The following is a 52,788-nucleotide window of genomic DNA, read 5'->3' as shown; positions in this document are numbered from 1 at the left end:
GAAAGCATGAACGATGGGTCAACCATTTCTCCTGCACTCGTGGGCACTAATAAATCTAATACATTTGCATGCTTCTATTTGCAAAAACAAAAGCCGTGCATTGAGAAACTCTTTGAGAGAGAGAGAGAGACACTGAGAGAGAGAAAACGAGAGAGAGAGAAAGAGAGAGGGAGAGAGAGATAGTGCGTATGTGTGTGCTTGGGAGCAAGAGGAGTGGAGGGAAGTGGAGGGGATGGTGTGAATTCATGCTGTGTTAGCATCCCCTCAGCAACTCCATCAATACTGCATACAGCTAAGAAACTGGCAAAGGTCTTTTGTGCTGCAGTTGCAGGCTCGGCCAGCAAAAGAGAGCAACTCCCACGACCGGTCGGCCCAGTCTACTCCTGCTGCGGACGCACACACACACACACACACACGCACGCACACACACACACGCACACACACACACACACACACACACACACACACACACACACACACACACACACACACACACACACACACACACACACACACACATACACACACACACTCCAGAGCCTGTGCTGCATCAAGAAGGAGCAAGGAGGGACACACGGGCTGGGAATACTCCAGAGGAGAAGAAACAGTCCCACAGAGGAAGCGGATTGTTGCGGACTGCTGCAAATATGTTCTCTGCACTGCACCGCTCCATGCACCTGCTTCATGACCACGGATCTCTTTGGTAAGCTCTGCTTGACACATTTTGATCATCTCATTAGTTTATAGCAGGATGTGAAAGTAACTCTACATTGCTGGAGAACTTTTGGATTTGAAAGCTGCTAAATCAAAAGCCTTTTTTAATGGGGGGTAAATTCAATCAACTTTAAAATATAAATGTTGTTCCAAAACAGTTAGCTGAGATGGATCTTGTTTATCGTTTAGGTTGGGGGACATTATAATACAAGGAACAATTAATTTAAATTTTCAAAGCCACAAAACTTAAAACGTTTTGTAGAAATCAAAATGTTTATGGAAGTTTTTTGCTGTTTGTTCACTTTAACTGTGAAGGAAAACAGTTTTATGGGGTAGAATAGAGGCTTAAAAGTGTACCATGTGACTTTTCCATTATGTCACAGAGAGTGTGCAACTATTTTGTTACATCCCTCAAAGAATGAATGGTAGAGGTCCCTCAATTTATTTTATAATTTATTGACGAGTACAGTAAATAAAGCCACACTCAAAGCTGTCTTTTCAATTTACCTAGCAATTCACCTAGCAACAGACTTAGAGACAACTTGAAGATGAATAGTGTCAATTTTTTTTTTTTTTTTTTTACTTCATACACACAACAGTTCAATCGCATTGAAGCTAACATAAATTGAGATATGTCATGACTGGCTGACTATGTTTTCAAGCCCTTATTTGAAGATAAAATTGAAACTGTCTTGTTAAACCTTTTTATAAAAACAAAGCAGACAGCACCACTTTTAAGGCAATTGGGGGATGATTCAAGTGCCTTATCTTGTATTTTATGAGCCAATTAGATTTGGAAATGAGGGAAACAGGTATGGTCAATTATTTACTATGTGGCTAGATTGCAAAGAGCTCTTCATCATCAGGCCTGGTCAGTAACCGAGTGTGAGGCCCAACATACCAGACAAGCAGTTATAATTTAACAGTTTAGTTCATTTGAACAGCTCTTTTTATTTAGCGTCCCTGCAAGTGAGTGTTTGAGCCATTGAGGCATTTCCTGTTCCGCTTAGATTTGATATTCAACACAGTTGTCTTCATCGTGCTATTGATGTGACATAATGAGACCATGACGAAAGCTACTTTGTTTTAGCTTCATCCTGAAATTTCATTTGGAGATTAAATACTGAACACCCAAATTTTGTTATCAGTGTATAATAATAACAATGTGTTTTGACATGTGTTGAACACAAATGTTTGAAGATGTGGACATTCCGCTCAGTTTCACATTGCTCAACATTCCTGCTTTTCTTGGTCACACTCAGGTTATGGATCGGGCAACCAAGCTGCTAATTCCCCCCCGACATTCTTGTAACTGGTTTTACATTTGTAGGGAAATGAGTGAAAGTGACAGCTTCTTTGCAGACTGGATTATGACCATTGCTTGGGGACGGGGCCCGACCAACACTGCCATTTGCGTCATATGTTGTGACAAACAAATCTGCTTAGCCTACTTTAGTTTGGAGAAAAAAATCTCAGGCCCAAAAACTATACAGCCACTTTTTATATTATAAAATTGTTGTGATTATAGAATTGTTGTTTCCTGATTGGCTTGAGTCACTAATCCAAAAATTTGCTTATACCAAGGTCAGTCAAAAATCTTTTTCAAACCAACTATTTGAAGTTGTATGTCATATAAAAGCTCCTGTTGGAGATTTTCTAGCTCTCTTAACTTTATGTTGCTACTGTGCTCTCATAGAATTGGCAACAGGCTTTATTAGTTCCTTTGTGGGAAAATTATACTCGCATAGTTTCATAACAGACAGTACCAGTGTAAGGAGAACAAGCCCAGAACATCCATGTTCTTTTTTTTCCGAATCGTAAAATGGACAATCGACAAGAGTAGGGAAGGCAACAAGTAATTAATTAAATGCAGTCAAGAATGATGCCTTCAATCGAATTGAGTATACCTATTACGTAAACACAGTTGTAAATAATACAGTATTTACAATACAGCGGTCTTTCAAAGGATTGGTGAATTCAGCGTAAAACTGCTGCAGTATGTAATTAAAAGGCGTCTTTCACGAGTAAGTAACTTTGCTAAGTTGATCAGTCTCAGCAGCAGAGGAGGCCAGTCACAGTGGGAATCTTTCCACTTCTCATTTGGAACTTGGTAGTGCACGCTCCCACTGAGCTTCGCACACTTTTCCCCCCTTCGCTGAAGTTCAAGGACATTAAGATGTGCTCAGAATAGCAAGTAGCTCTTTTGGTTTTTACTTGACTTGCTAATGGACGGCTGCACGTTGGCTGCACGTTGCACGATGCAAACACATTCAAACTGGCCCGAGCTCGGTGGGGAGTCACTGTACCAGAGTGGAAAGAGATGGGAGCGCAATTTGGCAACAAAACATGGGAGATTTTGAAACTCGAGGGGCCCCTCGCTTTCCTTTAATGTGACAAGAAAGTTAATAGGTGTCGAAGTGCAGTTAATATTTAACTCTGCAATATACAAGGTGTTAACTGATGTTGTCAATTAGCTGAATTGCTTCCTTTTGACAATCATGACACAAAGCAAACATGAGGAAAAATGTTGCTGTGATTGTTTCACAAATGATGAAAAGGTGCAGACATGTTGTTGATGTGATGCTCTCTTGTATCCATGCAGATTATGTGGAGGGACTGACAATGTCCATTGTGGACCTGCAGGTTTTCATCCCTTCACTTCTGTGACACCGCTGCAGTCGTGGGTAGAGGATCCGACCCAAACTCACATCCCCTCATCTCTTTCTCCCCCTCCCTCCCACCTCCCCCTCGGTTTCCAACAATCCTGAGCCCACCATGGGAGGATGCTTCTCCAAACCCAAACCAGGTGACCGACACCAGCTTTGTTTGCAAGTTAGTTAAGAACTAATTTAGTAAATGTGCTAAATATTGATCTCATAAAGGAAGTCACTATTTTAACGGCTTTCCATTTGGCATCATTTTTAAGGATACCAACCCGCCTTCATACAGGATTATGCACAGCCTTTTATATGGTACAACCTACTCTGCTTGCAGTTTAGTGTTTCACGGAGGAGGAGGAATTTTAATGCTATTTTGGCATCTTACTCAAGCGGATTACATATACATGAATATGAAAACGTGACATTGAGTGTGTGTGTGTGCTATTTGAGTTCCTGTATTTCTGGCCTGATTGGAAGATGAGCGTGCATTATTCTAGGTAATAAAAAAAAAATGTAACATGCCGTGCCAGAGATGCTCGGCTGGCTGTAACTTCCCTCAGCCACACCCCTTCGTTACCGTAATGTCTGTCACCTACTTCCTCTTGTTACCTTGTGTATTTAAACCCTGCCTGTGTGTTACTCCCTTTCGGTGTCCGTCCCTGTCCGCACCCAGTGTCCTGTCCTGTTGTCTAGTTTTCCCGCCGTCTTGTCAGGAAGCTCACGGTCAGAATTTTGTCTGTGTCCAAGTGGACTGCTGTCGGTCTGTCTGTCTGTCTGTTTGCTGGCCGTGAGTCTCTATCCCGTCTGGGTCTTCGTTGCCCACCTTCCTCCCTTCCAACTCCCTTTTCCCTTCAATAAACCCTGGTCCAAGCTGCTTTTGGTCACACTGGCTCAACTTATTTCCTGACAAAAAAAAGAGGTAATTGTTTTTTTGTTAAAAAATTTTAATTGTTTAAAAAACTGACAAATTTCCGTGTATCCCGATGTCTCATTTTAGCAAGGCGTCCATCAGATTCCCTTCAACTCTAGAGAGAGTGCTTTTTTTTCCTGTTCCCCACACTATTACGATTTTCCGTTTGTTTTAATTAAGACTTACTCAGCAGGAGAAAATTCCAGCCAGATTACTTCGTAAGACCTGGACAATGAGCACATTTTCCAGCCAAACAAATAAAGCCTGCTACATTTAAAAAGAAAAACAAAAAAACTCAACTATATTTTCCTGTGCACTTTGATTTTAATGTAAATCAGTTTAAATGACTGTCACTTTTAAAGGACTCATTTTTCAAATAAACCACTCAGAAATTTATCATGACAGCTAACTAAAAGAAAAGCAAATACAGGTGGACAAGTTTGCCCTTTAAATGAGTCCAGTCACCCTTTTCCTGCTTTCATTTGTTCCACTTGTGGAGATGTCAGACTTCATTTGTCCTTTATTTGCGTCCAGACGGCAGCCCCTCTTAGCTGAAAATCGCTCCTGTAATGAGAGAGGACAAAAAAAGTCACTCCAATGCTCATTCATGCTTTCCGCTATTTGCTAAATTGGCAATTTCTGTGTTGTGCAGTTGAAGTCAAAGTGGAACTGTCTCTCCTGGAAAACGAGAAAGAGGTGGATGGCCTTTCACCTAATGGCAAGGCGAGTCCATTTGCAGACTGCAGACCAAACGGGGCCCTCGGACACAGCTCGGACGACGACTCCACCTTGCTCCACGCTTACCACAAACCACGGGATTATGTGGAGGCCTCCGTCTGCCATGTCAAGGATCTGGAAAATGGACAGTGAGCAGAGGAAACATTATGTTAAATGCAGTAACCAAAAAGTTGAAGTCAATCGATGAATATTATGTTCCAGGATGCGAGAGGTTGACTTGGGAAGTGGCAGAGCGTTGTTGATTAAACAACATGGCGAGTTCTCAGCAACGGGCCACAAGTGTCCACATTATGGCGCTCCGCTCGTCAAAGGTAAATAATCATGTTGAAGACCGCCAACCATGTGACCTGATTTGAATTCTTTGAGCATTGAGGAAACGGGTTGTGTGGTTTGCAAGGTGTGCTGTCAAAAGGACACGTGCGCTGCCCGTGGCACGGCGCTTGTTTCAACATCGCAACGGGCGACATCGAAGACTTCCCCGGCCTGGACAGCCTGCCGACCTTCCAGGTGACCTTCCCAACTCGAAGCGTCTCTTGACACATTTCCTGCCTTCTCAGAGCATGTGTGTACATACGTATGCATGTTTGCTTTAGGTCAGAGTTGAAAAGGACAAGGTCATCATTCGAGCAAACAAGCAGGTAAATTAGCAGCAGGAACTAAAGGAGAACGATAAGCCAACTGATTGAGACTTTTGCAACTTTTTCAGGCTCTTCAGCTGCAGAAACGGTCAAAGGCCATGGCAAGATGTTCTGCAGTCATTAATTCCAGCACAGCCTTCACTAATGTTCTGATTATTGGATCAGGTCAGTGTGTCGTGCTCTCTTCTGTCACTATGTCAATGCTGAGAGACAAGTTCAGGTGTTTTGGCCTTTGGGTGAAAGTTCAAGATGAACCAAAAATGATAGCTATTGCAGGTTAGCTTCATTTGACTTTGCCTAAACATTTGAATGCACTTTCCAAAGTATTTTAGGGGGGGAATTCAAAATGTTTGAATCGACAACAGAAATTTGATCTATGAATTGACCGATGTTTTCCAAGATGTCTCATGATGTCAAAATGTGAACACCATGATGGACTAAATTTAGTGTGAAAGGGAATTTCCCTTTCATCCTGAAATTTCAGCCCAAATCTGAATACCCTAAACTTTTTGTGAGTCGTGTACCAAACAATGAGGAGTTGTAATCAACAGTATTCAGAATCTAAGTATTAGAATATATTTTCTGTCTGCAGTCTATTATTTCTCCGCTTATCGAAGCCGGTCTTTCTTTTTTCAAAAGTAACCCAAAATAATAGTAAAACATGCAAGCAGCATTAAGTGGTTTGATGCAGATCTCATGAGATGTGCTGATGTCTGGCTTGACGTCAGTGTGACGGCGAGTTAAACTCTGTGCAAACTTTGGAGGCACATTTCATATTTTTGTTTGCATTCCAAAGTGTGCAACCTCCTGGGTGTTTCCACTTAAGTTCGCAGGATCCACTATTTATAAAGCGTCCCGTCAGATTGTACTACTCACGGCCACTAGGGGCCGTATGCGTGGCATCAGAAAAGTGCAACATGCTACTATTCGGTGTGTTATAGCGTACAGCTGCATCTCGATGTATTTGAAAATTGTAGAATTATTTTTTTTCAGCAATTTTACTGAAACTCTGTAAGGTGCACGTACAATACAGAAAGCCACTTCTTAGCTAATTTCTAATTGTAATGGGTTTTAAGTTATATTGTATTTTTATTAGGACTGTCACTATCAAATATTTTCAGAACTCTATCAGTTATTCAATCAATTTTATTTTGCATGAAAGTGCGTTACAAAAACCTTTTTTCTGATTACTGTTTGTTCACCAATTATTTTGTGTCATTGTTAAGTAATAAAAACTAACTAAGCAACAATTAAGCAATATCACATGAGCAGAACTGACGTTGTACTCAGCAAACTTTTTTAAATTGATTTGGTTCCTAGTTTCCGATTGCATATTTGGTGTTTATCTTCATCAAATTATTTAAAAACAACTAAAATCATGAATCCAGTCCATGGAAACAAATTTTAAAATTGAACTACTAAAATAAATACAAATTTCCATGGTAGTCAAAATGAACTCATCAACCACAAGCAATTCATCAGGGGTTTTGCAGCCCAATGAGTGAAGGTCAACATGTGTGCAGGTCCAGCAGGTCTAGTGTGTGCAGAGACGCTGAGGCAAGAGGGATTTACAGACCGCATCATCATATGCACCATGGACAGACATCCTCCTTATGACAGGCCAAAACTGAGTAAGGTTTGTACACAGAAAAAGTCATACGTAGAACAAGCTGGTCAAGGCATTAATGTTTTGTTTTGAAAAATAGTTGCTACAAGTATAGATACGATGACCTTGATAACATCCCCAGATTGTTTTTGTTGGACTCAGAAATTGTGGGAGAGAATTTGTTCCTTTAACAAGCTCTTTATTCAATAAACGCATTCAGCACTAATGTACTAACCCCTCAGTCCCTAGACAGCACAGCGGAACAGCTGAGGTTGCGTTCCACAGACTTCCTGCAGGATCACGACATTGAATTGCTCACAGAAAAAGAGGTGAGAGGTGGTGAACTCACAATCGGAGAGTCGCAGTTTAAAATAGTGATTTACAACAGTTTGTATACTTCTCAAAGTTGACACTTGTATTGTCTGCAGGTTGTGGCCATAGATGTGAAGACACACTCCATCACCTTTGAAGAAGGCTTGAAGATGGAATACAGAAAACTCTTTATCGCTACAGGCAACAGGTTAGGGAAAAAAACTCATGTTTTTGGTTTTGCTTGAAATAATCCAATAATTTCAATTTGCTCTTTAAAAGACCCAAACCTCTCAACTACAAGGGCGAAGATGTCAGGAATGTGTTTCACCTCCGAACGCCTGAAGACGCTAACAGCATAGCGAGGCTGGCAAACAACAAAAACGCTGTCATTGTGGGAACATCTTTTGTCGGTAAGAACTTGAGTGATGAACGTTGCTTTCAAAATGTTATCTCCCGCTTTCAATTCAATTTCGTTTGGAGTTGTGCTGATAGAAATGCTACAATTTCAAAATGTTATTAGTGCTTTCAATTCAGTTCCGTTTGGAGTTGGTTGATAGGAAAGCTAATGCTGTCACAAATGAGTTTTTACGCATATTTCTCATTCATTTCTCTTTTGTGCAGGTATGGAGGTGGCTGCCGCTCTGACTGACAAGGCCCACTCTGTCTCAATCATTGGGATTGAGACAATCCCGTTTAAAAAAGCCCTCGGTGAGAAAGTAGGCAAAGTCCTAATGAAGGTATGTACGCTATCAACTGAAAATATAGCTACTGCTATTTCCAATACAAAGTCTGCCTTCATTTCTGTGTCACATCTATCTTGATGTTCTCTGCAGCTCTTTGAAGCCAACAGGGTGAAGTTCTACATGTTGAATGAGGTATCAGAGATGATTGGCCATCATGGACAGGTATTCCGAAAGTGAGAGACACAGCATGAGTTGCACTACTCACACATCATGTATCTTCAAATTGGAATCATCTAAACTAGAAGAATGCAGAACAATGCTAAATTTGTCTGACCTGCTTGAAAAGAAAACATGGTGTTGAAGGCCATGCTGCTCCACTCCCAGGCCTTTAGGTGCAGCCCCATCTACTGGATTACTTGGCCCAAGTGCGAGTGGACTGCAACAGAAAATAGTAGTTAGCACTCTCTAGTTTCTATTGCTGTTGTTCTTATAAGGGCAGCGGCCTGCTGTAAATGAAAGTGAGTGTAGTATTTATATCAAATATTTTTAATTTTAAGTATTTATTTTTATTTGTATTTTTGTTCATTTTTTTTCTATTTTGTTAATTTTCTATATCAAAAATATATCTATTATTGGGCGCCATTTTCCATGACTGATCTATTTTTGACAACATAAGTGAATTGTTACTTTTACTTTTTGCACGTTTATTATCGGTGCACACAATTCTTGCTTGGAAAAAAAAACGTGCAGGAGAAAAATGTGTTTTGTTCCTTCAGCTGAAGGAGGTGGTACTGAAGAGTGGCAAAGTGCTGCGAGCGGATGTCTGTGTCATTGGAGCGGGTGAGCGAGTCAATATTTAGGTTACATTTTATTGCGAAATATTTCAGGTAGCATCCCATCTGTAGTTTTTTTTTATCTAATATCGAGATGTTAAGAATAACTAGACAGACACGTGACTTGGCACTTTCTAAGAGCCAGTGGCAGCTGAGCAAACATATTCTCCCCCTTAGATTTATACAGTATAGTTCCAGGATGAAAAGTTGGTCTCTTTTCTACTATTTGGACAAACGCTGCTCTTCTTGACTCGACAAAACTGACATGTTGAAAACGGGAAACATTACACCCGCATGTTAGTGTGCTCACTGCTCTTTCCTCCCGCAGGATGTGTTCCTGCAACAAGCTTCTTGAAACAAAGCGGCATTCACGTGGATTCAAAGGGCTTCATCACTGTCAACAAGGTATTTTGCGACACATCAACCTGCTTCATGGCGGAATTCTCGTCCCAAATTGTCTTTTAAAAAACAGTAAGGAGGAATTTTGTGGTTCTTCCAACAAACGTGACTAAGAAAAACTATTTGCTCAATTTCTTGGCATCCTTGGCGTTGTCGAGGGCTTCTCTGATCTTCTTTGACTGTTAATGCGATTTTGAAGATGTTGGTTGAAGATCAAATGGACATGTCGTGTTGCTGTCTCTGAGATGATGCAGACAAATGTGGATGGGGTCTTCGCTGGGGGAGATGTGGTGACCTTTCCATTCCCGCCACGCAACAATAAGAAGGTTAACATCCCTCACTGGCAAATGGCTCATGTGCATGGTGAGTGGGTCATGATTGTTTTAATCTGGTGAGGTCATGCTTTTCAAGTTTTACTTACAACAGGAAGAGTCGCAGCTCTAAACATGCTGGGCAGAGTCACTGAGGTGAAAACAGTGCCTTACTTCTGGTCAGCCATGTTTGGGAAGACCATACGCTATGCAGGTGTGTTTACTGTGTGAGGCCTCGCTGGAAAGTGTGTGTGAGCAATTTCTTAATATGAGGCATCTTTGTGTCAAGGTTATGGGGATGGATTTGATGATGTCATCATTCAAGGTGATCTTGATGAACTGAGATTTGTGGCATTTTACACGAGGCAAGTTTCTTTTAGTTATGCAACTTTATTTATTACTATAGAGATTTGAATTCAGTGGCACGTTAACATCGTTTCTTTGACCTCATTCACAGAAGCGAGGAGGTGGTTGCAGTGGCCAGCATGAACTACGATCCCATTGTGTCCCGAGTGGCTGAGGTCTTGGGATCCGGAAAGACGATTAAGAAACGAGATGTAGAGTAAGTCTCTATCCAAGTCTTAAACCCGGTCGTGATTATAATAGTCTTTATATTCTGTAGAGTTCTCAAGCTTTTGAAGGGAAACATAACAAATGTGAAGGCGGTAGCTTCATCACATGACAAATGGAAGACTGGAATTGATTTACTGAAACATTTTGAGTAGTACAAAGTTGACAGTCAATGTTGCATGACTCAGGTTTTAAGTATGAAAATGTAATCAAGTAGTTTATATGGAAGATATTATTACTGGACCATTATGTTTCTGCTGGTTGTTGGATGCAGGACTGGAGACATTTCCTGGTTGATTGACAAGGGCTCCCAATAACTGTACACACACATGAACCAAGCGTGCACTGGAATTCTGGATGCAGATACTAAATGGTGCGGAGACAAATGGCAGCTATTCCTTCTCTGAGGATTGCGACTGTTCAAAATACTGAATTGTCACGGAGAGACTCTGACCTGAAAGCGCTGAGTCAGCGAGACTTTGGTGACCCGACTTGTCATGTTTCAAGCAATAGTGGATTCAGCTGTCATCAACATGTACACTTTGTTTATAATGGGCATTGGCGTTTTATATTAACAATATTAGCTATAATCTCGAATGCGCTGCACTGCAATTATAAATAGAACTTCTATTTGAGATGATTTTTTTAAAGTGATGGAATGATTGCATACAAGTCTCTTACCTGCATGGTATAGTTTTAAGATAGTCTTCACAGATCCCTTCAGTAGGTTCACATGCATAATCCAATGAGATCCAATACAACAGGATGAAATTTTGTAATGAATCTCATTTGAATGTACAAGTGAACCGATGTGTGATTGTGGAAGACACACGCAGCTTTAATATTTTCTTGATTAAAATTTACATACATCGGCTGTCTTGCTAGATTACTCAACAAAATTTGATGTCTTTGATTTGACATTCATGCTTGTATGGCAAATTTTTAAGTATTGTCTAGCACAATACAGGATGCTGATCATGATGATGCTAATTGCTAATAGCAGTGTCCTCCAGTGGGATGTTTTATTACTAACTCAGGGAACTAAGGTTTGTGGCCTCCATGGGTACCCTGTATTTTTTTTTCAAGAAAGCAATTTGTTGGTTTCATTTTTCTTTTCCAGTTATTACATCTTCTTTGGTTCTGTCCGTATTAATTCAAGACACTGGTAATGTACAGAATTTCAGGGTAAAATGGAATGTTGAAAAAAAAATATATATATATTGTTCCTCCTACAATGGAGTATGGGTGGGATTTTTATAACTTTGAAATAAAGGTTTTCTGCTTCACAGAATCCTCCATGACTCCATTTGCTAATTAAAAAGTATAACACAGAAGAAAAATAGGTCAGGAGAAAATATTTAATGACTTTAATAAAAGCGGGAAAGTTCATGTGTGCGTTTGAGATATTACATCCTTTGAGGCAGAAAGCTATTTCTATATGAATGGAATTTCTTCCTCCTAATTTCACACCACAAAGACACATTTGAATATACTGTATACAATTTAAACTCACTAAGATCACACACCCAATACAAATGGATAGGGTATTACATAATTTAAAAAGTTGAAATAAAAATATACCTGCACATTTGCCTTTTATGTCATGATACAATAGACCAGAAATATTGCTGGCACTGAAAAGTCAGTTTTAGGCTTGGAGTGTCTTTTTAGAGTACAATTTTGTTTTTAATAGCTTGACAGTGGTCTGTTATTTGAGTCATAAAACAAGACATCTTAAGACAAGATGAAACTTGTAAACTGTTAATTTACACTTTATTGATGCACTCATGACTGCATAGCAATTATTTAGTTTTCAAAATATTTCTTTAAAAACACTCATAATGTAATGCTCTCCAGTATATGAGCGATTACTCTTTAAAAACACATTACATTATAAAATGTACTGTAAAATATATATTACATATATATTACAAGTGTTTTAACAAAGCATCATTATTTGTAGAAAATATTAACATGTAATGTGATTTTTTTCAAGTGTTTTTATAAATACAGACCTCTCGGTTAAACAATTTGTCTGGTTTGAGCAGATTTTTTTGCACCCTGTAAGCAGGTCAAATCTTTGATGAAATGAAGTGCATTTGTAAACTAGCTACATTCATAAACTCTACACTGTCAAAAGATATTCACATTTGTTTTCCTTTCAGTAAATGACCACAATCACAGTCTCTTGACTATACTAAACAGCAAAGGCACTTGCTAATATCCACAACACTCTTGGCTGCATTATTTGGTGAATGATTATCAGTATCTTTACAATCTTTCCAGTGTTTCGTCACAGACTATAAACGTATTTTGTCCCAACAAGTGACTTTTGAGCACCACGCAGACATACACACATATGTGAAGAACATTCATCTTACCCAGGGTCAAAGGTCATATTCCGCAGCACACTGTTGAAGGTACCATTCATACAATTTGCCCTGTGGAGTGAATCAAATGTAAGACATGGGTTTGCAAATTATGAGGTGGATATGTGTAAAAATGCACGTTATAAATAAAAAAATAAATGAAGACATATTTTATACCGCTGTGGCAGAAGTGAAGTTAAGGGATTTCATTATAATACACTCGTTTAGAGTTAACAAGTAGCCAAACTGGAGTCTTACCTTCTTGGTTCTGACGATATCCCGGATATAATCATTGTACTCTGTCATTTTTCTCTTCTCCTTCTTTGTTAAAGTCTTGTACCTTTGACTACAGGATGAGACAGACTTGGAATTAAATCATGTAATTATTTCACAATATAGTGCAACTCCTAAAAAAATATATATACTGTATTTATATGCTTATTTCTACTCATTTACCTAGAAAAATGTTTGGCGAGGAAAAAAAAGAAGTAGCAGAGGGCTCCAAAAAACATTAAAAACACAACTTGTCCATCTTCTGGTATCCAGTCCCATACGTACATCACTATTCCCTGTATGCAGGAACAAAGTTGTAAAAGCACATTTTTTAAAGTTTTGATTAACATTAAGTGAGGTATTCATTTAATAATACAAGGTCATCAGACTGTGCAGGTCTACCTTGAAAAAAAAAAAGGTCAGTGAATATAAGTGAGATGACTCACAGTGCAGATGAAAAGGGTTTGTGCCAGCCCTTCTCCCAACAGCTCACTTAGCTGCTCTTTGGAGAAGGTGCTCACAATGAAACTAAGGATGAAGACAAGAGGAAGGAAGACTCCCAAAGCACCGCATACAAGCGAGTTCAGGCGGACACTTTTATTGTAAGTGGCATCAGTCCTGCAAAAAAGACAAAGATTCAATTTCACTGGTATTGTACAGTGTACACTTCAAACGTTTATCTACTGCACATTTGACCAGGTTTTAAGACAACAAAATGAGTTTTGACCATTTGATGTTTTTCACCTGTCCTGTTGTAGTCTGTCGCTAATGGTGGAGCAAATTAAATCACAGTCTTTCTCCAATTGGTCCAAAGTCCTCTGCACAGCTTGGTTGATGGTCTTTTCGATGGTCTGACACACTGCGTCAATCTGGTTCACACAACGGCTTGGCTGAAAGAGAGCAAAAACAAATGATTACACCTTCAACTTGGTGATCATTTGCATCCAGAATGTCGAACAGCCAGGCAGAAGCTCCATAGTTTTTGTGTGGGTATCATTTTTGATTGTGCTGGTTGGTGCTTTACATGTACTGAAGTAAACAATGCAGACTGAAGTTTACCTTCTGTGGGTTAGGAATATATATAGTTGGCATTTCAAAGCCACATTTGTTGAGACCTGGGCGGCGGCACAGTTCCTGGACAATTTGCATCATCACTCTCTACAAAAAAATATATACAGTTTATATACAATACATCAGCCATTTATCGGAAAAAGGAGACTATCCATTCAGATACCTGTCGATCTGTTTCCCTTCCGGCCTCATCGGCCTTGCTGAGGTAGAACAGCAATTTGTCTCCACATTTCTCACTCAGTTTCTCCACAATGTTCAGTGTGCGCTTGCACAGGGCCTGACCCATCGGGTCGAAGAACACAAATACCAGATCGGACTGTTCTCCTGCACGGAAATAACAGTTGTCACCTCGGGCTCAAACATAAAGTGATCACACGGTATTATGCAGACTTACCCAGCCATGTGATAGCGCTGTTGACATTAAAAGGGTAAATCATATCCCCGTCCACCAAGCCTGGTGTGTCCACAAAAGTCACAAGGCTGAACTTTTTCTGCTTGGATGTGGAGATCTCTGCAGACAGGTAGTCCAAAACACCTGGAATATCCAATAAAACAGGACTACATAGATGGCATACAGTCACAATATTTACCTAAAGGATCATTTTAAAAAAAGAGAGACCATTGTTGTGTTTTAATAATAATAATAATAATAATAATAATACATTCTATTTATAAGGCGCCTTTCAAGGCACTCAAGGTCGCCTTTTGCACCTTTTGAGCATTTAAAACTGCATAATTAATATTTAAAACATCTATATCAACACAACTAATGCATCATGACAATTCCTGGATGACAAAAATGGACAACAGCAATTTCCACACATCCTGTCAATGAATTTGCCAAGTCAGTTTTTCACCACTCTCTGCGTAAAGAAGTCTGTTGTCATGGTTACACACAACAGCTCTTCAACTGGCAGCTTTAGCATAGGGCGTGGGACATAAAGCTAGCCAGTGAAGAACGACTGTGAGGCAACGCACTGAGCTTTCAATACACCCACCAGAACAGGACCACTATTGAGATGTACCCAACACACACACAACTATTGACACCCTCCCTCTACACAAACACACACACACTCAGAGCGAAGCAGGTGTTAAGAGGCCGCACAATTTACATCCTTGTGCTGCGCACAGCAGAGATGGTGGTAACGCCACATTAGCATTCCTCATCAGCGAAGCCACCTCATATATAGGAAAGCAAATAGACATATTTTGCATGCAGCCTCCCGCTGATATGTGACATGGGAAGACAATTGTGCTTCTCCAACATACTGTAATGTCCAAAATATGCAGAAACCCACTCTTAACAAATATGAAATATCAATAATATTGCCCCATGGACTCTCTTAAGAGAAGAAACAACGGCGACTTTTCCCAAGGGCTTGTAAGTGACAAAGTTCCCCCATAGATCCTGTGTACGATGCTGCAATAATGCTGAGGGAAAAGAACTTCTTGTACCAGACAGGTCCAACGAAATGCATTTACTGAATAGTAAAATCAACTCCAGAGATAGGGTCAGACATGATTTTAAAGCATATCCCAAAAGAAATCATCATCATCAGCTTCTCCCATATGCACCTATACTGTATTTCTGATGAGTCATCTTCAGTTGCTCTGCAGCGTAAACATATGCGCTCTTCTATAGGGTGTTTCCGAGCAGCGGCATTGACGTTCAAATAAAAAAACATGCTTGTATTCCAGATCAGAGCTGTCGGCTTGGCGAAGTTCCGCACCACGGAGCGGTGCGGTGCTGTCTCTGACGGTTCTCAGCAGCTCCTCTCGCCTTCTCCCCACCGCCCTGTTTCTCTCACCATGCCGCCAGCACCCAGTGAACCTTCAATGCCACTGCACAGACATACATCACTGCTCTCCCCCCACCCCACCACCTTCTTTTAACCTCCCCACCCATGCATCCCCACCACGTCACTCCCTGACACAATCGCCTCGCCATTCCCAGGCTCTGGACCACAGCTGACGCATGGAGAACAATCGTCTTGATTTATTTGCGCTAGTCAGAACTATTTCTTCTATAATCAACACAACTCTAAAACATTTTATTTTTTAAATTGATGTGTCAAATTATTCATCCACCCAAAAGTATGGCTTACCTTTGAACTCAAGGAGCGGTCGAAAATGGGGGTAGAGATGTAATGTTGCATTCCCCTGTGAAAAAGAGAGAGACAAAGAGAGAGTGTCAGCAACAGAGAACGAGAGGGGTAGAATTGATCTTCAGTAGTTTTCTGAGCAGCCAGCCCTCTCTGCTGCAAGTGCTTGCACTACTAATTATTCGGTTTCATCTTCTAAACCGCAGCAGGAGAATATGTGAAGGCAAGGAAGATGCCTGCTGAGTCAGTTTCTACTTTTATTGTATGAGTGTATTCAGTATTGCTTATGATGTGGGCAGATACAACTGTTTTATCACTCACAGTGGGGATTGGCTGGTTTAATTACTAATGAATGGGTGTCTTCATCAACCTTCACGAGAGGTATACAAATTTCACAACAACAAGCTGGACTGGAGCATTCACTTCTTACCGTCAATGATTCTCTTTTGCGCCCACTTGTGATGAATGTGAAGCCCTGTGTTTCGATGGCAACCCCGGTTTTTTGGATATGCTCTTCTACGTACCTGTAAGAAAAAGTAAATACTTCAGATTTCCTCAATGTTTGAATTGGATTTGGCAGGAATTTTAAGTTGTGCTCTTTAGACATTAGGACAGAAGCTACACAAAACTTAATATATTTATACTTAGGTTTTGAATGCACAATTATCTCTCTGATTGTGTTCACCTTTTAAATTAAAAAAAAAAGACTTTGGATGATAATCAATAACGGAAATTTATTTTTTACAATGTTCATTATTAACCTGAATAATAACTCAGTAAACTTGCTTTCAATACAAAGACATCACACATGAAACACTTATTGAACACTTTGGAATTGGACCATAAGATAGGTGAGATACCAGTAAATAGGTGAGATGTTAGGCAGCCATTGAAACTTACCAGTTAATGAAGGAGCTCTTTCCTGCAGAGTGGTTCCCCATTATCATCACAATAATCTTTTTTCTGGGGGGCAAGAGACGCACTCCAAGGCTGCTGGCAATTTTGACCAGGCCTTGAAGATAAATAATAGTCATCAGGAAAACCCTAACCCATTTCCATTGAATGCAATCCAAGTGAAAAAAATAAAAAGTCAATCAAGTGACATTATTAATTAAGATGATAGATGTATTATACATGTCACACATGTCGAAAATTCGGATCATAAAGCTTTGATGGAGAACTGGACTTTGGAATAATGCAATATTAATTCTAGTTGACAGTTGAAACAGTGAAATGTCAATTTCTCACGGAAGCCTAATCTTAAACTGTACTTTGATGTTGAGAATTTTTATTTTATATTTGAATCGCCGTTATTTCACATATTTAAAAGGGGCTAAATCAACTTGTCTGCAGCAGATGAGTCCAAGTGCAATATGACAGCCACTTTGGAGGACCGGTGTCCAATGTCAAATGTCACATGCTGGCACAACTGCAAACACAGCTATACCTTTTCATGAGTTCATCGTGTATGTATACCGTGCACCACTAACCTTCGCAACAGCAGAGTACATATATATTTTTAATAATATATCTATATATTTTTAATAATATATCTAATACTGTACCATCGTAAAAGGACTACTTGTTCATGTTTATTGTGCAAACTTAGCTCCAAACTTGCGTTTTTCATGATTTACCGTTTTCGCTGTCGATATACAAATTGTGGCATTCTTTGAGTATCCTCTCACTCGGTGAAGTGATAGCAGACTCCAAAGGGTTGGCCACCGAGCGAGGCTTTCTGGCCGCCATGACAAACCAGATCACGGGCACCAGCCTGTTTACGCACGGCTCCGCCCAGCCTCGATCGGGGAAGGCTTTCAGTGTTACACCACTGCGTGATTTTAACGGGAATAGCACGCCCTCTTGTGGCTATATTTTTTATTACACACGGTTGTGCCGGGAGACATTGTTACACTGTTCTGTGGGAGCTTTATTTATGTAAAAAAGAATAATAAATGTTTTAATGTTTACATGTGTAAACATTTAAATGTTTATGTATTTATTAAATTGGCTAGGTGCACTACTGGTTAGCACATATGATGCACAGTTCTGAGGTTTTTGGGGTTTCAAACCAAATGAAATTTAAGTTCAGAATTATGAGGGAAACATTACTAACATTATCATCTTTGTGGAGGGTGTAAATATAATTTTTGATACAACTCTTATCTTAGGGTTCGCAAATATAGGGCCTATATGCCTAACTCTGCTTATTGTTTTAAACATAAAGAAAAGATGGGCAATGTCTTAAATTTATTTGTCTTAGTGCGAAAGCCTTTATCCTTGCATAACTGAGGGAAATACTAAATTTACTGAGCATTCAACCGAGGTTGTAATATTGTTCTATTGAAGAAAACACGATGGGAAGCAGATGGGAAACAGCTGGAGGGTTGATAACACAAGTACATACATTTCATTGAGCGCTCTAAATGTCTTGTGATTCTCAGAACGTCTTCTTTTTATTACTGAGGATTTAATGACAATTGTGGACTTTTTTTTAAATTACAAAGTAATCTAAAAGCAGTTTTTCTTCAGGGGTTCTTTGGTCTGATGACCAGCCTCAAGGTTTGTTAAACAAGCACGTCAATGATTCTGTATATAATCATATGACTAAAGTAAACACAAACTAATCAACTTGTTTTTAGGAAACACAATAAAGAAATGACACACTTGTCTTTTTCTAATCAAGCAGCCCATATCATTCAGCATTTCAACTTATTTCATCATTTCCGATAAATTCCCCAGTTCAGCCCCAAATTCAAAACATGCAGTTTAACCTCCCAAAGGATTATTGGGTTATGCAGAAACTGGATTGCCTTGCAGAAATTTGGCTGATGTAGTCCAGATGACATTTTAGTTTTGCCTTGCTGAATAGTGCATGTATTTTTTTTTAAATCACTTAAGCAACTGTCCTTTTGTTTTGCTATATGTTACTCATTTTACTTTATTTGTCAATATTTCTGCTTTAAAATCTATTATTGCATTAGGTCTTTTTCTTTTGTTCACTCTTCTCCCTTTTTTATTTTTACATTTAATGAATTTTAAGAGAATATGCGGTTCTTCGTGGATCTTGCTTGTGTGTGCTTTGCTCCACCCATAAAGTTTTGGTGTGTTTTTTAATCATGGGTAACAAATTCTTTGTAGTTTGTTTTGTTATGTTTTGTTTCTCATAGGTTTCTTTCTCGACATAGTACTTACATACATACTTTTTGTTTTGCATATGGGTCAGAAATCACAATTCTCATCACAGAAATCACAAGTTTCAGCCCAAAGAATGCATTTTGAGGGGTAACTGAACCACTCCCCCCACCCCCTTCATCCCTCTGTGGAGGAGAAATCATATGCTACACCTTGTGGTAGTATTCCATTATGCAAGACTTTTATCTGAAGCGGAACATTCATTTTCTACATTTCATTAAAACGTAATAGCTCTTTTGGGGTCTTCGTCATGGAGCTCAGTGAGGAACCACCTGTATCAAAGAAAGGGGTAAGTCAAATATTAAATGTAGTGGCTAAATAATATGTAAATCTTGTTTGATACATTTTAGACATTGGTGTTTTTTTCTGAGCTGAAGTTATAATAAACATTCCTGGAAAATATTTATATACATGGGCCATCCTATGATCAAGCGAATGTAGCAATTCATTTAAACGACCTTGTACTTTCAGTTGGCAGCTTTAGCAAATCCAAAGGAAATCGGGTGTTGATGCATGGGTGAACAAAAATCTACTTAAAAGTATTTGAAAGTCTACATGAAGTCCAATAACTTCAAAGTTGTGTGATAATAGAACATTACAACTACTGCATACTGTATTCGTAAGCATCTATTATTTACTGAATGATCACTTGAATATTTGCAGGAAACAGCCAAATATAATAAATAAATATAAAAATATATATGTATAATGAATAAATGTAATTAATTAATCAAATTAATTAAGAAGTAATGCAATTACGTAAATACTTCTCTTCTGCTGCACTAATAGTATAAAACCTGTGGCCACCGGTTCCCCTCTGCTATCCCTCTTTTTTGATCAATCAAGCCACGTATTGTGATGGTAACAAAACACTTTCTGTAATGTATTATTAGGCCGGCATCTGTTTTGAGTTGTTCATGGAAGATTAAAATGGTGAAACACTATCGCCCATGACCCCTGTGGGGACAACCGGTACAGAAAATGGATGGAAGGATGGACGGACGGATGTATGGATTGTTAATGTCACTCTGAAATTAGAGTGACAGCTGTCACTAATGCAAATTTGAAAAGGCTTTTATTTTAAAATGGTAAATCAGATATAAATAAAATCTCCAGGATGGCATTTTTGCATGGAAATTACAAGAATTGAAAAGGTTGTGTGAAAACCTTGGGATTCACTTTGAAATCTGCTTTTATTCTGACATGCTACATTAGATTTAGATTAAATTTCCCGAGTGCCTCCCTGGGATAGTGGACCTGGGCAAACTGTCAGAACTTTAATTTAATAAGTGACAACAGTGGGGTTGCTTTTAATTTCTCTTTGAATTCCCGCTTTACGACAGTCATGTTTACAGATCTCAAAATGTTTTTATTTTGAAAAGCTACATCAGAGTGATATTTCCTGGGTGCATCGTGTATTGAAATGACTGATTAACAATAAAATACAGTTTATAAAAAAAGACCCAATGATTCTCACACATGCATCTGGGTGTGGTGAAATTTGACTCTGCATTTAACCTATCTCCGAAGGGAGCAGTGAGCAGCAGCGGAGCCGCGCCCGGGAATCATTTGGTGATCTAACACCCCAATTTCAACCCTTAATGCTGATCCCTCCCACACCACTGTATATCCGTAAATCCTGTTCTTATTGACTGCTTTGAGGCACAGTCTGAACTATAAAATGTCAATTTTTGACATCATAAATTACTACTTGAGTCTACTTTTGAAGGAAATCCACTTGTGATGCATGAAGATTTCATGACCTCATGCTAGACATAAGTTGATTCTTCACACGCTGCGGTCGCATTAGGCACAAGAACACTGTTGTTGTTGCAGGATAAAACCAGCCCCTTGTCAGATCTCAACCACTGCATGAGGAAGACACTCAGTGTGCAAAAGAGACTTTGGATACTAGTGGCACACACTGAGCAAGGCGCACAAAAATGTCGAAAAAAAATCAGGAAAATAACTATGAATATACTCCTTTGTTAATTAAAGAGGCCGAAGAAACAAAGCCGGCATTGAAGGTATGCGAAGTATTTTGTTAAGTTGTGTCAGCATGACTTGAGGCTATATTTGGTTTACGCTGAGATTTTTTATGGGATTTTCAGTGTACTCCATTATAGCAACAAATTTAGTTGGGTCTTCTATTTTGATTTTTTGTGTGCATTTGTGTCTCTCAGGTCCCAAACAAAATTCTTCTTCTGGCTACCTTTGCTGCTGGGATTGGAGGGACCTTCCAGTATGGATATAACGTCTCTGTCATAAATGCACCCACCAAGGTAATGCTGCTATTTTCTACCATATTAACATTTTCAAATGTTGATAATATCAGTTGTACTCGTGGTTATCACTTCTGGCTCACACTTGAGACGTTCCTTTGTTTGAATCTCGGATGGTATTTTTATCTTTTGTCTCCTCATGTTCATAGTATGTGCAAAATTTCATCAACCAAACATGGATAGAGCGATACCAAAGCAACATTGCACCTGGTGTTCTCACTTTAATGTGGTCCACCATAGTGTCTATATTCACGCTTGGAGGACTAATAGGAGTGTCGGTTGGAGGAACACTGTCTATAAAGCTGGGAAGGTATGGTTTTCGTTTTCAGAATTCATGATACACTTTGTTGTACCGGATCTCATGAGATTGACTCCCCAACAATGACATAATAATGTTATACCTCTGTTGATGGTGTCTTTGTTGCTGCAGGAAAGGGGCAATGTTGATCAATAACATTTTTGCCATGGCGGCTGCCCTGATGATGGGTCTGAGCTACCCAACAGGAATATTTGAACTAATCATCCTTGGACGTTTTCTCATTGGATTAAATTCTGGTAAACGTGATATTAAATTCTACTTCAAATGAAAATGTATATGATATGATTTTCTGTCACTGACTCTCATCTGTACTGTGTCATTTGTATAGGCATTGGTCTTTGTGTTCAACCTTTATACCTGGTGGAAATTGCTCCAACATCAATTCGCGGCCTCATGGGAATGGGAACCTCAGTTTTTGTGACAGGTGGAATCTTCACTGGACAAGTGATGGGCCTTAAGTAAAAATATTTCTTTTTGTTTCGACTGCCATATAGCTAATGTTTTTAATGTATTTTAAATATTACCACAGTGGTGCCTTGAGTCAAAAGTTTGATTTGTCCCGCACTCGTGATCCATAACACTTATCTTAAATCAATTTCCCACATTGAAAAGACTGGAAATGCCATTAATCCGTTCCAGCCCTCTATGTATGTGTCAAATAGGGTTGCAAAAAGGATGTTGCTTTAACATCTTTGTGTCTAAATAGAGAGCTGCTTGGTAAAGAAGAGACCTGGCCCATTCTGCTTGCCACCATATGCATCCCAGCGGTCATGCAGCTCCTGATGCTCCCGTGGTTCCCAGAGAGTCCACGCTTTCTGCTCATTGACAGAGGAGATTATGAGGGATGCAAAAAAGGTGACTTAAACACTGCTATGTTTCAGCTTGCTTCTCAATATGTGTCCTTATAAGTTGTTATCCAGTGCACATGGTTAAAAAAATTAAATACAGACTGTCTTGATAATCACCTGAGGCAGAGAGATGTATCTTCATGCGATCACATTTGATGCATTGATTCAAAAGGAGAACTCGAGACAACAATCACCACATGCTGTTTATCATTTGCCTGCTTGCAGCCCTCAAGCAGCTTCATGGGGCAGCTGATTGGGAGGCTGAAATGGAGGACATGGAGAAGGAGAAGAACAACCTGGAACAAGAAGGATTCCAGGCCAAGAAGCCATGGGAGCTGCTTGCAGACCGCAGCATACGCTGGCAGCTTCTTACCATCATGCTTCTCAATTCAGCCCAGCAGCTGAATGGAATTAATGCCGTACGTACAGTAATATACTGCCTCTTTTACAACTGTAGGCCTATTGTGTGTTGCTCCAAATACCAACGTCATACTGAAAATTAGAACGTGACTCTTATAAATAGTCTTTTTTTGGCCAACATATTCCTATATGAAGATTAATTTGAGATTTAAATTGGTAATTCCAATTTATCTCTGCTGCAGATATACTTCTATGCAGATTATGTGTTCACGCAAGCCGGAATTCCCAATGAGAGAATACCATATGCAGCCGTTGGCACTGGTGCCTGTGAATGCATCACTGCGTTGACTTGTGTAAGTATTTTTTGTATTTTCTCCTCGTACACACACACACACACACACACACACACACGCGCACACACGTTTTGCGATATGATGTAATCACACATTCATATATTAATTCAGTCTATTCATTGGTTTAACTCATTTAGCTTCTGACCTTGTATGATCTTCCGATTCGGGATTTTTTACTCAATAGACAGTCATAGATAATGACAAATGAATGAAACATTATTATGTGAAACAAAACCTTGTGCCCTTTCTGGAGGATGTCGCACAAAAATGATTAGCTATGCAAGGTCACAAGGTATTTTGTCTGGACTCAGTCTAATATCCATCATAATCTTTAGTAGTTTTTTTATCAATTCCCAAGTGAAGATAAGACCAATTGTCTTGATCTTTACTGATCATTGATCATCATTTGTCACCAATGGTTGAATTTTTGTGGGGGATTTGTTTCATCTTTTTTTACCTTTTCCATTTTTACATTACTGAACTTTCATTTGTGTGTGAGCACGTTGACACCGACAAATTTTACTTACTATTTTTTAAAATCCAGTACAGTGTATTTGTACAGTTTAGTTGTAATTTATTTTATTTGCAGTATATTTGCATTTAATCTTTTAGAATTGTCAACATATTTTTCACACTCTAAAGTTGGCAAGTACGCACTCGGTTGAAAAGGATTTTCAAATCATTATATTCTGTTTTCATAAATGTTTTATACAGTGTCTCAACTTGATAGAAATTCTAGTCCACTGATTGTCGACTGGTGGTCTGCGACCCTGTAATGTAATGGTATTGCAGGTGGGCCGTGAAATTGGAAATGCAAAATAATGGCAACATTTTTAAAAATAAAATTGATTTATTATTTAGACAGCTAATTTTGTGAATCATTCCTCCTTCCAAATTATGTCAAATGTATCTGAGTTTCCCAAAATAGAAATACAGATGCAAATAAATAGCCTGTATAGGTCTATCCTCCTTTAGTGCAAAATAGAATAATATTCCGCCTAAGCAGTGGTCCCTAAGTTACTTCTTGGTTTTATATAGTGGTCCCTTGGACAAAACCAATTGAAAACCCTTATACTAGTCCATAGAAGCACTGATGATCACCTCACAGAGAGATCGTAACCTTTGACTCACTAACAGCATTTCGTGCTGTGTAGTATGATGGAACAAAATGAACACAAAGTAGCATGAAAGGTCAGTGTCAGGCTAAGAAAAAATGCTTTCATGCAGTGTTTTCAATCTTGTCATGTGCTACGTGTGTCACAGGGTTTGCTCATCGAGCATCTGGGACGGAAAGTGCTCATTACTGGAGGATACACGCTGATGAGTATCTGCTGCATTTTGTTCACTCTGACCATTACTTTTCAGGCACTGAACCACTCTTTGTAAATAAAACACATGTATTGGTGTGATTGGCTGTATCTGACCTCCCTGTCTTCTTTTATTACTCACAGGAGATCAGTCCAGTTTTTCCCTACCTCAGCATGGCTTGTGTTTTTGCCTTTATTCTGAGTTTTGGATTAGGGCCAGGTAACAATTTGCAATTTGACCAGAAATTGGTGCTGGTGCATACCTAATCTGGTTCTCATGCCTTGTCTCCTCCGAAGGTGGTGTGACTAATATCTTGACTATGGAACTGTTCACGCAAAACGCACGGCCGGCAGCCTACATGATTGCAGGCTCCATAAACTGGATCAGCTTCTTCTTTATCAGCATGATCTTCCCTTTTATTGTCGTAAGTAACCAATGTAATGTTAAACTACAGTAAAACCTCTGAAGTCAAACAAAACCTTGGATGTTGGTGGACATCCAGTTTGCTTAGATTTCTATTACTGCTTACTATAGATAATGCAGTCCTCAAAATGGATGGCACACTGGTTAACATATCTGCCTCACATTTCTGGAGTGCTGGGTTCAATTCCAACTCTGCCCTTCAGGAGCTAAATTACTGATTATGTAATGTGGGTCAAGCTTTTGTGTTTTTGTGTTTTCCACAGCTTGGTCTAAAGCAGTACTGTTTTCTGGTGTTTATGGCCATCTGCACCCTGGTGGCACTTTACATATTCTTCATCATTCCTGAAACCAAGAACAAAACATTTCTGGAAATCCAAAACGAGTTTAAGACTGGAAGAAAAAAGAAGGGCCGTGGCACTGATGGCTCTGGCATGACACTGTTGTCAACCTCAATGTAGCATGTACTGTACCTCATGACTCTTGAGTGAATATTTTTTTGTACTCATCACAATGCTGACTTGAATTGTAATATAAAATTCAACTTTTTGTTATGGGAATGTATTCTTGTTTTCTACAGTGGACTTAACATTGCCAATAAAGTTCTCTTCAAAACTATGAACTATGAAAAGTACTGATCAAAACCGGTGAGTGAGTTTTAAATTTCTCTAAGTGGTGGCAAAAACATACCTTACATATATGATACACATCATGCGCATTCTGCAACTAAGAATCTCAAAACAATGTACATAGTATTTTTGCTTGGTAGTCTTCATTCTAAATTTGCGCTTTATAATGAAAACAAGACTGACAGGGACAAATTCAGTGCATTTGCTTGCCTGTCTAAAGTGTGTGTACATCTCCATCACTACAGTTACTCAGTTCTCTAAAAACTCTTCCACTCACGTAAACTATTGGACACAATATTAACTCTTTTCATTATTCAGCATGCAATGAAAAGATGAAGTTGACTGCCAATATGGTCATCCGCATCGGATTGTGGGATACTTTAGTATTTTTAGTAGAAATTTAAGGACGTGGCAAACCCATAATGTTGCTTTAATGTGAGAAAACTTTTGTCACCAAAATGTATGTGCTCATTTTTTACTATGCTCATATATGAAACTCTGAAAATGAGCATATCTCCAGTAGGTGGCGTTCTGGGCAACATAATGCAAAGAAAGCGACGAAGAAGTAGCCCAGTCCAAGATGGCGACCACCTCGCTTCACATGCTCGTTTGTTGACAAGTATAAATAATCAAGGTTTTTGCTTCATTTGCGAGTTTACAAACTTACAATATGTCGAGACTTATCGTTAAAAGCCTTCCAAATGGGGTAAGTACTAAACATGGATGGTAAAAAGGGACAGCTAAATTTTACGTACGCATATCATTCAACATGAATGTGGAACTTGTGCTCAGATGAAGTTGGAGAGGTTCCGAGAGATGTTTGCAGCCTTTGGGACCGTAACTGACTGCCGCCTCATGTTCACCAAGGATGGCAAATTCCGCAAGTTTGGCTTTGTCGGATTCAAACGCGAGGAAGATGCAATTACAGCGTTGAAGCATTTTAATAGGAGTTTCGTGGATACATCCAGAGTGACTGTAAGTTTCTGTGGGCCTGCTGTCTGCTTCACAAGCGATGTGTCCATAGCCACTGATGTGAGACTTGATTGACTCCATTGCAGGTGGAGCTGTGTAAGGCATTTGGTGACCCCACTAAAGCAAAAGCATGGAGCAAACACACTCAGAACTCTGAACCAGACAAACCAACCACGCAGACTGAAACTGCTAATAAAAAGGTGGGCTATTCATTGCATGAATTAAGAGAAACTGTCCTGGAATGAAAACTAGAATTAGTGTTTGGAAATGTTATACTCCTGGGCTGTATTGTACTGTTTTCTAACGATATGTGTTTCTAGGAGAAGGACAAAAAGGAAAGGAGTGCACTGAAAAATGTGAGTGGCTTTCAATTATTTTTTTTTATGGGTGTTGGTTACTCATCTGCTCAATTCTAATTATGCATTCACTGGCAACATAAGGTGCACCAGCACAATCCAACTGCATCCAAAACAAGACATGAATTAAATAAATGTGATAAAAATGCCTGTCAGTATGATACATTGCGGTTGTACACACTACAATATCACCTTCCCTTTTTTCAAAATTTCAAAATCTAACCTGTCTGTATGTTTCGTGCGCATCAGCTTGAGGAGGACGAGCAGTTCAAGGAGTTCCTGTCAGTGCATCAGGTTCGATGCAAAGTACCTACATGGGTGAACGATGCAGTGGAGCAGACAGTCGACCCTGACAGTGCCAAGGGAAAAGGCAGGAAGAAGCCGGCTTCAGATGATTACCTCAACTTTGACTCTGACCAGTCGGACGATGAATATGAAGAGAAAAAAGAAGACGATGAGGAGGAGGAAGACAGTGGAGATAACTGTAAGTAACTTTGAAGGACTTTAAAAGATGAAGCTCAATGAGCAGCTGCGCAAAAGTTGGACAAAGTAAAGCACACCTCATATTTGTGGGCTACTTTGTTACGTTTTACGTATCGTCAACCAAAGGTAGTGTATGGTGTGTTTTCTAGACACCTCTAAAGAAGCTCTGAAGTCCAGCTTGTCAGATATGGATTATCTGCGCTCAAAGGTGGTACGAACTGTGGACGCCACGGATGAAAGCGATGAGAAGGTTGACAAGCAACAAGGGGAGGAAGAGGATTGTGGACTTGCACAACTCAACGACAGTGTTCACAAGCGTGGGAACCAGGATGACTCCCGCAAGAAGAAAATCCCTGTTTCGTCTGAGGATAAGAAGCAGGGAAAAGCCAAGAAAGATGCAAGGCAAGAGGTGACTAATCGGTCTCATTTACACTTCTGTTTTGGACTATGTGTTTCCTGGTCAGTTTACCCAATTTCCGTTCCAGTTTGAACCAACAACAGAGTTCACAGTTAAGCTGAGAGGACTCCCATTCAATGTTAAAGAGGTGAAGAGACTTTTGTAATTGTTGTGAAAGTTTGTGTAGGAAAAAAAAACCCAGGGCACTTTGAAATTAATCACACACATCTTTTTATGAAACAAGTATGAAATTCGAGAATTCATGACACCACTGAAGCCCGCTGCCATCCGAATCGCAAGAAATGAACATGGCCACCAAACAGGTATTTTATGGGAAGCATGTTTGATTAAGCTGTACACATTGTTACTTGGCGTTTGTGGGTCTGAAATGCATGTGTCCCTTCATTATCTTGTGTGTGTTTTAGGGTATGCATATGTAGATCTACACTCTGCACAAGAAAGTGAAAATGCCTTGAAGAAGAATAAAGACTATATAAGTGAGAGTTCTATCTCATGATTGGAGCCTTTCCAATGTTGTTACATGACACTAATGTCTGTAAGAAATGAGAATGTATTTTTTTTCTATGGTTTTGTTTGCCTTTAGGAGGCCGCTACATCGAGGTCTTCCGTGTTGCAGCATCCGGATGGAAGACGACTGACCAAAAGGCCGAAAAAGTTCAACAAAACTTCACCCGGAAACTGAAGGAGGACGAAGAAGTAGAGGATGTTGCAGAATCAGGACGCCTTTTTGTCCGAAACCTCCCTTACACGTGCACAGAAGAGGACATCAAAGAAATATTCACGAAACACGGCAAGTTGAATCATTGAAAGGGTGATGAATATGTTCCAATTGAAGCTTGCCCATGGCAAATATAATTATGTTCCATTTGCATTTGGCATTGTCGTAGGTCCTTTAGCCGAGGTGGTCTTCCCCATTGACACTCTAACAAAGAGTCCAAAAGGTTTTGCTTTTGTAACGTACATGATTCCTGAAAATGCTGTGGCAGCTTTGGCTCAGCTAGATGGGCACGTATTTCAGGTATGTTTGATAGGATCTCCATAGTTATGATTGTTGAGCCTGCTCTGCATGAAGAAGTTAAAATAACACTTGTTTTTTTTCCAGGGTAGGATGATTCACGTGATTCCATCCATAATAAAGAAGGAAAAAAGTAACTCTTCAGAAGCCGGCGGTCCCGGCTCCTCAACTTATAAACGTCAAAAGGATACAAAAAACAAAGCATCTAGTTCCAGGTATGCGTGTTTGAATTAACGCTTTTCTGCTTGTTTGTTTTGCCACCTTTTGATAGAATTCTTTGTTTTTAGTTCACACAACTGGAATACGCTCTTTCTGGGCACCAGCGCAGTGGCCGATACCATTGCGGAAAAATACGCCACCACCAAAAGCAAAGTCTTGGACCATGTAATTTTGTCCTGTTTTCCACACTAATCCTCCAACATACTGTACTTTCAAATCTAAATCCTGCTTGACTTTTTTGTTTTGTTTTGTTGCTGTCTCTGCAGGAGACAAAGGGAAGTGTTGCAGTACGAATGGCTTTAGGGGAGACCCAGATTGTTCAAGAGACTCGCCAATTTCTACTAGACAGCGGTGTGAATTTGGATTCCTTTAGTCAGGTATGGTTTGCCTGAAGCACCGGCTCAAGACTGGTCACTTTTTTTTTCCAACTCAAGTTGCTTTGTCTGGTGTGTAGGCAGCTGCCGAGAGAAGCACAACAGTGATGTTGGTGAAGAACCTTCCAGCCGGAGTGACCGTCTCAGAGCTGGAGGAACTCTTCTCCACCCATGGCTCTTTGGGGCGAGTGCTGCTGCCGCCTCCCGGCCTTACCGCTCTCGTGGAGTTCCTGGAGCCCACGGAAGCCAAGCGAGCTTTTACAAGACTGGCCTACACGAAGGTGCGTCGGACGCCCTTTTAGTTGCGTGTAGCATGCAGGGAGCTGAAACTTGTGGGTTTTGTTTCACAGTTTCGTCATGTCCCACTGTATTTGGAGTGGGCGCCCATGGGGGTGTTGGTTGCAGCCAAACCCACACCAGGTACGATACCACGCTCAGTCTCCCTAAAAAATATTTACTATTATTAAATGAACAATAAATGTGTGGACCTGTTCAACCAAGTGAGAGCAAAGGTTGAGGAAGAAAAGAAGGAACAACCAAAGGAAGAAAAAGGAGAGGATGAAGAAGAGGAAGAAGAGGAGGAAGACTCTGTTCCTGGTTCCACACTTTTCATCAAGAATCTAAATTTCAGCACAATCGAGAAAACACTTCAAGAGGTACACATTTGTAATGCTGAGTTATGGAGAAGACGATGTCAGTTTTTCATTCCTGCTCATTTGTTGTTTTAGACTTTCTCAAAATGTGGCAAGGTGAAGTCATGCACAATCTCCAAGAAAAAACATAAAACTGGTAATTATGATCAAATGCACATGTAGTAGTGAAGAGAACTGATTTACTGTATTTAGGTGTTTGAGTTTCTTTTTTAAAGTGATATTTGCTTTGACTTTTAGGCAAAATGCTGTCAATGGGCTATGGTTTTGTTCAGTATCATACCGCTGAGGCAGCACAGAAAGCCTTGCGACAGCTCCAGGTATTTGGATTTGCGTCCTCGCTGTTGCTAGTTAAAACTTGCCATTGCCTCGTCTGTAGGTCACATGACTGTTTCTTTTGCATTTTCTCCAGCGCTGCAATGTGGATGGACATTGCTTAGAACTGAAGATTTCAGCGAGAGCTACAAGGTAAAAATAAAAAAATAAATACCTTGTGCACTCATTGTGGGGATCTGGAAACTGATTTCACTATTATTTGGTTGGGTTTTTTTTCCTTATAGGACTGCTGAAGTGTCACACAAGAAAAAGCAGGTGCAGAAGAAGCAAATGGGATCAAAGATCCTTGTGCGAAATGTCCCTTTCGAAGCGACTGTCAAGGAAGTTCGAGAACTCTTCTGGTAGCAGCTACATACACACACAGCTACTGTATATGAGTCACTTTGTAGATGGGCACTGCGATGATCTACTCATTCTTTCTCAGTACATTTGGAGAGCTGAAGACAGTCCGCCTTCCCAAAAAATTAGCGGGTACTGGGAGTCATAGAGGTTTTGGCTTTGTTGACTTTATCACCAAGCAGGATGCCAAGGTTTGGGCAAACACACACTGCATTTGTCTCTCACAGTCACTGGTTTAATTGACTACAAAATATGACTGGTGATATCCTCATCTTTATCTCCAGAAAGCATTTGCTGCCTTGTGTCACAGCACTCATCTTTACGGAAGACGTCTTGTGCTGGAGTGGGCTGACACGGAGGAAACAGTAGAGACACTGAGACGGAAAACAGCCGAACATTTTCACGGTAAATGATTTGAAAAGTGTGTGATTAGTGCTATCGGGGGAATCATTTGTCTCACCTTTTTCATTTATTTCTAATTTTAGTGGACAGCAAAAAGAAACGGAAGGCAGGGATGCTGGGGGAAATTCTGGAAGATATGGAAACTCCTCGTGATGCAGAGGACTGAAAGTGATGTTGCCTATATTGAAGCTGTAAAGAATTGAGGGGTTGAGAGATGTGTTGTCACTCAATCTAAAGATTGGGAATTTGATTCCTAATGACCACCTCACAGCCTATTGAGGTATTCTTGAGCAACATACTCCAATTTTCCTGGATCTGAGCGTGTGAATCCACGACAATTCATGCCACCGTCATTAGCCATTATGTTAAGGAAGATGGAATAATGTACGGTAAAAGAGGTGTTAGGAATTACATTTAACACAGTCTTGATCTCATATGAGGGTCTATTCCGTGTAGATCAGTTTTATTTGAAAAAAAAACCTTTTATTTCATAATACAGATATTTTGTACAGAATTGTTTTAAATCTGTTTTAAATAAAATGTTTAAATGTGGTCCCGTGTGCTGTTGTCAAACGTGCAATTACAGTTTAGACTGTTCACTATGAAATTTAGTCTATTTGTTATTGTTTATGGGGTCCATCTGCCACATCCAAGATGGCAACCAACTCACGAGATACGTTATCTACATACGTATTGTCAAATCAGAACTCGTGCCTGGTCACGTGATAATTTCGTCATATCATATGACTTATTCGTGAAAACATGGCCCACAGCTCGGCAGAGATGTCTTTTATGTGTCGGTTTATTTCGCTTTTTATAATTAGTTTTGTGTTACTCACTGACGTTGTTGGAGCTGAAGTGCGAACGGCGGTGATTGACAAAAACACGGGGCAATTGTCTCTCCTCGAGGGTTTTAGAAAAGATTTTGTGGCGTGGGCCAACTTCACCGACAACATTGAAACCTCAGGGTAGGTAACATGTTTACTTATGACAATACTTGGTTCTGCATTCACTGATTCTATATGTGTTCATTTACATAAGATGGTCGTTCTTGGAGGTGACCACTAGCAGTCAATACAATGACAGCATCCAGGCGTATGCTGCTGGAGCTGTGGAGGCTGCAGTAACTTCTCAGGTCAGTCTCCAAAAACACAAAATTAACCTTGCTCGGTTATACTGGGCTCTGCAAGATTGTATGTTTTACTGTATTTGCTTATGGGTGTTTCTGTGTTTAGCTTATCTACAAGCACTGGATGAACACTGTCATGGGTTATTGTGGACCCTTCTCGAAAGATTCTGGTTACTGTGATCGCCTTAAGACTTTTGTCACTATTAACCTGCAGTGGATTCAGGAGCAAACTGAGAAGGAGCCTAATTCACCTTACTGGTACCAGGTATTTCGGAAGTCTTGTGAATAAACAGAAGTCATGTGGCTCAAGCTGAAACATGTAAAATATGTAAATAGATAAAATACAATTTAAAAAAAGTCACAGTTTTCAGTGACGTTTTTTTAATCATAAGCTTTTTCCAGTTTGTGATATTTTGGGGCCATTAAAAATTACCCTGTAATATTGATTGATTGACTGATTGATTGATTGATTGAAACTTTATTGATCCCGGGAAATAGTAAATAAACAAGGTTGTTTTTTTCATGGCAGGTTCGACTGGCTCTTCTTCAGCTCAAAGGTCTGGAGGACAGTTACAATGAACAACTGTCATTTCCTTCTGGCCCAATATCGTTTGACCCATTTGGTTTCCTGTAAGTAGGTGTGATTTGGAGAAAATACAACAAATTAAATGTTCACCAACAGAAATGTCCTTGCCTTGTGTTACCAACCAGACTCTTCCAAATGGGTGGAGATCTGGAGGATTTGGAATCAGCTCTGAATAAATCCAGCTTGACTCAACCACTGGGATCCGGCTCGTGCTCCGCTCTCATTAAGCTGCTGCCAAACAATAAGGATCTCCTGGTGTCACATGACACCTGGAGCACCTACCAGTCAATGTTGCGCATCATGAAGAAATACTCCTTTGCCTTCAAAGTTTCACCCTCAAGTGCGTTTATACAGTATTAGTAAAAGTTAGTGATGTTCAATGTTTTTAAGGGTGATAAGTACATTACAATGTGAAATGTTGCCCGGTTGTAAGATAACAGGAAGATTTATTCATTTATTAATTATTATATTTATTAATTTTGTCCCCAGATAATCTTATCCTCCCTGGACGGATCCAGGCATTCTCCTCCTATCCTGGATCGATTTTTTCTGGAGATGACTTTTACATCCTCAGTAGTGGCTTGGTAAGAGCCGTCATGATACAATGCTAGGCCTTTGGCACGATAATGATTTTAAGTATGAACGGTTTGGCCAACAATAAAAGAATGTTTGTTTTCTTTTCATTTGTCTGAATGAATTATTGGTGTCATGACTGCAGGTTACCCTGGAAACAACTATTGGAAATAGCAACCCTGCTTTGTGGAAGTTTGTTCAACCCACAGGCACAGTGATGGAATGGCTCAGGAATATTGTGGCGAATCGTTTGGCAGTGACCGCTACTGCTTGGGCGGAGGTGTTCAGCCAGTACAACAGCGGCACGTAGGTTTCAAGCATGATTCAGCTACTCGAATTGCAAATTTTAGAATTCTGCCAGTCTTTAATATTGAGTCAAGAATAAGGTAAAGATTATATTTTCAATTTGGACTATGCATATGTTTTTAGGTATAACAACCAGTGGATGATTGTGGACTATAACAACTTTACTCCAGGGAAGACCAACATCATGAAGGACTTGTTTGTCGTATTGGAGCAGATTCCGTAAGTCCGTTAAACTTGTGTGTTAAGTTTTGTTTGCTATAAGGAGGCTCTTCTTTAACATTACAGGGGTAAAATTATTTTTATGGATAAAACGGAAGAATTGCTACAGAAAGGATACTGGGCAAGTTACAACGTACCGTAAGTATTGATCCACAGTATTTACAGCATGTTGAATGTGACCTGCCCATGTTTGCAACTTACTGTATGTAATTTTTGGACCATATGTGATGGAAGATACTATGAGGAGATATTTAATGCAAGCGGCTGCAATGAGTTGGTGAAAAAGTTTGGTCCATGGTTCTCCCTGGACCAAAATCCCCGGGCTCAGATATTCAAGAGAGACCAGAAAACCATTACAGACATTGCCTCCATGATGCGCCTCATGAGGTTTGAACCATGAAACAAAGGTTTATGCATTTAAATACATTTAAATTTTTCCTTCACATAGATTTTTTTTGTCTATTTAGATATAATAACTTCAAGGAAGACCCCTTGTCACGATGCCAAGATTGCAATCCACCCACGAATGGAGAGAATGCCATCTCAGCTCGCTCCGATCTAAATCCAGCAAATGGCACTTATCCATTTGGCGCCTTACGGCAAAGGCCCCATGGAGGAACGGACATGAAGGTATTTGTCTTTTTTAGAGTCTGTCAAGCCATTCATTGGCCTTGTCTGCAACACACTGATGTGTCTTTTGTGCAGATGACCTCCTATGGAATGTTTCGTCGTTATGAGATGCTGGCCGTAAGTGGGCCAACTTGGGACCAAGTGCCACCCTTCCAATGGAGCACTTCTCCATACAAAGACCTGCTGCACATGGGTCAACCCGATATTATGGCATTTAAGCCTGTTAAAGTCACCTGGACATCTTGATAGCAATAATGTCTTGCTTAAAAGAAAGATTGGGGGGTGGAAGTGCTGTGGAGGTTTTGACAAAGGGAAACAACACGATGTAAATGGTTTCTTGCAAATCGCAGGGTCCAGATTATATTCTGTACAATGATTATATTCTGCTTATTTTTTTGCTCAGTAAAACCATAGAAGGGATATTTTGAATGTGAGGAATTATGAAAAACAAACGAATTTGTTTTATGTCTGATCATGAATGAGTAAATTAGTGTTGTTTGACACATTTTAATGTGATTGTAATGTGCATCTTACATTTTTTAAAACTATTTTCTAAATTATCTATCATCATTTGTTTGTGATTTGAGATAAATTTTTACTTCACATTCAATCTATGAAATATGTTCCGAACAAATATACGTATGCTTTGAATAAAAATATCAAAGTTTGTATGAATTATACTGAAAGTGAAATTTTGGGTACATTTTAACAGTACACACACTGCACTCAAGCAAAACCAATTAAAGATGGGTACTTGTCATCCTGGAATCTTAAGCGAAAATTTTGAAGCATAATCGCTTAATTAAAATGTAAAATAGGCAGTAAGGCCACCGTAGCTGCATCTGACAGCTCGCTAGTAAACATCTGACGTCATCAGCACGTAAACACTGCTCACGTGTTCTACTCGCCCAACCATCTACAGCCGTAAACCGATGAAGTGGCGTAAAAAAACACTCGTGTCGTGTTATGCCCAGCACAGCAGCTGTACTCTTTGGACCCCTTATCTAAGTTATGTCGCTATACAAGAACTGCATTTTGCAAAATAACTACGTTATGAGCGCAGCCTTCTCAATTTTAAGGTATGGCAGTAATGCAGACGTTTTATAAAGTATGCATATTTTTGTTGAATATTTGCATGCTGCAGGAACTTGTTTGCTTGTGTCGCTGTGCGTGTCGCCAAAAAGATGAACATATGGCAAATCATATTTGATAAGACATAATTAGTGACGTTTGTTTCCCCATGTTTGCTTAATTCCAGGTTTAATTGTGCTCGATGATGGCATCTTGGCAGCCCATTAGTAATTTAAGAGACAAGGTGTCCCAGAACCCGCCGGCTGTGACATTTTTCCTGTGTCTCGTGACACTGGCGATTTCGTTTATCTGCCTCGGTTTCTATAGCAGTAGTCACACAATACCCAATCCTGACACAGAAAAGGTAAGAACTGCCTAATTTGTCTTGCAGGTGGACGGGAATGTGACATTAAATGTCAAATGTGCAAGTTGGAACCAGCATGACTCGGGCAAGCAATTGTATTCACTTCATTCAAGCCCATTTTAATGGATAATTGATGGGAAAAAAAATATGGGAAGTGCTTGTTCACTACCTGAGTACTTTCAAGGTGTCTTTAAGGAAGGCACTAACTGTGCAATGGAGTATTATGTGCATGTCGGCTTTACATTGGTGTGTTTTATTGAAAATGTCAAAAACATATATATTTGCTACATAGGTAGTTCTCAAATTTTTAACACAAAGAAAATATTTTTATCTCCAAATTCCACCATCATGAGGTTATAATCAACAGAGTGGAAAGAAATTTATTTTTCAACAAAAAAAAATGCATATGAACTTGAATATAACTGCACTGTATTTATTTAGACTGCCACTGTTATCATGCATATGCCAAATATTGTTTTGTCTCTTAGGACTGGAACCATCTCCTCTCTACGTTAGCACACTTCCATCTGTGTGTTAAAAGCAACTGGAGTTCTGATGAGCCAGTGTCTCTAGGCCCATCTCCACTTATAGAACAGAAAAGAAATGAAGATACTTCACTTGACTTGACACCACAGCCCTCACATGTGAGCAGCTTGCATCTCAAGGTTCCTCTGATGATCAGAACCAGCCACGGACTTCCAAAAGATGTTGACCTTTTCACAACCTTTACAGCCAGTCAATTGCATCTTGGGGGTTGGTATTGTATTTGAGCATGTGAGTTTGCGGTAAACATGAATGTCTTGTATTGTTATTGTGCAATTGTTTTTCTCTTTAGGCAATGAGATTGTGAATGTAGACATCCATTCTGAAAATGATACTGACATTTGCCTCACTTTAAGAGCTTCAACTGCTCTCTTCCCAATGAGTCTGTGAGTTTGGCTGCACTCAAATGTGTATTTTGAACCTTCAAGTATGAAGATGCTTTAAGTTATTGTTTACAATATGCCATATGTTTTTATGTAGGCTTCCGCCAGAGTGCCTTGCAGCAGGCAACATCCATTCACTTCTCCATGTAGAGGCTATTGATGAACCACCACCAGCATCACAAGCCTGCTATGGTCTTCTCTCCAGGAATGACCCTACTCTCACTATCATGTTAACAAAGGTACCACGTGGATGAAAAATATATATTAAAAAAAAAAAAAAGAAGTCATCTGTCAAATAACACAACTAGCAATTTCTTTATTTTTAGGACGAGCAGTGGGTGGCAATGCGGCATCTGATAGAAGTCAGTATGTGTCTGATAGGAGTTTGTTTAATAGTTTGTTTAGCTGCTAGCCTGTCGCATTCAAAGATGCGCAACTACCACAGGAAGGAGCTGGACCTTCAAAATGTAAATAGTATTTCTTTTATTATTGTTGTACAGTCGTGAAGCATTTAACTTCATTTTGATTCCTAACGCTATTATTGTTGTGTGTTTGTTGCCAGGAACCTTTGCTCGACACTTGAATCTTTTTGTCAACTGCACGTTGAAGGATTTAGTCCAAGGTTGTGAGCAAAACTAGCCTTTTGTCCAGTGGGATCCTAATAACAACGTTTATCCAGCATCTCAAGTGTAAATGTGCCAGATTTAAAGTAAAGCTGTAAGAAAAAAATATGTATACAAAGTTTAGTCTTCTGCCTTTTAATTATACTTAATACATGATTTATGTTCAATTATTCTGTCATTTTCGGTCAGTCTGATTATGATTGTATTTTTGTAATAAAAGTAAAACAAAAACTGTGATTACAAGTTATTTCATTTAAGCTGACGCCAAACATGAACTGTAATGAACTACAACCACATATATTTATTTTTGTGTCAATATTTTTTTTTACTGTTTCCAGACATTTAGATTGCTAATAGATAGTTTTGCAGTTGAAATGCGAAGGGATTAAACTGAGTGGCTCAACTGTAAACGGTCGGCCACCGTACTCCCAAATTAATGAAAATACTGCCGCAAATAATTTCCCATGGGAACATTGACTACAACTCCAAAGCTGACGGTGGCAGCAAAGTGCTCTGTCAAAGGAATCTGTAGAAGAAGAATAGAGGCGTGGCTTTGAAGGCCAAAAGAAACCCAACTTCTAATCGTACGGTAAGCGCAAAATGCTGCTTCTTACCAGACGTACAACGTTTGACGTTGGCTAAAGACAAATTAAACCTACCAAATAGTTGTGTTCTCTGTACATGTTGACACAGTAAATAGATGGTGGCAGTCCTATGGAATTTTTATCAAGCACCATCTGTAAAGCTAACGTTAGCTACGAAGCTACTGCTAATTCATAAACAATGTACAAGTATGCTAATGCCCGCTCACACGCTAGCCTGACATTACGCGTGTATCACGTTTTAAGAATGAACCATTCATACCACGAATGTCTTGGCAACACACGAGAATTGGTTACAAAACTCAGCATACCAATCATGTGATGCTGTAACCATAACAATTTCCCTCCATTTTCAGTACAAATGCTCCCAAACGGTTCAATATGGCTAACGCATAATGCAAACAAAATGAGCCAAATTTGTATTGATTCTGCTTCTTTTCTGATGCAGGAGTTAAACCTGTCTGTGGTTACCGGGAAGCTGGTTGGGAAGGTCATGGCCTACTCGAGCTACAGCAACCTGAGCAGGGCTCAACTTACCTTTGAATACCTGCATACAAACTCGTAAGTGCAGCTATGGGTGGTTAACAGCGAGAAGATTTCACAACAACGATCATTTTGTTCTTCATGCCAACCATGAGCAGTTTGTCAGTGGATCTCAGCCACTGCGCTGTAGCACATAAGTGCATTGAGAGAATTTGGATTTAATCTCACTTAATTGTTTAGACACTAAAATGTATGTACCACAAATACTGTAACTTTGCGTCATATGTGTTTGCTAATATGGTAATATATTAAATAATTGATGAATTAAAATTTAGGTTCAGCAACAAGTATAATTTTATTCTGAAACATATTTATATGAATGTATATAAATGTCATGGCATGGTAAAAAGTAGATTCCAATAAACTAACATTGCAAAACACATGGAATGATAATACCATTTTTTTTTCATTGACTAATTGGAATGGTGTTTGACTTTAGGACAACACATGAGTTCTTATTTGGAGCTTTGGCAGAGCTTGTGGACAATTCGAGGTATTTGTGTTGATTTTCTATTTTATGAAGACCTATGGATGTTAATTTTTCAAACAAGTGTGGTTTTATATTTAACAGAGATGCCAATGCCACACGAATTGACATTTACACAGGTACATTTCAGCATTGAATACACTGGAGCGTTCAATTTGCTTTTAACTTAACTTGACATCTTCATAAATTGTTGACAGAGAAAAGGCCTGATCTTCGGGGTGGCTACATGCTGTGTTTTCTTGATGATGGAATTGGAATGGAGCCAAGTAAGTAGCACTTTTGTATCACCGACCTTGAAGTTTGTGCTGAGTTCATTGTTTAAAATGTGGAATGGGCATTTGGGTTCCAAGCAAATGTTCACATGATAAGTGTCTTTACATTCATTTTATTTTGTTAGACGAGGCAACGCATGTGATCCAATTTGGAAAGTCAAGCAAACGATCTCCTGAGTCCACACAGATTGGCCAATACGGAAATGGACTGAAATCGTAAGATCCCGAGAATCTTTTACAACAAAATAACAAGTGTGATACATGTTTTTAATAACTTCTATTGGATGTGTGTCTTGATAGGGGATCCATGCGAATTGGCAAAGACTTCATTCTGTTTACCAAAAAGGCCAACAGTCTTACCTGTCTTTTTTTATCGAGGACTTTCCATGAAGAGGAAGGTCTTGATGAGGTCAGGTGAATTTGTATTTCTGTATTTATATTTCATTATATGACAGCTACATGTCGTTACTGGAGGCTGAAGTGTGAAAAACATCTTCATACATCATTGATTTACTGTATATTTTCAACTGTCGATATCTATTTTTTCTGTTTTGTTTTGGGGGTCCTTAAGATGGTCTGACCTCAAAATTGTTAATAAATTTGCAGGTAATCGTGCCTCTGCCATCGTGGGATTTGGCAACCAAAGAGCCGCTGACGTCCGATCCAGAGAAATACGCCATTGAGACTGAGCTGATATTCAAATACTCACCTTTTAAAAGTGAACAAGAGTTGATGGAGCAGTTCAGCAAGATTGAAAGTATCAGTGGTTAGTATTTGCATTGTGTGTGATGACTCCCATCTGCCCATGTATGTATGTTTTTGTTTCTCAGGACTTGCTGAAAACTACTTCAGCTCTACACACACAAAACACCTCACATAACCCTTTTTAGTGTAATAGCTGACTGAGATACTTGTTAAAATTATGCCATTGAAAATATTTTCATCGGTTGTTTAACTACACAACTTCATGATTTTTTTTTTCCTGTTAATTCTCTGTTTCTGTTAACTACCCGAGATGCCTACATGAGTTCTCATTAGCCATGATATGTTGACATGTTGTGATTCTCCTTGTTTGTGTTATGTGTCAAGGTACCCTGGTGATCATCTATAATCTGAAGCTGATGGACAATAGAGAACCAGAGCTAGATATAGAGACTGATCACCAGGACATACTGATGGCCGGGGTGCTTGCGGAAGGAGTGTGAGTCCAGTGCCATTGTTAGTCTATTAAAATTAAGCCACATGTTAGCATCTGCCCGTAATGATAATACACCCGCGACCCTGAATGGGATGAACGCTAGAAAATGGCTGGAAAAACAAAAACAATGCTAAAGTGACAATGTGTCTGTGTCCTCCCCTCACTTGCAGGAAACCAGAGAAGAGATCGTTCAGAGCATACGCTGCTGTGTTGTACATTGATCCCCGCATGAGGATTTTTATTCAGGGGCATAAAGTGAGGACCAAGAGGTTGTCCTGCTGTCTTTATAAACCACGGTAATGTAACACACAAACCTTTGATAACTCCGTGCCAGGTGAGAGGTTCTCACCTTTTTCCTTCATCTGTTCACAGGGTTTATAAGTACTCATCTACTCGTTTTAAAACGCGAGCTGAACAGGAAGTCAAGAAAGCAGATCACCTAGCTAAAATCGGTGAGTTGGTGAAATGTATCCATCACTTTGCCCCCTTTGCATGTTTCTTGATTCATTTTCTGTCACCAATTCCAGCGGAGGAGAAAGCTAGAGAGGCAGAAAGTAAGAGTTTAGCCATGGAGGCAAGACTCGGAGAGGATGTGTCTAAAGATTCTCGAGTAAGCAAGGCCAGATCATTTTTCTGGTGCACGGGTTTGTCAGTTGATAACACCGACTCCCCACTCCCCTTCCGTCTTTCAGACGATCCTGAGAAAGGTCCAGGATTCAGCCATGATGCTTAGACGGGATGCTGACATGAAAAAAAGAATTCTAGAGTCCAAACAGAAGTACAGTACACAAAAGCAATAGTCGTATCTTTGTTTGAACAGCAGAATGCTTTATGTAATCAAAAAGAAAACTAGCATAGTCCTGAGTTCTTTTTTGCACACATCCACAGAGCCTTAAAGGAGCCCAAGGAGTTGAACTTTATCTTTGGGGTGAACATTGAACAGAGAGACCTGGACGGGATGTTTGTGTACAACTGCTCTCGTCTTATCAAGATGTACGAAAAGACGGGTCCTCAGTTGGATGGAGGCATGTGAGTAATGTGCACATTGACTGTGATGAGGTCAGCAGTGATGAGCTTGGTTGGGGCGTTTACAATCTTATCCTTTTTGTTGTTACACAGGGCCTGCGGAGGTGTTGTCGGCGTGGTGGATGTCCCATATTTAGTTCTCGAGCCGACTCACAACAAGCAAGACTTTGCAGACGCTAAAGAGTATCGACATTTGCTGAAGTCCATGGGGGAACATCTGGCTCAGTACTGGAAGGACACCAGCATTGGTAAGGAACACTAGACATCTTAACTGAGCGTTGTCTAATACATACTGTAATTTCTACATTGTGGGAGTAATAGAGGCAATTCTGCGCTATTCTATTGTAATCCTGGAAAAATGCTGTGCTGAATCCCTGCATAATTTGTACCTGTCACTGCCTGCACATGTCTTTCCCTTAAAGCACTTCTAAGTGCTGCACTGAATCAAGTGCAAAGTGACTCTCTCCCTGTATAACGTTAACCCATTTAATGCAGGTTACCTCGTCAAAAGTCGGAGATTGGGTGATAGAGTAATGTTTGAACTAGAGAAGAATAGTAAGTAAATGTTGCAATTACGGTTCTGGTTTAGCAACAATCCCTGTTGGGACTCACGAGTAAGAATGTTCGGTGTTGAATCCAAATGCTGCTTATTTTCTGCATGTGCCAGTTCAGAAAGCGTCCCTGTTGGACCTTTGTGGTTAAGAATCTTCAGTATTGTGTTCCTTGTCAAATGCCAAGTATGTTTTTGCGTGATGCAGCTCAGAAAGGCATCGTGAAGTTCTGGGATGAGTTTGGATACCTGTCTGCCAGCTGGTCTGCACCTCCGTCTTCGGAGGCAAGATATAAGAGACGCCGAGCCATGGAGATCCCGACTACCATTCAGTGTGGTAAGTACCGGACGACCAGACAGATTCAGCAATCCAAACCTGTCCTCACGCCGCTTTTACGGTTTGTGTTTTTAGACAAATGCTTAAAATGGAGAACGCTTCCGTTCCAGATGGATGCTGTCGACAAACGCTACCCAGACAGCTGGGTGTGTCTTATGAACCCAGATAGCACCCAGGACAGGTACACACGGCCACAAATATAAAGCAGAATCATTTATGGACTCACTGACCCCAACATTAAGTACTTATAAACTTTACAACCCAATGAAGTCCAATAACAAATGTGTGGCATTAGCTAGGTAACACTTTGTCTGTGATTCTTTTCAATGATTCACAGATGTGACGCTGCCGAAAAGAAGCCCAACTTGCCCTGCGGAGTCCTGAAAAAAGAAAAGCAGACAGCTGAAGACAAACAAAAAGAGCTTGCAGAAAAAATCAAACAGCAGCAGGATAAACTGGATGCCTTGCAGGTGTCTTCTTTATTCCTCACCAACTTACTTCCTTGCCTTGCACTGGCACTTCACATATTTGTATCTCCTTCTCAGAAAACCACTACAATCAAATCTGCGGCAGATATAAAGAAGTTGCCAATGGATGTTAGCATGAAACCTGCAACAGAGAGCACTGCTAAGGTACACATGCCCTCACTGGAATTCCTCTTAGATTTCAATGAAAGGCCTGCATCAGTCTTGGAAATGGTTGTAACATTTTTTATTCTTGATGAATGGTGACTCTTTCTTTTTCTATTTGTCATTGAAGGCGAGTCGGTCATCCGAGAGGTCTGTAACACGTCCACGATCACCCCCGTTGCCAGCTCACCTCAAGGTGCCGCTCAGTGCTCCCCCACCCCGTACCGCCTCTCAACGTCCTACCCGGACACCCGCCCCCTCTCCTGCTCCACCTAAGGTTGAACCAACCAGGTCCAAAGCTACAGCAAAGCCTACAGCTAGACCTTCCTCCAAAACACCCCCACCAAGCCGCACTTCAAGGGTAAATAAAATCTATGCCGTATCAGTAGAAAATTCCGTATCAAAATGGAAGCTTAATGTCTTGTTTCTTTCTTAGTCCCTCACCAAATCATCAGCCAAAGCTGCAGCTGCTGGACAACGTAAGAGAATAATTTTAGAGGAGGACAGTGAAGAAGAGGACGAGGAGGAGGAAGAAGAAGACGACGAAGAAGAAGAAACAGGGGAGAGTGAAGAAGAGGAACCCCAGACGAAGAAGTCAAAGATGGTTGCTGCAGCTGTTAACAGGGGCAAAGTGGCGGAGAAAGCCCCACTTGCCAAGCGTGGCAAGTTAGACGAGGTAAACGGCAGTCTATGTTAAAAGCATCAACATCAGCTTTGGCTGAAGCTGCCGTGCGCATGCATGCAGAATTCCATCCAACAGCTGTCCGCCTTTTTATTTTTAATGGAACTATCGCTTGTTGCCTAAACTCCGCCAGCATTACCTTTCTGCCATCAGCATTCATTTCTTTAAAGAGGGTTAGCAAAAAGAACTGTCAGTTATTTACTTGCTGGTTAAGTCAGGAGAAGCTCAAACGAAGGCCATCTGCTGTTGACCTAACAGGTTAACACACACTCACAGACTGGAAAGAAAGGAGTTGCTCCTCCTTCACGCCAGACCCCTGTTGCTAAACCCAAGGTAGCTCCACCAGTCCCGCTTTCTTTGCTCCTCCTAAAGCTGGCTTGCACCTGCTCTTTCCAAACACTAATAATCAAAATTTAATATGAAACTGATTAAGCTCAATATAACAACCTCTTTGCATTGACCTTTTTTTGTTTTTCCCAACCAGAAACTGATTTCACTTTCACCTCTTTCACTAACAGGCATTGAAAATCTCATTCATTTTTATTCAAGTGTTGTGGTTCTAGTTCTGAGGGATTTGTCTTAGCAGGCACCCGAGAAGGTGCCACAGAAGGCGCCGGAGAAGTTGACAGAGAAAGCGCCGGAGAAATTGTCAGAAAAGGCACCAGTGAAGGCGCAACAGCAGGAGCCGGAGAATGATATTCGGAATGCTCAGAAAGGTAGCAAATTGAGCAGAGAATGTTTATTTCTCAAATTCCATTGGATATTCTCTTGCCACACAAACTGAAATGCACATGCCTTTAATGACTGGTTTCATGCAGAGTCTTGATTCAATTTATTTGTCTTTTTTTTTCGCCCCGGAAGATAAGGGACTGTTAGTTGAAGTCCGTGTCAATAAAGAGTGGTTCACAGGAAAAGTCATTGCTGTAGAGACCAATAAACAGAGCGTTCGCTGGAAAGTCAAGTTTGACTATGTCCCTCGAGCCACCCCGAAGGACAGATGGTGAGACTTTTTACTCCTGTGTCCTACCCTTCAAAATGCGAGTTGTTTGTAATTGATATTAATGGCTTCTGCCTGTCTGTCTGTCAAGGGTGTTTAAGGGCAGTGATGAAGTCCGCCTGATGCGCCCACCGTCTCCCATCTCCCAGACGCCTGACACTCAGCAGGAGACTGAGAAAGCGTCTGCAGCCATGGAGCCAGATACTACACAACCTGGCACAAGTCGAGAAGTGACCGAGAGCTTGGTCACCATGTTGAGGCGAGTGGCTCCAGGATGAAATATTTTTTATTTCCCTTTAGAGCTACTCCTCTAAAGTCTAAGTCTTACCCAGATTTCGTTTATTCTCTGTGTGATGGATAATTGTGTTATTGACAAGACATCGTGCTGTTTTTTTTTTGTTTTTTTTCAGGACGATGCTGCGTTACTTCTTCCCTCCTGCTTTTCAGATTCCTAAGGATGACGTAAACAGCATGACGGCAGAGGAGTTGGTAGCCTTTCCTCTGGTGAGATGAAAGCAACTGTACACTAGCCAGCACACATGACTACACTACACTTTTTTGACAACTAATTTCAGGCAACTACCTGAAGTAGTGAAGTCAAATCTAGTGGTGATGTATCCGTTTGTGATTCTCCTGTCTACCTAGAAAGAGTATTTCCATCAGTACGAATCAGGTCTCCAGTCGCTGTGCAATTCGTACCAGAGCAGAGCGGACGCCAAGGCCAAAGCTGTGGAAGAGAAAAGCAACAGTACAGAGATGAAATTGAAGGAAGCAGATGAGAAACTCCAAAAACTACGAACCAACATTGTTTCTCTTCTGCAAAAAGTTCAAGAGGTTAGACAGCTTACTGTTAGGATATACATTTTATTTATTCATAGTCTTGGAAATGCTGATCATTCTAATTTGCATAACTGCTCACACCCCACGTAGGATATCGACATCAACACAGATGATGAACTTGATGCATACATCGAGGACCTTCTCACCAAAGGAGATTAAACGGGATGGACAGCAGCTATCGACAAGAAGGAACGAGAACATGCACATAAAACGACTGGCAGCCGTGTTGCTGACATCTATCAGGCACTGTGTGAAAAACATCATGAATTTATGGGGGGGGGTTCTTCATGGTTAACCATTCTCCCTTTTTTCATTTAGCAGTAAGCGTTTACTCAGTGCCGGTGTTTCTTTTTGTTTTTATTTCAGTTTTTATATTATTGGCAGCCCTCTAGCATGTGGATTTTGTTTTAGTATTTTTATATACATACCTGGTTCTCATGTAACTGTTAATCAGTTCTCACGCAACCTATCTTACTTTGTAGGTTTAATATGGTTTAGGTCCCAGTGACAAAACTGCAGGTCTTTATTTTGCGCCATTGTCAGGTGAGACATTAACACCAAGTATTTTAAGAGTTTAGGTTGACTGGCTCACATTCTTTACTGCTGTCTATATGTAAACGTTAACTATTATTTTTGTACACTCAAAGTTATCGGTGTCAGTCATCATATTGCCCCATCCTGGCCAGCTTGGAGTAAGGAGTCTATTACACTAAAAAATTCATACTGGGTTTTATCAGTATAATTGTTAACGCCTGTTCTGTTTGTTTTTGAAGAAAAAAAAAACTCTCCATTTAATGCTTAAGTAATGTTCCTACTCATTCATTATCTATTACCTGTTTTTCTGTTCGAACTTATTTTACCATGTCAAGAAAACGTTTTATCAAACTGCATGATTTAGTGTTAAACTGGAAGAAATGTTTCAGTATTTTTGAAAAATCTTTACATAAACAATAAAACTGGTTCAACATTCTACGTGTTTCCATTTTGATGCAAAAATAAGGTTAAAAAAACAATCCAATTTAGTACATGTAAAAAGATGGTGTGCTTGTGGTAAGCAGCACATCTGCTATTAACCACTTACTGTTCAGTTGTATTTAACTTTGAAGTTAAATACAGTTGAAGTGAATCTTTAAGAACACTTTATTTCGACATTTTTTAAATTAAATTTTCTAATTTATGTGCAATACGTTTTAAATAGTCAATGTATTTCCCTCATTTAAGCAGCGTAGTGTTAACTTTATGGTAAAACAGTACAGTGATATCTTTTGTTTTAATTATTTTTGTAACACCTTGGTTTTTATGAATCCTTCGTCCTATGCAACTATATTTTAATGTTGATCACGACTGTTGTCTCAGAGCGAAATATGTTTTAGGCCTCAGTGGATGACAGCTGGAGCTCTTATTTTGAAAACGAACGTTTCGTTTGGTAAACATAAACAAAGCTGCTCCATTGCTCGGTAAGCTCGACCCTTTTAACCAACGTACCTTTTACGTGTGATTTCATACTTCTATCGAGACTTAAGATCACATAAAACATAAGGGAAAATCGTTAACTCATACAAATTATACTAAAGCTGGTACCGTTACTTGAAGTCTAATTGTTAGCCGATCGAGTGCTCGAAAGCTCGGCTAACTATCAGCAGAGAAGCTAATACTCGACATTAAAAAGTTGAAAGTAAAATACGACAAGCATGACCTTGGATTCAGATTTGTGTTTGACTTGTTGTACAGACATTAACAGCAGCGAACTGTGGACTTTTAAAGTTATTTTATTGAGCAGCAATTGACAGTTGACACGAGTAGATGTGCAACATTACGTTTTTAATAGTGATAAATGAGTTTGGTAGAGGTAGCATATGGTACGAGATTGGTTACCATGTCTGCCTCACACTTCTAAATTTGATGTTCGAATCTCGTTGCCAACTTTCTCTGTAAAGCTTGTGTGTGATTTCTCTGTGTATAGAATCGTGCAGTTTCTGCCACAGAAAAAAAAAAAGCTAAATGTAGATTGTACATTTTCCAAATTGTTACTGGGATTAAGGTTCCTTTTCCATTCAAGCCTGAACTCCTCTACTCAATGGAATGAAATATTATTTTTTGTCTCCACCGCCTCCTTTTAGACTGAGCCATGTCAGCCCAGGCTGCTGGCTGCCGTGGCTGGAAGATGCTGTATGGTGTCACCCGACCCGCCATCCACATTAGATGTGTCAGTAGCACTGAAGCAGGCCCGAGACCATCTGAGGATGAGCAACTCTGGGAAACGGCGGCACCTCTGCCCTTTTCTGCAGCCAGGCTGGGATCTTTCTTTCAGGACAGACCTGTACTCAAGAACCCTTTTCTGGAGGATGCCTTATTGAGGGGTTACTTGAGGAGACACCTTCCTCAAGAGGTCAGTATCATGGTGACTGTAACACACAGAGAACTGTTGGTAATACTTAGCCATTAGCTGCATTTGCATGTTTATTTCATAGGCAGTGTTCTCAGACTTACGTGCCTTTGGCAATCGTGTGGCGGCAGAGGTGGACAGCTGGGGTAGAGAGTGTGAGGTTACTCCTCCGCGGTTGGTGCACTTTGACCCCTGGGGACGCAGAGTGGATCACATCTTGACTTCCCCAGCATGGAAACGCATGAAAGAGCTGTCTGCGCAGGAGGGATTGGTTGCCATCGCTTATGAGAGGCCAATGGGAGAGTGGAGGTTGCCCCCGCTTATTATAACCAGTGGATCATTTTGACAAATTGTGTTGATCTAAGTGTGTTTTTGTTCCAGCCGGGTTTATCAGATGTGCAAGTTGTACATCTTCTCCCCTTCCTCTGGCCTCTACACTTGCCCTCTGGCCATGACTGATGGGGCTGCCAAAGTCATTCAGGTTGAATAACATCTTCGCTTTAGTAGAGCTATAATTAAAATGTATTTTTTTTTCTTTTGAAGGTTGTTGTGCTTCATTGCAATTGTATGTGGCAGTTCCGCCTCCATCATCCAATCAGAACAATTAAATACTCTTCCACTAGATGGCAGAACTTGCTGCCGTCCATACAACAGCATTGCATACGATCATTATTGATGCTAGTATATTATGCTTTTTGTCACATTTGTTTGATCGTGTTCTGAGATGTTTTAATGTCTCATGTAATGTGCCTTTGCTGGATGAAGAAAGCAATAGTTAATATGACATGTGTGTGTTTATCTGAAGTCCACAGGTGTTTCTTGGCCTGTAGAAGCAGCCTACAATAGACTGACCAGCCGACAGCCTGAGCATTTCTGGACATCAGGACAGTGGATGACAGAAAGACAAGGAGGCTCAGATGTAGGTGAGTTGTTGTTATCATGCATTCGTACAACTTTGATACAAAACTCACCTCTGTGTGTGTGGGGGTGTTTGTGTGTGGCAGGAAGTGGCACAGCAACAATGGCTGTTCCGCAAAGTGATGGCTGGTATAAACTTTATGGCTTCAAATGGTTCACCTCTGCCACTGACGCAGACATGACTCTCACACTGGCCAGAGTGTGTGACAGATCAGGAGCGACCGTACCGGTATTCCCAAAACTATAAGTGTGTTTGTGTAGAATAAAGTTTCACCAATAATTCTGTGTTTGTGTTCCTCAAGGGCAGCCGAGGTTTGTCTCTGTTCTACGCAGAGGTGAGTCGAGACCATGATGGCTGTCTGAGAGGGATTGAGGTTCAAAGACTGAAGGACAAGCTGGGCACCAGACAGATGCCCACAGCCGAGTTACTGCTGGACGGCCTCCCGGCACACAGGGTGATTTTTGGGCACTTTTAGATACAGTTCTCATTATGGATCTCGATCACTTGTGCAGGAGTACCAAATGAAATTGTTTATTTACGGTTCTTTATTACCAGCTGTCAGAAGAAGGAAGAGGCGTGGCTTCCATAGCAAACATGCTAACGATAACCAGGATCCACAACAGCATCGCTGCAGCAGCATCAATGAGAAGGCACAACTCAAGCACTTTTATTACCTCCTGTCCAAGTTTATTCTTTTTGTTAGCAAATTAATGATACTTATGTGCACACAGGGTGGTCCAGTTAGCGCGTGACTATGCCACCCGCCGCACTGCTTTCGGAAAGCTTCTTAAAGAGCACCCGCTTCACATGCAGACCCTTGCCAGGATGGAGGTAAGCAGGCAGTCACTGAGGCATAAAAGCTCTAGTCAGCATTTCCCATCATGCTTTTCTCACATGCTGTGATACGTCAGCGCATCCTCCATCTTGGATGTGGCAGCTCTGCTTTGCTTTTCTTGTCTCACTAAATTCTTGTAGCTAATCAGTGTGTACTTTTTATATTCACTGAATGTATATCCCTGTGACAAATGCAGTTGGAGACCCGTGGAGCTTTCCTCCTGGTGATGGATGTCTGTCGCCTTTTGGGACGAGAGGAAAGTGGCATCGCCAGCCAGTTTGATACGCACCTCCTACGTCTGCTCACACCTGTTGTCAAACTCTACACCGGAAAACAGGCGAGCACGAGTACTTTGGACTAGCGAATGGCTAGCCGACTAAGTCTGCCCTCTGAGCTCTTGTTTAATCTCAGACGGTCGCCGTGGTGTCAGAAGGTTTGGAGAGCTTTGGCGGGCAAGGCTACATGGAGGACACCGGGCTGCCGGGACTACTTCGAGATGCACAGGTGAAAAACGGCCCAGATTTTTCTCTGGCATTGTATTTATCTCCTACATAAACGAAACAAAAATTACAACCTGATTCATTTATATGTGCCCTCGTGTTTGACTGCGTGACCCTGCAGAGGATATGTAGTCATAATTGTAATAAATGTAAGTCAACATTCCCATAAAGACAATTGCAACAGTCTTTTCTATTCTTGTGGCACTGTTACGAAATGAAATCGTTTTAACATCTGATTATTCTACTTCACAACATCTTTTATCGAGAAAGGTTTTGTCATTTTAATGAGGGGGCATTTTTAGGGGGGCAAAGTCATGATGGTTCAAACAACTTTACCTTTACACGGTTTATACTTTTTTTTGTTAGGTGCTGAGCATTTGGGAAGGCACAACAAATGTTCTGTCCCTGGACGTGCTGCGCTGTGTTCATCGGAGCTCCGGGATGGTTCTTCATGCTTATTTTACTCATGCCAAAGTAAGAGCTTATTTAGAACATGTCAAGCAAGTCCACCGATTGTCATCAAACGGGAATGTTCAAGTGATACTGTGTATGCATGTGTGTAGTCCCTGCTTGCAGGAGCTTCAAGTGTGTCCTCTCTGGACCCAGCTGTGAGAGCAGTGGATGGGGCGCTCTCTGAACTACAAGGTTTTGTCCAGGAGGCAGCCACCAAAGAGCCAGGCTATCTAGAACTAGCAGCCAGAGACTTGGCCTACAGCTTGGCTCGCATCTATGCAGGTAGATGATAAATGCAAACATACACTGCATTGGAATAGATTAAACTGCCATCCAGTAACACCACACGCCTTTCCTCTTAATCATAGGTGCCCTTCTTATTGACCATGCAAGTTGGAAAGGATCGTCTCCAGCTGACATCTATGCAGCTCTCAGGTGAAAAAAACGGTGTGATTGACCATCTGGAATTTAAATCTTAATACTACATTGCTTAATCAGGTGGTGTGAACAAGACTTGTGCATCGTGGCAAGCAATAAGACGAGAGGATGCTATGATGGCAACTGTCCAGGACTTGATTCAGCACTTGTGTATGAGCAGGCAATGGAGGGCGAAAACTGATGCATATTGACCTTCTAATGTTTATAGTCTTACCATATCACATGTTTATTTTCTATGCCAGTTATTCAGCAAATGAAATCCACTTTGAATTGCACGGCCAACAGAACTAACTGCACTATTTGTGAAGCAATCACGGTAAATAATATTCCGTACATAATGATACAGTATAACATAATGGCATTTCACTTTGTCTCCTTTAAAGTAGATGTTTTTGTGCGGAGAATTAAACACTCAGGAGTTTGTAAAGTTTGGACCACCTTGGTTAGTTGATGATAGAGTTCAAAAGCCTTGGTGCCTTCAAAAATAATCAAAGTGTGGGAATATTATCCATCAATCCATCAGTTTTCTACGCCACTTTTCCTGGGAATATTATAATAAAAAATAAATATAAAATGTGCAAACAACAGTCAGAAAATAAAATATTTGACAAATGTAATTCTGTTTTGGTATGTTAGTGTGGTGTTCCACTGCTTATTTCAAACCGTGATTTAGTTTTGTACAAAATCATGGAACTGTTTTGAATATAAATGCCTTTAAACGAATTCTTAAACATTGAACGTTTTCGTGTTTTTTGTGCTTGAATCGTTAACTTTACGAGACGTCTTTGAAGTAAACACACTAGTGATGTGCATTTCAGTTCTTTTAGGTGAACTGAATCTTTAGAATCAGTTCACTCAAAACACACGCTGATGCATTTTTTTTATATCAGTTCATGTAATGACACTAACCTACCACAAGATGGCAGTGCCCCCATTCACTTGTATGTAACCCAGCGTAAAATGAACATGTCCATTTCCATTTCATCATTGCTCCTTCTTTAATGAAAATATCATTTTAGTTCAGTTACAATATGGTTATTAGAACTTAAACATAAGAGTAGTTTACTGTACATTTGTTTAGTTACAAATACCATCACATAAGCAGAATTAAATAAATACGTACGTCGTACGATATTAAACAGGCTTTTGACTCGAGTTTATGAAGCAGCTCATGTAATGACGCCAAGTTACCGCAAG

At 40.2% G+C, this 52,788-nt stretch overlaps 8 protein-coding genes across 15 annotated transcripts; 7 read left to right on the top strand and 1 right to left on the bottom strand.

The window, feature by feature from the left end:
• Positions 1 to 432: 432 nt before the first annotated feature.
• Positions 433 to 11,763, top strand: aifm3 (AIF family member 3). Of its 2 annotated transcripts, none has more exons than XM_088376426.1 (20): positions 433 to 703; positions 3,317 to 3,520; positions 4,937 to 5,150; positions 5,224 to 5,333; positions 5,420 to 5,529; positions 5,616 to 5,660; positions 5,729 to 5,825; positions 7,184 to 7,296; positions 7,509 to 7,595; positions 7,695 to 7,786; positions 7,858 to 7,988; positions 8,200 to 8,315; positions 8,412 to 8,483; positions 9,038 to 9,101; positions 9,423 to 9,499; positions 9,748 to 9,856; positions 9,920 to 10,018; positions 10,094 to 10,169; positions 10,262 to 10,366; positions 10,649 to 11,763. In XM_088376426.1, exons 2-20 carry the CDS (start codon positions 3,490 to 3,492, stop codon positions 10,689 to 10,691), a joined length of 1,791 nt encoding a protein of 596 aa, XP_088232552.1. In that variant the 5' UTR covers positions 433 to 703; positions 3,317 to 3,489; the 3' UTR covers positions 10,692 to 11,763. The 2 variants fall into 2 exon arrangements, with proteins under 2 accessions (XP_088232552.1, XP_088232551.1); XM_088376425.1 differs by having other exon boundaries at positions 438 to 703; positions 9,739 to 9,856.
• LOC148397961 (uncharacterized) lies at positions 4,668 to 17,989 on the bottom strand. 2 transcript variants are annotated; one of them, XR_015858634.1, is made up of 15 exons: positions 17,830 to 17,989; positions 17,093 to 17,204; positions 16,623 to 16,716; positions 16,196 to 16,250; positions 14,482 to 14,622; positions 14,251 to 14,411; positions 14,076 to 14,174; positions 13,761 to 13,906; positions 13,463 to 13,634; positions 13,200 to 13,312; positions 13,002 to 13,089; positions 12,756 to 12,815; positions 8,596 to 8,697; positions 4,997 to 5,136; positions 4,668 to 4,848 (listed from the first exon to the last, which is right to left on the bottom strand). XR_015858634.1 is itself a non-coding variant. In XM_088376428.1 (12 exons), exons 1-12 carry the CDS (start codon positions 17,939 to 17,941, stop codon positions 12,762 to 12,764), a joined length of 1,347 nt encoding a protein of 448 aa, XP_088232554.1. In that variant the 5' UTR covers positions 17,942 to 17,989; the 3' UTR covers positions 11,243 to 12,761. The 2 variants fall into 2 exon arrangements, 1 of the variants encoding a protein (XP_088232554.1); XM_088376428.1 differs by lacking the exons at positions 4,668 to 4,848; positions 4,997 to 5,136; positions 8,596 to 8,697 and having other exon boundaries at positions 11,243 to 12,815.
• A 1,555-nt stretch (positions 17,990 to 19,544) lies between these two features.
• Positions 19,545 to 25,852, top strand: slc2a11b (solute carrier family 2 member 11b). The gene is made up of 12 exons (XM_088376427.1): positions 19,545 to 19,676; positions 21,571 to 21,669; positions 21,819 to 21,979; positions 22,100 to 22,224; positions 22,317 to 22,446; positions 22,695 to 22,843; positions 23,062 to 23,255; positions 23,439 to 23,549; positions 24,813 to 24,914; positions 25,001 to 25,076; positions 25,154 to 25,281; positions 25,544 to 25,852. Exons 1-12 carry the CDS (start codon positions 19,638 to 19,640, stop codon positions 25,736 to 25,738), a joined length of 1,509 nt encoding a protein of 502 aa, XP_088232553.1. The 5' UTR covers positions 19,545 to 19,637; the 3' UTR covers positions 25,739 to 25,852.
• Positions 25,853 to 26,451: 599 nt separating this feature from the next.
• rbm19 (RNA binding motif protein 19) lies at positions 26,452 to 32,022 on the top strand. The gene is made up of 24 exons (XM_088377093.1): positions 26,452 to 26,612; positions 26,699 to 26,881; positions 26,965 to 27,078; positions 27,199 to 27,234; positions 27,484 to 27,718; positions 27,867 to 28,126; positions 28,203 to 28,262; positions 28,359 to 28,437; positions 28,540 to 28,611; positions 28,719 to 28,925; positions 29,023 to 29,153; positions 29,238 to 29,365; positions 29,438 to 29,534; positions 29,636 to 29,746; positions 29,824 to 30,024; positions 30,094 to 30,163; positions 30,245 to 30,399; positions 30,472 to 30,532; positions 30,634 to 30,713; positions 30,806 to 30,861; positions 30,954 to 31,070; positions 31,154 to 31,259; positions 31,353 to 31,473; positions 31,554 to 32,022. The coding sequence occupies exons 1-24, from the start codon at positions 26,577 to 26,579 to the stop codon at positions 31,634 to 31,636; spliced, it is 2,799 nt and encodes a 932-aa protein (XP_088233219.1). The 5' UTR covers positions 26,452 to 26,576; the 3' UTR covers positions 31,637 to 32,022.
• Positions 32,023 to 32,193: 171 nt separating this feature from the next.
• plbd2 (phospholipase B domain containing 2) lies at positions 32,194 to 35,593 on the top strand. The gene is made up of 12 exons (XM_088377271.1): positions 32,194 to 32,438; positions 32,512 to 32,605; positions 32,706 to 32,864; positions 33,129 to 33,229; positions 33,311 to 33,525; positions 33,675 to 33,769; positions 33,904 to 34,064; positions 34,188 to 34,283; positions 34,350 to 34,421; positions 34,518 to 34,670; positions 34,751 to 34,913; positions 34,989 to 35,593. The coding sequence occupies exons 1-12, from the start codon at positions 32,233 to 32,235 to the stop codon at positions 35,157 to 35,159; spliced, it is 1,686 nt and encodes a 561-aa protein (XP_088233397.1). The 5' UTR covers positions 32,194 to 32,232; the 3' UTR covers positions 35,160 to 35,593.
• A 241-nt stretch (positions 35,594 to 35,834) lies between these two features.
• On the top strand, positions 35,835 to 38,134 carry LOC148397957 (transmembrane protein 248). Its single transcript, XM_088376424.1, has 7 exons — positions 35,835 to 35,992; positions 36,172 to 36,348; positions 36,837 to 37,101; positions 37,184 to 37,277; positions 37,372 to 37,513; positions 37,601 to 37,741; positions 37,837 to 38,134. The coding sequence occupies exons 2-7, from the start codon at positions 36,187 to 36,189 to the stop codon at positions 37,855 to 37,857; spliced, it is 825 nt and encodes a 274-aa protein (XP_088232550.1). The 5' UTR covers positions 35,835 to 35,992; positions 36,172 to 36,186; the 3' UTR covers positions 37,858 to 38,134.
• Positions 38,135 to 38,364: 230 nt separating this feature from the next.
• Positions 38,365 to 47,030, top strand: morc2 (MORC family CW-type zinc finger 2). Of its 6 annotated transcripts, none has more exons than XM_088376933.1 (29): positions 38,365 to 38,486; positions 38,948 to 39,060; positions 39,482 to 39,535; positions 39,614 to 39,648; positions 39,727 to 39,795; positions 39,927 to 40,017; positions 40,102 to 40,210; positions 40,408 to 40,567; positions 40,891 to 41,002; positions 41,170 to 41,295; positions 41,372 to 41,451; positions 41,527 to 41,609; positions 41,692 to 41,777; positions 41,888 to 42,028; positions 42,119 to 42,273; positions 42,521 to 42,580; positions 42,784 to 42,912; positions 42,988 to 43,093; positions 43,250 to 43,382; positions 43,458 to 43,544; positions 43,672 to 43,902; positions 43,978 to 44,217; positions 44,482 to 44,556; positions 44,810 to 44,939; positions 45,085 to 45,223; positions 45,312 to 45,479; positions 45,631 to 45,724; positions 45,866 to 46,054; positions 46,151 to 47,030. In XM_088376933.1, exons 2-29 carry the CDS (start codon positions 38,993 to 38,995, stop codon positions 46,217 to 46,219), a joined length of 3,219 nt encoding a protein of 1,072 aa, XP_088233059.1. In that variant the 5' UTR covers positions 38,365 to 38,486; positions 38,948 to 38,992; the 3' UTR covers positions 46,220 to 47,030. The 6 variants fall into 6 exon arrangements, with proteins under 6 accessions (XP_088233059.1, XP_088233058.1, XP_088233061.1 ...); XM_088376932.1 differs by having other exon boundaries at positions 44,807 to 44,939; XM_088376935.1 differs by lacking the exon at positions 42,521 to 42,580.
• A 395-nt stretch (positions 47,031 to 47,425) lies between these two features.
• On the top strand, positions 47,426 to 52,329 carry LOC148397955 (acyl-CoA dehydrogenase family member 11). The gene is made up of 15 exons (XM_088377156.1): positions 47,426 to 47,517; positions 48,181 to 48,449; positions 48,532 to 48,755; positions 48,828 to 48,927; positions 49,252 to 49,369; positions 49,451 to 49,593; positions 49,667 to 49,819; positions 49,921 to 50,015; positions 50,097 to 50,196; positions 50,397 to 50,537; positions 50,612 to 50,704; positions 51,067 to 51,174; positions 51,264 to 51,435; positions 51,522 to 51,588; positions 51,652 to 52,329. The coding sequence occupies exons 2-15, from the start codon at positions 48,189 to 48,191 to the stop codon at positions 51,770 to 51,772; spliced, it is 1,896 nt and encodes a 631-aa protein (XP_088233282.1). The 5' UTR covers positions 47,426 to 47,517; positions 48,181 to 48,188; the 3' UTR covers positions 51,773 to 52,329.
• Positions 52,330 to 52,788: the final 459 nt, after the last annotated feature.

This window comes from Syngnathus floridae, chromosome 5 (assembly GCF_059516105.1).
Source record: "Syngnathus floridae isolate MCC-2025c chromosome 5, RoL_Sflo_1.0, whole genome shotgun sequence".
Classification (NCBI taxonomy): Eukaryota; Metazoa; Chordata; class Actinopteri; order Syngnathiformes; family Syngnathidae; genus Syngnathus; species Syngnathus floridae.
This window is presented reverse-complemented; position numbering and strand designations above follow the sequence as displayed.

Coding starts and splice junctions, on each gene's coding strand:
- morc2 (XM_088376932.1), top strand. CDS start 38,993: ATGGCCTACTCGAGCTACAGCAACCTGAGCAGGGCTCAACTTACCTTT. Junction 39,796..39,926: donor TGGAATTGGAATGGAGCCAA/GTAAGTAGCACT, acceptor TTATTTTGTTAG/ACGAGGCAACGCATGTGATC. Junction 44,557..44,806: donor CCCCTGTTGCTAAACCCAAG/GTAGCTCCACCA, acceptor GATTTGTCTTAG/CAGGCACCCGAGAAGGTGCC.
- plbd2 (XM_088377271.1), top strand. CDS start 32,233: ATGGCCCACAGCTCGGCAGAGATGTCTTTTATGTGTCGGTTTATTTCG. Junction 34,065..34,187: donor AGCCAGTACAACAGCGGCAC/GTAGGTTTCAAG, acceptor ATATGTTTTTAG/GTATAACAACCAGTGGATGA. Junction 34,671..34,750: donor TCCATGATGCGCCTCATGAG/GTTTGAACCATG, acceptor TTGTCTATTTAG/ATATAATAACTTCAAGGAAG.
- slc2a11b (XM_088376427.1), top strand. CDS start 19,638: ATGGAGCTCAGTGAGGAACCACCTGTATCAAAGAAAGGG. Junction 23,256..23,438: donor AGCTGAATGGAATTAATGCC/GTACGTACAGTA, acceptor TCTCTGCTGCAG/ATATACTTCTATGCAGATTA. Junction 25,077..25,153: donor GAGTTTTGGATTAGGGCCAG/GTAACAATTTGC, acceptor TCTCCTCCGAAG/GTGGTGTGACTAATATCTTG.
- LOC148397955 (XM_088377156.1), top strand. CDS start 48,189: ATGTCAGCCCAGGCTGCTGGCTGCCGTGGCTGGAAGATGCTGTATGGT. Junction 49,820..49,920: donor ACGGCCTCCCGGCACACAGG/GTGATTTTTGGG, acceptor CTTTATTACCAG/CTGTCAGAAGAAGGAAGAGG. Junction 50,197..50,396: donor AGACCCTTGCCAGGATGGAG/GTAAGCAGGCAG, acceptor TGACAAATGCAG/TTGGAGACCCGTGGAGCTTT.
- LOC148397961 (XM_088376428.1), bottom strand. CDS start 17,941: ATGGCGGCCAGAAAGCCTCGCTCGGTGGCCAACCCTTTGGAGTCTGCT. Junction 14,412..14,481: donor CAGCGCTATCACATGGCTGG/GTAAGTCTGCAT, acceptor ATTTCCGTGCAG/GAGAACAGTCCGATCTGGTA. Junction 13,090..13,199: donor CTCGCCAAACATTTTTCTAG/GTAAATGAGTAG, acceptor CTCATCCTGTAG/TCAAAGGTACAAGACTTTAA.
- aifm3 (XM_088376425.1), top strand. CDS start 3,490: ATGGGAGGATGCTTCTCCAAACCCAAACCAG. Junction 7,989..8,199: donor TGTGGGAACATCTTTTGTCG/GTAAGAACTTGA, acceptor TCTTTTGTGCAG/GTATGGAGGTGGCTGCCGCT. Junction 8,316..8,411: donor TAGGCAAAGTCCTAATGAAG/GTATGTACGCTA, acceptor TGTTCTCTGCAG/CTCTTTGAAGCCAACAGGGT.
- LOC148397957 (XM_088376424.1), top strand. CDS start 36,187: ATGATGGCATCTTGGCAGCCCATTAGTAATTTAAGAGACAAGGTGTCC. Junction 37,102..37,183: donor CAGTCAATTGCATCTTGGGG/GTTGGTATTGTA, acceptor TTTTCTCTTTAG/GCAATGAGATTGTGAATGTA. Junction 37,514..37,600: donor TCACTATCATGTTAACAAAG/GTACCACGTGGA, acceptor CTTTATTTTTAG/GACGAGCAGTGGGTGGCAAT.
- rbm19 (XM_088377093.1), top strand. CDS start 26,577: ATGTCGAGACTTATCGTTAAAAGCCTTCCAAATGGG. Junction 27,235..27,483: donor AAAGGAGTGCACTGAAAAAT/GTGAGTGGCTTT, acceptor CGTGCGCATCAG/CTTGAGGAGGACGAGCAGTT. Junction 29,154..29,237: donor TAGATGGGCACGTATTTCAG/GTATGTTTGATA, acceptor TTTTTTTTCCAG/GGTAGGATGATTCACGTGAT.